Source organism: Gobio gobio (assembly GCF_949357685.1).
Source record: "Gobio gobio genome assembly, chromosome: 2".
Taxonomy (NCBI): Eukaryota; Metazoa; Chordata; class Actinopteri; order Cypriniformes; family Gobionidae; genus Gobio; species Gobio gobio.
This window is the reverse complement of record NC_137098.1, coordinates 69398340-69470428: the sequence shown is the minus strand read 5'-3', so window position 1 is coordinate 69470428 and position 72089 is coordinate 69398340. Positions and strand designations below refer to the sequence as shown.

At 42.3% G+C, this 72089-nt stretch overlaps 2 protein-coding genes and 1 pseudogene across 3 annotated transcripts; 2 read left to right on the top strand and 1 right to left on the bottom strand.

The window, feature by feature from the left end:
• The first annotated feature begins 3483 nt into the window (after positions 1 to 3483).
• LOC307143684 (C-type mannose receptor 2-like) lies at positions 3484 to 7978 on the top strand. The gene is made up of 5 exons (XM_079845426.1): positions 3484 to 3542; positions 3722 to 3760; positions 3853 to 4224; positions 6637 to 6981; positions 7146 to 7978. Exons 2-5 carry the CDS (start codon positions 3724 to 3726, stop codon positions 7508 to 7510), a joined length of 1119 nt encoding a protein of 372 aa, XP_079701552.1. The 5' UTR covers positions 3484 to 3542; positions 3722 to 3723; the 3' UTR covers positions 7511 to 7978.
• A 15510-nt stretch (positions 7979 to 23488) lies between these two features.
• LOC307118618 (C-type mannose receptor 2-like) lies at positions 23489 to 29756 on the bottom strand (annotated as a pseudogene). The gene is made up of 6 exons: positions 29606 to 29756; positions 28273 to 28311; positions 27855 to 28180; positions 24645 to 24663; positions 24018 to 24362; positions 23489 to 23853 (listed from the first exon to the last, which is right to left on the bottom strand). The product of its transcript is annotated as a C-type mannose receptor 2-like (transcript).
• An 8111-nt stretch (positions 29757 to 37867) lies between these two features.
• LOC307140858 (C-type mannose receptor 2-like) lies at positions 37868 to 40437 on the top strand. Its single transcript, XM_079840633.1, has 5 exons — positions 37868 to 37924; positions 38087 to 38125; positions 38216 to 38584; positions 39097 to 39441; positions 39606 to 40437. The coding sequence occupies exons 2-5, from the start codon at positions 38089 to 38091 to the stop codon at positions 39968 to 39970; spliced, it is 1116 nt and encodes a 371-aa protein (XP_079696759.1). The 5' UTR covers positions 37868 to 37924; positions 38087 to 38088; the 3' UTR covers positions 39971 to 40437.
• Positions 40438 to 72089: the final 31652 nt, after the last annotated feature.

The following is a 72089-nucleotide window of genomic DNA, read 5'->3' as shown; positions in this document are numbered from 1 at the left end:
GGATCCCTTGCAGTGAATTTTCTGAAATTTACTTTGATCTGTGTAAGAATGAGGACATTTTTCACAGTTGATCTTGTGAATGGACTAAAGCTGACCTTCTGACCAAGGAATGGGTAAGGCTGTTTTCATTGTTTAATGGTTGAAGGAATTGCATGAAACAGAACTTAGAAGGTTTTAAATAGCTTCCATTGTCCCATTACTGTACAATATGGTGAATATTCATATAATCTCCTCGGGATGGAAGGGAAATTTTCTAGTGACGTATTGTTTGCTTTATGGAGTGAAAAAGTTGAGCCTACCTTGTCCAAACTCAAGAAAGAGTATATTGGAATTAAAAGTTCAGAGGATGAAATGTTCAGATATTGGGAATTAAATGGCAAACAACAAAAGAAACCCAAAACATATGGAGTCAGAATAGACTCATTAATAATTCACGCAAAAAACACGATGCAGCTGATTTCACATGCATGAAACCAAATTCACGTGCACAAAAAACAATTCACGTGCGCAAAATAAAATTATATATTCATAAAATACATTTCACAAATGCAAAACACAATTCGTAGATTTACAACTGTGCACACCCACTCACATGCACTCACACACTCACACACACGCACTCACACATGTTTGGTTTTCATCTTTTATGGGGACTTTCCATAGGCGTAATGGTTTTTATACCGTACATACCGTATATTCTATCCCCCTACACTGCCCCTGCCCCTAAACCTAACCCTCACAGGAGACATTCTGCAATTTTACATTTTCAAAAAACATCACTTAGTCTGATTTATAAGATGTTTTCCTCATGGGGACCTAAAAATGTCCCCACAAGGATGAGGATTTCGGATATTGCTATCTTTGTGGGGACATTTTGTCCCCATAACGTGATGATTACCAGTTCACACATACGCACTCACACTCACACACACACACACACACACACACACACACACACACACACACACACACACACACACACACACACACACACACACACACACACACACACACACACACACACACACACACACACACACACAGACACACACACACACACACACACACAGACACACACATGCACTCAAGCACACTCACACAGACACACACACATGCTCTCACACACACACACACACACACACACACAAACACTGATTGGCTAAAGAGTACGACTCCTCTGTGTAGGGAGGATTGCGCTGCCAGGAAAGTCTCAAAAACACACACACACATCCAAGGCAATTCACACACGTGAATGACGATTTGCACATTCGCATTACAGGATGAACGTGTACATTTTAAACATTCAAAAGTTTTTGTGCACAGTTGTAAATCTACGAATTGTGTTTTGCATTTGTGAAATGTATTTTATGAATATATCATTTTATTTTGCGCACGTGAATTGATTTTTGTGCACGTGAATTTGGTTTCATGCATGTTAAATCAGCTATGCATGTGTGCATCGTGTTTTTTGCGTGAATTATTAATGAGTCTATTCTGACTCCATAGGACAATAAATAAATTATGCAAATTAATAAAGCCATCTTTTCTGAAAGGTTGTGTATATAATATCTGGCATGAATTATTTCCTCTGCTGCCACTGGGCCGTGGTTCGTCCTCATGGATGAGATGTTGGGAGAGAGGCATTCATCACTCGACGGTGCTGGCGGCGAAGCATCTCTAAACATTCATAAAAATATCCTCCATCTTTATATTTAAAAGTCTGTCAGAAATGTCTCTTCTGTTTCCCAAGGGCTGCTGGCACACGGTTGCTAGGCGACAGGTGTGGTGGGCGGGAACAGCCGATGATGTAAACAGGAAATCCTCCATGAGCTTCAGCGTCTCCTTTAATGACATTCACTTTGACCTTCGTGGACTTCGAAGGATGCAGCTCAGAATTGGGACACAGTTATGGTGTAACATTCCTGTTGTTGATATTAAACAATGAATACGACGAAATTAAATATGACTAGAACAATAACACTCACTGTTTCTCCTGTTTCACGTCAGAGATGTAAATATTGTCCACTCTGAACGTCTAAATGTGGCATGACATAAACAAATGAGTGATGAGGATGTATTTACATGCAAATGTGTTCATGCTTTATAAAAGCAGGAGTATGAAATGAAACAATACAAATTTTACAATAAGAAGACCAAAAAAAATAAATAAATAACAATGTTTTAATGTCCACATTCCAGCCAAGGAGGTTTTTTAAAGGCTCTCAGTGACCAGTCTCACCGTCTTCACTAATGAACTCAACCCTCATCATCAGATCATTAGTGGGTTGTTTGGGTCACACAGAACCAGATAAAAAGTGACCCAACACAGAGAAACACAAACATTCATTAAATGTAACAGAGATGTAACACAAGATATAATGCAGTAATAGGATACAGTCCACACTTATTTCATTACTTTTGTGGTAATGTCTGAAGTTCTACCATGGACTCTATAACATTTTTTGAGTAAAACATGCATTGGTTAGCTTGTTTCAAGCCATTCTAGTGTGGTATAGGAAGCCAGCAGGAAGACTCGGCTCGATTTGCGCAAGTGTTTATTAATATTCAACGGGCTAAGCAGCTTGGCTCTGATTGGCTAACAGCTAGCAGAAACTTCCATTCACATGAATGGGCCTTCCCAACGTTCGGATGTCTGTTCAATCTATATAATTACCGCTGCAAAGTATATGATGACCGCTGTCAATGGCACAGGTTTCGTGCTTTTAATTCACATCTTTCATATCATTGCGCAAGAAGTCTGTTCGCTTATTGCAATGGAATTTCATTGAAAGTGAAAGTCAGCTAGTAAGAAGTTGCCACGCAAGACCTGAAACTGTCAAGTTCTATCTGTGTGGCGAACTATTAATTTTGCCAGCGGAAGCCACGAAACGATAGCGAAATAATTTTCCCAATAAAAAGATCCATCGTGTTAAGTTTATTTTCTCATTTTGGCAAGTAGCCGTATAATAAGCAGAATAATGTATTTCCCCCCTGTAATTATCGGAAAATAAGTCCCCGTTGACGTTCCGCCATCATTGCTGTATACGAAAACTGTCACTGAGCTAGACGAATTCTGTGGGCGTGGTCTCAACTGGGCGAGCTCATGAATAGTAATGAGCTCAGGCAACACCACATCAGACTGACCAGCTTTTGTAATTGGCCTGATTTCTCCGATTATTTCTCTTCAGTGGCTAGAGCTGACAGAGGAGGGAGCAGTTCATGTTCATATCCACAACATAACACAAACACATATGGACCCAACATATTTAAAAAAATACAAGTAAAAACGTTTTTTAAAGCTGGCACCTTTAAAAAAGCTGTTTAGTTATTAAAGTTAAAATATAATTTGTGAAGTTCATATGCAAATATTTTTTTTTATTGACTGATACTGACACAGACATTAAGATGCAAATAGAGGGAAAGATATGGAGAAATACACAAATGATGCCCTGAATGAGGGATGAGAGCAGATATAATAATCACGTAGTTTAAAGCTGCAGACAGAAACATCAGACTCAGGACAGAAACACACGACCTCTAAAGTAAGAACAACTCACATGTTCATTCTTCAGACACAATTAGACTTTGAGATGTTAATATTGTCTGAATGATTGTGTGTTTCATTCTTGCTGCTGTTCAGAAACTGAATCTGTCATATTTTACTCCAAAATGAATCTGTGAATGTTTGATGTCTGAGTTTTTCAATGTGTTTCTTCCTCAGAAATGGACCAAACTCTATATTTCGTTCTTCTTCTCATTGGTGAGTGTGTGTGTTGTTTTATTTATGGTTTATAGTTTCATCAGGTTTGACCCTGTTATGAAAAGCATTAAATCAAACCCTCTCTTTCACAGCTCTCTGCTCCGTATCTGAATGTGTTCAGCGTCAGTATCACTTTATAAGCGAGTTGAAGAACTGGACTGAAGCTCAGAGATACTGCAGAGAGAATTACACAGATCTGGCCACCGTTGACAACATGAACAACATGAACGACATGAACGAGCTGAAGAAGAGTGTGACTGATGGAGTAAAGTATGTCTGGATTGGGCTGCAGAAGACGGGTGTTGCTAAATGGCAGTGGTCTTCAGGTGATCCTGCGCTCTATCTGAACTGGGCTACTGGACAACCTGATGGCAGAGACGAGTGTGCTTTTATGAGAAATGGACAATGGGACGATGGGAGATGTAGTAACAGACTGACTTTCATCTGCAGTTCATCTAACAACAGTAAGTGCAGCTCCATACAATGACAATAACATTCATTCATTAAAAGATGCACCATATACAAAATGTATGCATATTTTATGCATGATTTGAATGTATATTTATGACTACAATTAATGTAGTCATAAATATATGGGAGACTGTGGATATTTGTTCACTTTCAACTTCTTTATAGAAAATAAACTCATGATCTTTTTTTGTTGATAACTTTGGGAATTTGCATTTAGAGAGCCTATAATTTTTTTTTCCCAGCAAAATTTATATTGTAAATTATACATTCAAAATAAATTGTTTTGATTAAATTAATGCATACAATTTCTACATATAATAGACATACAGCATCTTGCTCTTTCTTGATATTTATGAACAAAACTCTTGTCCTGAGAACAAAGTTCAGTTCTCATCTTGTCAGTGTGATTTCATTGTGTTCACCCGTATTACAAGGAGAATAAATAGGGAGCAAACAAAAGAGGGTAACGAGGGAAGACAGGTGGGGTAAATGAACCAATAATCAAATGAACCAATAATCAGAGATGTATAAAGTACTAGAGACACATACTTGAGTAAAAGTACTAGTTCCTTATCAAAAAAGTGACTTGAGTAGAAGTTGAAGTGCTCTTTAAGCACCACACTTAAGTAGAAGTACTAAAGTATTCAACATTTTTTGTACTTAAGTATTGCAAGTAGTTTGTTTTAAAATGTACTACTCAAGTACTGAAAGTAAAAGTACAAGTATTGTGTTATGTAGTTATTAAAGAAAGTAGTCAAAAGTTTGAACATCATATTGTTTTTATTATTTCAAATGATTAAGCTAAAGGACAATCACAATGTTGGTAGGTAATTTTTCTACATATTGTCATATAAATAACCTGAAAATACTGTAGTTCATTAAGATTAAATCTTACTATAACCACTCTTACTAAAAAATGGGGTAAGCACACTTATATTCTCATTTCAAGAGGTGTTCTGAGTAAATTATTTGTTTGTAACACTTTACAATATGGTTTGATTTGTTAACATTACATTAGTTAATGTATTAGACTAATAACTAACATGAACTAGATCAATACATTTGTTACTGTATGTATTATTCTTTGTTAATCTTAGTTAATAAAAATACAGCTGTTCATTGTTTGTGTATGTTACTTCACAGTGCACATTAACTATGTAAACAAATAGAGAGCAATTTGAGCGCAAGACGCTCGTGTTGTTTTAAAGACAGTGAATGCGCGTTCGCGGGGCTCTTTCGCGCGCGCTCTCTCTCTCGCGCGCTCTGTCTCTCTCTCGCGCTCTCTCTCTCGCGCGCGCTCTCTCTCTCTAATGTGGGTTTTGAATGGAATGATTCGTAACATTTTTATAATTGTAACGAGTAACGATGCAGCACACAAAAAAATATCGGAGTAAAAGTATTAAACTCATCGAAAATATGTACTGAAGTAAAAGTGGAAGTAGGAGAAAAAAATAATACTCTAGTAAAGTACACATACTGCCTTTTAGTACTTAAGTACAGTAGTGAAGTAGTTCTACTTCGTTACTATACATCTCTGCCAATAATCAAATGAACCAATAATCAGAATAAACAAGGTGGATGGGGTTAGACGATAGACAGCACACACAAACAATCACACGACAGACATGTGCTCACACCAAACGTGACATGAACATGCAGCTAATGAGAACACATAAGCTGCATGTTCACACAAAACATGACAACATGAAAGCACAAATCCAGTGAAAAACACCAGCTGCGTGCTACACAAGACAAAACATAACACATGGACAGAAGAGAGCACACTCACACGACAAGACAGAGTGCACAAGAACGAGCAAATGCTCATTCTGTGTGCTCACAACAAAAGACAAACACATGGAGCATGAATATCCGAATCCCAACACAAAACCAAAACCAAACTAGACCGAAGTGCTGGGATCCAAACACCACGCCCCACACAGAAAACTCACAAGGACAGAAGAGCACACCGCTCGAGCATACTCAAAGCTGCGCGCTCACACAAGACAAGACAAACAATACAGGAGTGTCAGAGCTCTGTCACATACCAAGAGAAAACTAGACCGAAGTGACAGAACCCGGACAGCAGTGACACATCTTCATCTGTTTGATATTTTTCTCCTTCAGATATTTGTGTCTGAATCCAGTATTACAGAGAAACACGGAACAAAACATAATGGAGAAATAAAAAGATGAAATGACATCATCATGAAAATTCACAAATGTTTCTTAATGTTGTATCAGCAAAATCATCATGAATATATTCAGAATATTTAATTTAAGTCTCTGAATGACACGTGTTTCTGATGCTCCTCCGCTGCTCTAATTCACATCTAAACCATAAATCAGTGTAAGAATAATGAACAAACTGACTCTGAATCTGTTTCCATGTGTTTTTCTTAAAGTGAGCACAGGACTCGTCTTTGTCAATCAGAGGATGAACTGGAGAGACGCTCAGAGTTACTGCAGACAGAATCACATTGATCTGGTCAGTGTGAGGAACCAGAATGAGAATCAACAGATTCAGAAGTTCATCAGTGATAGTCACATATCTAATGATGTCTGGATCGGCCTGTTCAGAGACTCATGGCAGTGGTCAGATCAGAGGAACTCCTCATTCAGATACTGGAGGTCTGGTGAACCTAATAATGCTGGAGGTTTTCAAAACTGTACAGTGCTTGATCCGGACGCTCTGAGACAATGGCATGACATTTTTTGCAACAGTGAATTTCCTTTTGTGTGTCATGAAGGTGAGCAGATCCTCTCAAAACACACACAGTCCATCATCAGCTCCAGATATCTTAAAGTTCAGGCTACATGTCTGACATGACAGATTCCTCCACAGTGTTTGTTCTGCATGTTGTTTTTGATCAGTCTCTCTCTAGTTTTTGCTTGTGGTTTGTTTTGTGTCCAGATAAACTGATTCTGATCAAAGAGAACCGGACGTGGTCTGAAGCTCTGAGATACTGCAGACAGAATCATGTGGATCTGGTCTCGGTTCATTCAGACGAGATGCAGCGTCGTGTGATGAATGTGGTTAAAGGGGCGTCTACTGCGGAGGTGTGGTTGGGTTTACACAACTACTGCATCATGAACATGTGGATCTGGTTGAGCGGAGAGATCGTGTGCTATCAGAACTGGGCTCCAGGGAACGGAACGACACCGGAAAACTGCAGCCTCGAGAAGAGAAAAGGAGCAGTTCAGTCTGGAGGAGATCAGCGCTGGATCAGCCTTCCTGAAAGCCACAAACTCAACTTCATCTGCACAAATGATGAGTGAAAACATGTGAAAGTTTGTGTGTTTACCCACATTCACTGTTTTCATTCCTCATTATGTTTCTTATTTACTTTCTTATATTTTATTTATCATACTGAGTCTACTAATTGTGTTTTAAAAGTCTTATTGAAGTTTATTGCTATGTTAATTATCATGATATAATGTGATCTTATCAAAGTTTTCTGACACCAATGATTACTGTTCTTTAGACGTCTAAAATACTCACACAATATATGTGTGTTTTAAGAATCTCTTTGCATATCTGGTGTGTTTATGTCTTTATGTTTTTCACTAATATTATCTGTAGTAATAACTGTTTGAATGTGATTCTGTGAGAACAGCTCTTCATAATAATTATTATTTTGTGTATTGTATATTATGTCTCAGAATAATTAAATATGGTTTATTCTTAAAGGCAGAAGTGAAGTCACAATGAACTGTCAATGAAATGTATTAAATATGTAAAATGTATATTTGTGTCACGTTTTGATTTTGTTTTTTGTTCATGTCTGAGTTTCTTGTTAATCTTTGGTTGTTGATTAGTTCTGTCACCTCTGTTTGTCTGCATGGTTTCTGATTATAATCAAAATGATTGTTGTCTTTTGAGAAACTTATATTTCAAACAGTGATTCTAACGAACACTTTTTAGTTAACTTTATGCCGAGTTCAGACTGTAGATCATTGCTCTTTTCACACTGCATGACTATCTGGGCCAGCATTCAGTCACTGCTGTGTTCACACTGACCGATGGATCGGCGACAGGGGTGTAAGAACTTAACCCTTGTGCATAGTTCAAATTCACTACCCTTCCTTTATGTTCGTGGATGAAAACATCCACAGGGGGACACACACAAAATGACTATTTTTTTTAACCTTTTATCACAGTTTTGGACATGTCAAAGATTAGAAACAACATTGGCTTTGATGCATTATTAGTTTTTGAGCAGCATCAGATTTAAATGTTCTGTCCATGGCTGTTTTTGCCCCATTGACTTCCATAATAACCACATTTTTTTGATTGCAACACCATGACACCATATAATCACGCATTTTTGATTGTTGATGGTTTTCCCTGTTGCGAAGAGATCAAATTAGTAATTTTTACAGTTGATAACCAGGTGGCACTATTAACCCTTTAGATTAGTTTATAAAAAGCTTAGTTTATGGCTTTTATATGGACTTTTATATGGATTATGACTGAATATTATTTTGCGTGTGTGTGTGTACAACTTTCACAAGCTCTGAAAGGCTATTTCAACGAGAATGCACACATTGGCGATAATGCATAGAGTTGAGAGTGTTAAAACAAATGTGCCTTGTTGGGGAAAAAATTAATCTCAACAGACAGTGTCTGTGGAAACCCAGTGGTGGGATATCTAAAGGTGTCGGATCATTTAAAGTAGTTCTACGACAGAGGAAGGACCATTTTGTTTCTTGCTTTTAATTCAAATGAGTTCAAAGACAGAAAGGGGACCATTTGTTTATTGTGTCTCACCTCTTACTCAGGGTAAAACCTTCAGTGGTTTTTCACAGATGTATGGAAAATTACTGAGGGGGTTGTTTAAACATTGGCGGGTATAAGAGTTTGTGCTTTCTTTTGCTTTAGCAGTTCACACTCAAGGCAGCCTCGAATGGCTGCACCGACCGTGGCTCTTTCTTGCAAGAAAAATAAATCTTTATAAAGACAATTGGATTATGGTTTGTCTCTTATTAGTGATGTCAATGAATTAATTTTTGCCATAACATGCCTCTTACGTATATAAATAGCCTATACAGGAATCAATTTAACGTGTTGCATTGATACATCATATTGCTAGACATTAGACTGATGTATTGATTGATGTCGATGTATTGTTAAACCCCTAATACTGAACCACACAGACAGACAGATCTCCCTCAAGCCCACTATAGACTCTCAGAAGAAGAAAACAATAGAAAAAAAAAGTTTAGGCCTCTTTACCAAAATCCTAAAATTAAAAAAGGGAAACATCTTTTATCTCTCTTCATCTAGACTTTTAATGCCCCAAACCTTCCTTTTGATGCAATAACTCCATTTTACACGTTTCTTTCTCTTAGACGCAAACGGAGGGTTCTCTTACGAGAGGTTCTCTCGTATTGCGTAAGTTCCTTTCGGGAAAGTATTCTTTCTTCGAGATTTCTGAAAAACCCCAAATTATCCTTAATTTTGTAACATTGTCAACGCAGTGCGGCAGCCTGGCAGACCATAGCAGGCTATTCCAGCGTGCTATTGGCTGCTCTGCTGGCAACTGCAGCAGCCTATCGGTGAGCCCGCGTGACGTGGCGACCAATGAGGGCGCTTCGCGCCCACCTGGCTTAATTTGCCTACAGGTGGGGCGTGGCCACGTGAATATAAGCAGGGCTCACGGGCTGCATATTCGATTTTCTTTTCTTCAGCGAAGCCCTTCGCATCGCTGGATCTGGAACCCGCCGCCGTGAACGCGCAGACAAGCAAGCAGAGGACAGCGCCTGAGGAAGCCGGCAGCATCGCGCCACCTTCAGCCTTCCGTGCCTGCTCTGCTATCCGGCAGCCCCATATCCTTTTACGCTCAAAGTGTTGTCGCCGCTGCGTCACACTTTTCACAAAAAGAGCCGAGCGTTGATACAAATGTCTCGTTCCACCTGCGGCTCGTGTCACGCGCAGCTCAGCACCGGGGACCGCCATGTGATCTGCGCTCTCTGCCTGGGCCGTGATCACGCCGCCGCCGCACTCCTCGCTGGCGGATGCCAAGAGTGCGAAGAACTGACGATGTCGACCCTGCGGGCTCGACTCGTCCTGTTCGAAGATGATATCCCTCCAGTCCCTGCCACGCCGCGCAGAAAGAAGCGCCGCTCGCAGCGGACTCCGGAGTTCGCCGAGAGAAGCTCGCCGGAACCCTTCCCGCCCGCTTCACTCTCGCCTTCCCCGCCCCCACCCCAGGCCGCCATTTCTGTTGCCGCCTCCGGGGATGAGGCGGATGCGGCCGCGGAACGCGCCGACAGCTGCTCCATCATGGCTTCCGACAGCGAGGACTGGTCTTCCGCGACCTCTTCAGTCCGGGGCTCCGGACGCTCTCGAGCGGGTGAGGACGCCAAACTTTTGCGCCTTCTCACCCGGGCTGTCGAGCAGCTAGGCCTCGAATGGGCCCCGCCCAAGGTGGCAGCGCCGAACCGACTTGACGGATGCTTCCTAAACAGTCGCCGCCGTGCGCCCACCTCCAGGACTGCACCCTTTCTGCCAGAGCTTCACGAGGAGCTCGCAAAGTCCTGGAACGCGCCATTCTCCGCGAGGGTCTCGTCTCAGGCTTCTTCGACGCTCTCACAAGTTGACGGCGCGGCTGAGAAAGGCTACAACGCTATCCCTCCGGTGGAAGAGGCGGTCCTTCTGGTTGGCGCTCAAAGGCTGCCCTCCCGTCTAAGGCCTGCAGAGTGACGTCATCGCTGATCGGCCGCGCTTTCGCTGCCTCCGGTCAAGCTGCGTCCGCTCTGCACACTATGGCCGTGCTGCAAATCCTCCAAGCTAATCTCCTCCGCGACCTGGACGAGAAATGCTGTGACGCTGAGTTAATCACGGATTTGCGAAGCGCGACGGATCTCTCCCTTCGCGCCACCAAGACCGCAGCACAGGCCCTCGGACGCTCTATGGCCTCCCTCACGGTAGCTGAGCGCCACCTCTGGCTCACGCTCGCGGACATGCGAGAAACAGAGCGCGCGGCCTTCCTAAACGCCCCGCTCTCTCCGTCTGGGCTTTTCGGACCAGCGGTCAAGGGGATCGTCGACCGTTTCTCCGAAGTGCAGAAAACGACGCAGGCCATGAACCTTTTCCTGCCTCGACGCCCCGGCGCTAGCAATAGCTCCGCTGCTCGCCGTCCTCGTGACCAGCCAGCAACGAGCTCTGCGCAGCGCCCAGCGCGGCCCCCTTCGTCTCAGAGAAGACCGAGCGGCCGCCCCAGATCGCGCTCTTCCAGCCGTGGTAAGCCGCCTCCACCTCGGGGCCCCCGGCCTAGGATCACGCTGAAGCCCGAGCCTCCAAAGTCCTCCTAGCAAGAGGCGAGAAACGACGGTTAAGTCCCGCCGCGGCCAGACCACCGTCAAAACTCTTTTTCCTGTCAGCCCCCACCACTGTGGCTGCTGCAGATGGATTTCACGCAGCCAACGAGCCGGCAAAAATGCCTTCTCGCCTGTCCATAACCGCCGTTTTTACGGCGAACCAGAGAAATCACAAAAGTTGCATTATTTCTGGTCGCACGGCTCGCGCCGTATGTGTTTCAAATGCAGTAAATGTGCCCACTTTTCTGTGTTCACCCCTGCACACAAGCACTATAAACCCTGTGTCCCCCACTCACATAAAGCGGCCACCGGCCGCTCGAGTGCTAGAGTTAGGTCACGTGTCCACTTGTTTGCGTCCACGACCAACCACCACACGCGCTGTCACACAGCCACTCTTAACCGGTCATGTTCCACGCGTAAGAGTTGTGCCCGCTCAAACGCGCTCACACATTTTCGCGAACATTATGCCTCAGGCGCCACGCGCCGCGCCACACACCATTTGTTTTCCGCCCAGGGTGGCCGGAGCGATGAGTGTAGGGCCGCACACAAGCCACTCCCCGCTCGAAGCGGCAGAGATGCAGTGTGTGGGGCGGCCAGCCATCGCGAGCGATCGGCTGGCCCACAGCACAGAGAGCGCGCGCACTGCGCCCGCCCCTCCTATACAGGCCGTCAAACCCGCGAAGCGCGGCGTTTCGAGCCCGGAGGCCGTTCTATCCCGTGTGGTGCACGCGAGAGCGTGGGAAGCCATTCCAGGTGTATCAGAATGGGTGCTGAAAACAGTGAAGCACGGGTACACTCTGCAGTTTGCTCGCCGCCCTCCGCGCTTCTGTGCGCGTACAGAGACGAGAGTGAGCGAGGAAGTAGCACATCTACTTCGAGCAGAAATAGCCACGCTGCTGTGCAAAGGGGCTATAGAACCGGTTCCCCACTCTATGAGCGAGTCAGGTTTTTACAGCCGGTATTTTCTCGTGCCAAAAAGGGATGGGTCGCTCAGACCGATTCTGGATCTGAGGCGTCTGAACAAAGCTCTTATGAAAAGATCGTTCAAGATGCTCACGACCAAGCAGATCCTCGCGGATATTCGCCCGAGAGACTGGCTAATCTCCCTAGATTTGAAAGATGCATATTTTCAAATCAAGATAACGCCGCGTCACAGGCCATTCTTACGATTCGCCTTCAACGGCCAGGCTTATCAATACACCGTCCTTCCGTTCGGCCTGTCACTAGCACCCCGTACATTTACGAAGTGCATGGACGCGGCCCTCGCTCCTCTGAGAAATCGAGGGATGCGAGTATTGAACTATCTGGACGATTGGCTCATCCTGGCGCAGTCGGAGGCCGAGCTCCTCGCCCACAGGGCAATGCTGCTCAGCCATCTGGACAGCCTAGGGCTCACGGTCAATTGGACCAAGAGCTCATTAGTGCCCACGCAATCAACCTCATTTCTGGGTTTGAATCTGGACACTGTGGCAATGTCAGCCCGCCTGTCACCCCATCGCGCGCGCCAAGTTCGGCGCATGGCTGCGTACTTTCGGCCGGGCAAAATCGCACCTCTCAAGCTGTTTCAGAGGATGCTGGGACGTATGGCCTCAGCTGCAGCTGTGCTCCAGCTGGGCTTAATGCGCATGCGCCCGCTGCAATGCTGGTTAAACGCCCGAGTGCCTCACAGGGCCTGGGCGTCCGGTGGCTTCAGGATCAGAGTGACTCAGGGCTGCGTGTCAGCCCTAGAGCCCTGGTTAGTAGCCGACTGGTACCAGAGGGGAGTGACGATGGGAGCCATCTCACACCGCAAGGTCATCTCGACGGACGCCTCCACCACGGGCTGGGGCGCCGTTTTCGAGGGCAGATCAGCCTCGGGCCTTTGGTCGAGCGAGGAAAAACTCCTACACATAAACTGTTTGGAGATGATAGCGGTAGAGAACGCGCTCAAGCAGTTTCTTCCGCTTATACGAGGACACCATGTGTTAGTCCGGTCGGACAACACCACAGTGGTGTCCTACGTGAACCGGCAGGGCGGTGTCAGGTCCAGAGGTCTGGGCAATCTGACAGAACGCCTGCTCGTGTGGGCACACAGCTCGCTGCGCTCGTTGAGAGCTGCGCACGTGCCGGGCCACCTCAATGTGGGTCCGGACAAGCTGTCCAGGGGCCTCATTCTCCCAGGAGAATGGTCCCTGCACCCCCAGACAGTCCAGCTGGTATGGCGCCTGTTCGGCAGAGCGGAGCTCGACCTCTTTGCAACAAAAGAGAACGCCCGCTGCCCGACGTTTCTATCCAAAAGCGAGGATGCGCTGTCCCAAACTTGGCCCAGCCTCCCGCTGTATGCTTTCCCGCCGATCTCCCTATTGCCTCAGGTCATAGCGAAAATCAGGGAAACGCGCCGTCCGGTGCTCCTTATAGCACCGCGCTGGGAGAACCAGATTTGGTACCCAGAGCTGGTGAAGCTGTCGCACTCACCCCCCTGGCCAGTTCCGCTGAGAGCAGACCTTCTCTCTCAAGCAGGAGGGTCAGTTTGGCATCCCCATCCAGAGCGATGGTCTCTGCATGTATGGGTGTCCAACGGATACCCGTTGACCTGCCCGAAGGGGTTATGAACACGATTTCACACTCTAGAGCCCCCTCGACGAGGCGGTTATATAGTTCTAAGTGATCGGTGTTCACTGAGTGGTGTGTTTCCAAGGGATTGGACCCACAGCAATGTGGAGTCCAGCGGGTGCTCTCCTTCCTCCAAGAGCTTTTGGAATTGGGCAGGTCCCCTTCCACGCTCAAAGTGTATGTGGCGGCTATAGCAGCGTTCGCTCAGACGACGCTAGGTAGCACGCTAGGAAGGAACGAGCTCATCGTCCGTTTCCTCAGAGGAGCCAGACGGATGAATCCCCCGCGGCCCCAGTCGGTTCCTATATGGGATCTGGCCTTGGTCCTAGAGGCCCTGAAGGCTCATCCCTTTGAACCGCTCGAGACTGTGGAACCAAGGTTCCTTTCGCTAAAAAACGCGTTTCTGATAGCTCTGGCTTCAGTGAAACGCGTGGGGGATCTACACGCGCTCTCAGTGAGCCCGACGTGTATGGAGTTCGGTCCTAATGACTCTAAGGTCATTCTCAGACCGAGGCATGGTTATGTCCCCAAAGCGATCGGCACTCCCTTCAGGGCGCAGATTATCTCCCTCTCGGCTCTGCCAGCATCCGATGAGGGGGACGGTGGCAATTTCCTCTGCCCAGTCAGGGCATTGAGGGTTTATGTCACACGCTCCGCCGCCTTCAGGCGTTCTGAGCAGCTATTTGTTTCGTTTGGTGGGCGCACTAAAGGTCTCGCCTCCTCGAAACAGACCCTGTCCAGGTGGATAGTGGACGCGATTGCAACTGCATACGCTTCCAAACACCTGCAGTGCCCACTAGGTGTCAGAGCACACTCCACCAGAGGCATGGCCTCTTCATGGGCTTGGGCCAGAGGGATTTCCATACACAATATCTGTATGGCGGCAGGCTGGGCCTCCCCGTCTACGTTCGTGAGATTTTACAATCTGGAAGTTCCTGCCTTACAGGCGAAAGTGTTATCAGTTCAATAGGGCCGTTGGTTCTGCCCAGTGATTCTGCGCAGACATAGCTCACATACTGGTAGTAAGTTCGGTACTAGGCTCATGTGAATTTGAAGGAGACCGGCGGTGCCGTTCCCTCATTTACAAGACGAGCTGTTGTGAGTTTGAAGGTGACCGGCGGTGCCGTTACCTCACTCATATAACAAGATATTGTGAATTTGAAGGCGACCGGCGTTGCCGCTCCCTCATTCATGAGACAAGGTGTGGTGAATTTGAAGGAGACCGGCAGGTGCCGTTCCCTCATTCATGAGACAGGGTGTTGTAACCACCCGTCGTAAACCACCCGTCAGTTCGAATGAAGTGTCTGGATATGTGGTGGCCCGTTTTTCTTCACCGGCCACCCTGCCCGAGCAGTGTTATGGTCCCCGGTTCCCTGGGATACATATGCTGTATGCGAGGCGCGCACGGCGTTGACAATATGTTCCCGTAGCGTAAGGAACTTACGCAATACGAGAGAACCTCTCGTAAGAGAACGATACTCGGTTACTTAACGTAACCTCGGTTCTCTCTAGAAGAGGGAACGAGTATTGCGTTCATTGCCGTGCGCCCCGCGGGCTTTTACGCTTCAGAACTAAGAAAACCGAATATGCAGCCCGTGAGCCCTGCTTATATACACGTGGCCACGCCCCACCTGTAGGCAAATGAAGCCAGGTGGGCGCGAAGCGCCCTCATTGGTCGCCACGTCACGCGGGCTCACCGATAGGCTGCTGCAGTTGCCAGCAGAGCAGCCAATAGCACGCTGGAATAGCCTGCTATGGTCTGCCAGGCTGCCGCACTGCGTTGACAATGTTACAAAATTAAGGATAATTTTGGGTTTTTCAGAAATCTCGAAGAAAGAATACTTTCCCGTAAGGAACTTACGCAATACTCGTTCCCTCTTCTAGAGAGAACCGAGGTTACGTTAAGTAACCGAGTATCGTTTTTAAAGGCTCTCAGTGACCAGTATCACCGTCTTCACTAATGTAACGCTACACACAACTGATGGTTCGATACAGCTGGGAAAATAAAACGAAATATAACATTGCTTTTTTTTTTATTCAACACTGGTTTACCGAACAAATTTGAATATAATGAATATATAGGCTAATATAGTGAATATATAGGCTAATAAAGTGAATATATATACCAGTTTACAGCCTACATCACACTGACGTCACACATGGGTTCAACTGTGTATGTCTGTTGCAAATAATGGTAATATAAATTATATAATAAAGTTAAATATTAGTTCATATATTGGTTTTATATTTCCCCACAGAGGCGCTCATATGCCGCTTTGCGCTGAAAGGGCTGTAGGACACGAGCAGGAAAGAGAGCATCATTTTTCTAATATCTTCATGTTGTCTCCTGATGTTTCAGAACTGATAGTTGTAGTAAAAGGTGTGAAGAACTAAATTATCTTCTGCAGGGTCAAGAACTTTAGGCTTTGTTTGATTATGCTCTGCGAGAGAAAGCTAAACTTAAAATCTCTGGCGTGTATGAAATGCGCTATACACATAAATTTGACACACCTTAAGTTTAATAACAAGCACAAACTGTGTTAAACAGAGTTTGAAGTAAAATGCATCTTTCCTACAGCAGCGTTTTCTACTTTACCACAGTAAATAATGCAAACTCCTAATTAATAGCAAACAAGGCAGAAACGTGTATAATCCCCTGTGAGAGACGTAAATTAATATTTTGGAAAATAAATAAGAGATTCCATGTCCAGTAGAATAAAATCAGAGTAAGCTTATTTTAAATTCGTGTAAAATTGGGTGACCAGATCGCAAAACGTTGGCAAAGCTTAAATTTGGCTCAGCTCACAACCTACCTCTCGTTCGGCATGAATCCATATGTTTCCATGGCTGTGATGTAACATTTAATTGCAAACTTATTATTTGTTTTGCAAATAAATGTTTGTGCTTCACTCGTGTCATAATATTCACCTAAAACAGCTTCACATACAAAAAAAAAGTGTTTTGTCCGACCAGCGCCGGTGATACTCAGCCACCCCTGTTACACAGCCCAACCACTGGGTGACAAACTATTGTAATATGCGGACAACATTTTGAAAACAACATCTAATCTATAATTAGTCATCTATAAATATATATCTATAATCTTTTTAAATCTTATGATTTTGTACCGTATCCATGTAATTTTCTATATGTAAACGCGATCTCCCCCTGGTTTTCTGCAACCTAGCTGCGTGCGCATCCTGTGTGTTTACAAACAGTAAATTGGTCTATATGCTAATATAGGTCATATTTACATTTATGCATTTGGCAGACGCTTTTAACCAAAGTGACTTACATTGCTTTCAAGGTACACATTTTACATTTTGTCAATTCTTGCTTTCCCTGGGAATCGAACCCATGACCATGGCATTGCTAGCGCCATGCTCTACTGTTTGAGCCATAGGAAAGCTAATATAATGAATATAACGGCTAATATAGTGAATATATAGGCTAATATAATGAATATATAGGCTAATATAGTGCCTATAACGGCTAATATAGGTCATATATTTAGTGAAAGAGTTGATTTCTCTAGTGAACTCACAGCTGTGGACACTGAATGACTCCTGAGGTAAATGTGATGCTACGTGACATTGTTCTCAAGCTGTTTTATTGACGTCTTTCCGCCGTTGAAACACTGAGCGATTACACCACATATGATGCGTTTCAGTATGTGTGTATCCTCAACACACCTTCAGATATTAATTCATGTTTATTCTTTAGGAAGAGATGATCGCATTCACTCGCGAGCCGCCGCTTGAACTGACGCCTCTATACAATGATCATTCACGTCACATTAAAGGACGTCAAAATGGCATTTATTGTTTGAATTTCATGATAAACTGGACTGAGTACTTGTGTTTGTGTGTGAACTCGGATTGAAGTGTGTTCTGTGTAAAACAAGCCGACTGTTAACTGTGAAAGATTGCATTCGGAACCGTTCGGTTCACACGTGCACCGTACCGGAAGTCCTGTACCGAAACAGTTCAGTACGAATACATCACTGTTACACCCCTAATAAAACCTTGTCAAAGTCATCAGTCGCTAGAGCGGCTCTTGAGTTCAGGGAGAGTGGTTTACACACACACCGCTCTTACTGGTCTATGACAGTTTCATATACTATTGGTCCATGTGGTTAAGCCTTTATTCTGCAGAAATTGTAGATTAACTGACACTGAAGTCAATATGCAACTAAAGAGGAAGAAAAATATGAAATAAAATATGAAAATTAGTTTTAGAACAATACACAAATGCACTGAATAAGGGAGGAGAACAGATATAATAATCACGCAGTTTAAAGCTGCAGACAGAAACATCAGACTCAGGACAGAAACACACAACCTCTAAAGTAAGAACAACTCACATGTTCATTCTTCAGACACAATTAGACTTTGAGATGTTAATATTGTCTCAATGATTATGAATCTACATTAGATTTGTTCTCTTCCTCAGAAATGGACCAAACTCTATATTTCGTTCTTCTTCTCATTGGTGAGTGTGTTTGTTGTTTTATTTATGGTTTATAGTTTCATCAGGTTTGACCCTGTTATGAAAAGCATTAAATTAAACCCTCTCTTTCACAGCTCTCTGCAAAACTTGAAATGGCGCAGCAATTTACTGCAGAGCAAGTACTGAACACAATCAAATATTAGTGTCACTGTCACTTAATGATGGATCTGGTGAAGAAGCCGTCAGCAATTAAAAACATTTTTTTTAAGACGTTGAAAATGAGTTTTGAGAATATGCGTGCTAATATGAGCCAGATGCTGAATGTACAGGGAAATGAGCTCTGACCAGGGGCCTCATTTATAAAACTTTGCGTAGGATTTGCGTCAGAAGTGGCGTACGGATGAAACATAGGATGTGCGTACGCACAGAAATATTCGGATTTATAAAACCGTGCGCACGCACATCCTACGCAGTTTTCCCTTAATAAATCACAATCCATTCTAAATGTAGCGCAGCTTTTGCGGCTTCATGTCACGCCCATAGTTGCCCATAAATAGTCCGTGAAACGCCCACAAGTTAATATTCATAATTTGCGAAATCATGGCAAATACAGAGAGGAAATAAAAAAAACGTAACTTCACTCAATGTGAAGTAGAAATTATCGTTGGCGAGGTGGAAAAGAGGAGAAAAATATTTTTTGGAGGGCACAGTGTGGGCATTATAATGCCAAAAAGGCACTTGAATGGCAAAAGGTTGCAGACGCCGTAAATGCTGTAGCCTCACAACCTCGGACCGTGGCCGAAAAAAAAAAGAGAAATGGTCGGACATCAAAGTCGAGGCAAAAAAGCGTCTAACGCTCCATCGCCAGAGTGTGTCTGCCACGGGTGGGGGAAAGGGGACACCGGAGCGGACCCCTCTTGATGAGAGACTGCCGGCAATTATTGGGGAATCCCATTTATCCCAGTCCCTTTTATCCAGAGGTGGACAAAGTACACAACTCTATTACTTGAGTAAAAGTAAAAGTACTACTGGTCAAATATTACTCCGTTACAAGTGAAAGTTCTAAAATCAGATTTTTACTTAAGTAAAAGTACAGAAGTATTTGTTTTTAAATGTACTTAAGTATCAAAAGTACATTTTCATTTGTATGTCAATGCATTATTTTATTATTGTTGCATTGTTGTATAAATGCCATTATGGTGGTTTAAGCCAGTCAGTGATGCTCTATCCGACATGCTAGCATACGACTACCTTAAACTCATTTCACAGACATCCCAACCTGCAAAATGTCATTTCATTTCATTTCAGGGAATGCATGTACCCTATACTCTGATACGCATCCGATATTCTCCCAACTTTTTTTTACATTTTATGAGACATGCATCAAGTGTATACCAACGAAACTAATCTTTAATCTTTTGAGAAAACTGAAACACACTTTTTAAGTATGGCCATGGGTGCACACACTGTGCCAAGGAACCGTCTTCTTCCATTTTGCTATAAACTGATCAGTGTTCAAAAAATTGTTAGGAAACTTCACATGACCCTACATGAGTGATTACTGATAGGCTGTCTGCAAAAAAAAAAAAAAAAAAAAAAACACCTTTTAAAGAAGAAAAAAAAATCATCCACTGACTTTCAAAGCTGCTACAGAAACGACTTTCGTCTTCGAGCACCTTGATAGAAATGTAGTGGAGTAAAAAGTACGATATTTGCCTTTCAAATGTAGTGAAGTCAAAGTAAAAGTATCCCTAAAAAATAATACTTCAGTAAAGTACAGATACTCAAAAAGTGTACTTAAGTACAGTACTCAAGTAAATGTACTTACTTACTGTCCACCTCTGCTTTTATCTACGTGGAAATGGGAAATAGTTCAGTGCAAATGTAATTTCTTGCAGCTTTCTGAATGGTTGAGACATACGTCATATGTTATTTTATCGAAAATAAAACAAACTAAAGGCATTTGCATGAATACCATGATTCCCTAGCTGATGAAAAAATTTTTACTATGAAAACAACTTTCCCCAGTGGAAAATTAATAAATCTATCTATCTATCTGTCTATCTAATTGCATCTATATCTGCTCCGCCAGACGGACACATTGACGAGAATATCAGTTTTGTACATTATTTCGTTCTGTTTACCATATTATTTATGAGGATGAATTGCATAACATGCCAATATTGTTGCAGAACATATTTCACTTTTTTCTTTTTTTTTGTTGCATTTCTGTTGCAATTTTCGTTTGATTTTGTTTGTTTTACACTGCAGATCGATCAAACGGGTGTTCGTGTAGGCTGTTAATTGTAATACTTGCTTTGTGAAGTCTTCAAGTTATTTATGAGAGGCAGTATTGCCATTTCTTTTACACAACGTTCTACAGTTTCACACACTTTCACGTGTTTCTTCCATCTGCCGACGGTGTCGCCATTTCTCATTTCACCCGTTTTTGTGCGTACGCCTGGGTCAGAGCTTGCGTGAAGGACCGCACATTTTCCCGTCAAGTTTGCTTTTTATAAATACCAATTATTGCGTAGAGAGCGGCGTACGCCTTCTTTTGTGCGTACGCAACGTTTATAAATGAGGCCCCAGGACACAGGTGATGGTATAAAACATCTGCTCAAACTGAACCCTTCCCAGCTCCAAAAGGTCACAAAATATGCTTTATTTTATTCTGCTGTGATTGTTACTCTAATATCAGGAGTTTTATATATTATCGCGACAGGTGGAGTTCCATCCGTGTTAGATATAGACCTGGGTCACTAAAGACCCGAATATACAAGAATGATTGGCGAAACAGTCATGCGTTTAAACTTTATTAAAATAATAACAAGTAAGTAAACCAAAATAAACACAAGAAACCCAGAGAGCAGAACTGAGAACCTCAACGAAACATCCAACAAAGGATAACACCAGACAACAAACATAAGAAACACTGGGGTTTAAATACACAAAGAGGAATTGAGAAACAAGACACACCTGGGAACAAATCAAACTACACAGGAAGTTTTCCTCACTGTGAATGATCTTCAAATCAATCAGAATTAGCAAAAATCACTCTTGAATCAAAAACATATGAGTCGTCATTCAACTCGCTTTACTGTCTACCCAAAGATTCACACCCCTAATTTATTCCAGGAAACTGAAATGTAGTTTAGTTAGTGACATCATATCATACATATTAACCAAACACACCAGCAATATATGCATTTTACATATTTGTTACATTTAATTGACAGTTAAACATCACTTCACTTCTGCCTTTCTAAGAATAAACCAGATTTCATTCTGCAGACGCAAATAATATAAACCACATAGAATAATAAAAAAGCTGTTCTCACAGAATCAAATAAAACCAGTTATTATTACAGATAATATTAGTGAAAAACATAAAGACATAAACACACCAGATATGCAAAGAGATTCTTAAAACACACATATATTGTGTTAGGATTTAGTCATCTAAAGCAGGGGTCAGGAGCCTTTTTTGACCAAAGAGCCATTTTCTTTTCTTTTTTTCTTTTTTTGGTTAATGCCTTTTTTCCTTTAACGTTTCAATAGTAACTTTTTATTAGGTCCGTAGACAACTGAAAACAAACAAATATGCAACAAACAATAAATGTGACCTGATCGAACAAAAAAAAGTGAGTCACAGTGACCCAAATTTCAAAATTGAGATTTGGTATCAATGGAAAGAGGACTAGTCAAAGTCAAACCTTGAATGGTTTTAAAGATATACCCATTTGAATTATGGTCGTCTGCCCTCTTTTTCCAATTGAAAACCTCAGAAATTCGCTTTTAAAGTTTTTTTCCCCTGTTTTTTGTTAATATCTTTCAAAATCCATTGCATTTAAAGGGATAAACTATTTATTTTACAGCTTAATTTGACCAAGGACATTTTTTTTGCTATTAATGCTATTAAACCAGGATGAAGTTCAAGTTATTTTAAAGTAGGCTATTTATTTGAATGAATATTTTAAAAGGCGCTTTTACAAAGATTGACTAAAACCAGAAAGATTGAACAGAGGTACTACATTTTTGCTTGAGAGGGTGTGTGTGTGTGTGTGTGTGTGTGTGTGTGTGTGTGTGTGTGTGTGTGTGTGTGTGTGTGTGTGTGTGTGTGAAGAACAACACACAATGCTAACACGCAGCGCTTACGCCTGTGTTTAACGTGAATATTCATAAAGTCCGACATTTTGACACATTTCTGTGTATTTGACTGTTTAGACGCACAAATCTATGCTTGTCTGTGTTCCACTCAAAGATCCTGTCAGTGGCGGATTCAGTTCTCGTTCTTTTTAACATCACACCCCGCTCTTTACCTTCTCATTCATCCATGTTTCTTTATTAATAACTTCAAACAATCCCCCCACTGAAAGCTGCACGGATTATCATTCAGATTTACGAGGACATGTCTCTGCGGAAAAAACGAAAGTACCCGGTGAAATGTTTCGAAATGTCTCTTGACACAGCGGAGCACCAGCTTCAATAAAAGCATATGTTTCAGTCCAGTCACTTTTTTATACACTTTCAAATTTTCGCCGCTGTTCTAAAAATCTTTATTTTCGCCGTTATTGAGTGGCTTGAGTCTGAGAGCATGAGCTGCCGTGACACAGCACTGAACACGTTATTATTCTAAACTTTTTCTTTAACTTCAGTGCTACAGAGGAATTGTGATGTTGCTTTTTCTGCAGAAAGCTGATCTCTGATGTGTCTAATTTGTTATCCATCATTTGTTGGTAAAGGGTGAAAGACCTGGCGAGCCACATGATGTTTGTCAAGAGCCCGGGACATGTAGATGCAGAGTTACTTATAGACAACAGAAAGTTAAAAAAGGACCATCAAAATAAAGTGTTACCAAAAATAATGAGGAATGAAAACATTCACATGTTTTCACTCATCATTTGTGCAGATGAAGTTGAGTGTGTTGTTTTCAGGAAGGCTGATCCAGCGCTGATCTCCTCCAGACTGAACTGCTCCATTTCTCTTCTCGAGGCTGCAGTTTTCCCGTGTCGTTCCGTTCCCTGGAGCCCAGTTCTGATAGCACACGATCTCTCCGCTCAGCCAGATCCACATGTTCATGATGCAGTAGTTGTGTAAACCCAACCACACCTCCGCAGTAGACGCCCCTTTAACCACATTCATCACCTCACGCTGCATCTCGTCTGAATGAACCGAGACCAGATCCACATGATTCTGTCTGCAGTATCTCAGAGCTTCAGACCACGTCCGGTTCTCTTTGATCAGAATCAGTTTATCTGGACACAAAACAAACCACAAGCAAAAACTAGAGAGAGACTGATCAAAAACAACATGCAGAACAAACACTGTGGAGGAATCTGTCATGTCAGACATGTAGCGTGAACTTTAAGATATCTGGAGCTGATGATGGAGTGTGTGTGTTTTGAGAGGATCTGCTCACCTTCATGACACACAAAAGGAAATTTGTCACTGCAAGAGATGTCATTCCATTGTCTCAGAGGACTCTTGGTGATGACTGCACAGTTTTCATCACCTCCAGTATTACTTGGTTCACCAGACCTCCAGTCTCTGAATGAGGAGTTACTCTGATCTGACCACTGCCATGAGTCTCTGAACAGGCCGATCCAGACATCATTAGATATGTGACTATCATTGATGAACTTCTGAATCTGTTGACTCTCATTCTGGTTCCTCACACTGACCAGATCAATGTGATTCTGTCTGCAGTAACTCTGAGCGTATCTCCAGTTCTTCATCTGATTGACAAAGACGAGTCTTGTGTTCACTTTAAGAAAAACACATGGAAACAGATTCAGAGTCAGTTTGTTCATTATTCTTACACTGATTTATGGTTTAGATGTGAATAAGAGCAGCGGTGGAGCATCAGAAACACGTGTCATTCAGAGACTGATTCTACAGCTGATGATATACTGAATATTCTCAATATACAGTATGTTCAAATGATTTTGTTGAAATAACATGAAGTAATTTTTGTGAATTTTCATGACTATTTCATTGCATCTTTTTATTTCTCCATTATGTTTTGTTCCATGTTTCTCTGTAATACTGGATTCAGACACAAAGATCTGAATGAGAGAAACATCAAACAGATGAAGATGTTTCACTGCAGGTTAATGTGTCCGTTCACTAGTCCTGAGAAATATGTCAGTAAAACTTTCATGCAAAATGTTATATTGTATATACAAATATACAAATGAATATTGTTACAATTAATTGGGTTTGTCTTGTTTGTAGTCTGATTGTTTTTTATGTTGTAATGAACAATGTGTGTGTGTGAGTTCATGAGTCTTTACAGGTTTGTGTTGAGATCCTGAAGCTGAATGAATCAATGTCACAGATCTAGACGTTCAGATATTTATCCCTCTGTAGCTAATGATCACAAATTCACGTCTAAAATGTTTTATTAATTTCAAACATCTACTTAAATATAATTTCTGAGAATTATAATCTCCAAAACAAAATGTATATCATATTATTGTAATACGGGTGAACACAATAAAATCACACTGACAAGACGAGAACTGAACTTTGTTCTCAGGACAAGAGTTTTGTTCATAAATATCAAGATGAAGCAAGTTGTTGTATGTCTATTATATATGTTGAAATTCTATGCATTCATTAATTACAATTTATTTAGAATTTATATAATTTTTGCTGAAAAAAAAAGTTCCCTTTCAGTCAGTCACGTTCGACGTACGTCAGAACTAACCGACGAATTGGGGATCTGATTTTAGAGACCAATCTACTTCGAGTGTGTTAAAAACGAGCCAATGGAGATTTGCATGCAATCCACGCATTCCACGCACCGCCCCGCAGCGCGGGTATAAACAAGGAAGTGGAATGCTTGATCATTGCTTTTTACTTCGGAGCCAAACAGTGTCATTGCTGTGTCTACGAAGAGTGTTTTTGAGTCTCTTTGGAGTCAGAAGCATCTGAGGTCGCTTCGTGCCATTCACATCCCAGGTGCTCTCAACCGGACAGCCGACGAGCTTTCACGGCAGCCGAGACCTCCGGGAGAGTGGCGACTCCATCCCCAGGGGGTCCAGCTGATATGGGACCACTTCAGAGCCGTACAGGTAGACCTGTTTGCCTCTCCGGACCCATTACCAGTGGTATTATTCCCTGACCAGGGGCACCCTCGGCACGGAAGCACTGGCGCACAGCTGGCCCCGGGACCTGCTCAAATATGCGTTTCCCTCAGTGAGCCTTCTTGCACAGACCCCCTGAAGGTGTTCAGTTAGTGTTGTGCTTTCTTTCCTGCAAGCTGGGCTGGAGTGAAGGCTGTCTCCCTCCACCCTCAAAGTGTACGTTGCAGCAATAGCGGCGTATCACGACGCAGTCAAAGGTAAGTCCTTGGGGAAGCACGACCTTATCATCAGGTTCCTCAGAGGTGTGAGGAGCCTAATCCTCCTCGTCCAAACTCGTTACCCTCTTGGGACTTGGCTCTAGTGCTCAGAGCACTTCAGAGCCCTCCCTTTGAGCCTTTGCAGTCTGTGGAGCTTTAAATCATGTCAATGCTTCTGACGGCATTGGCCTCCATCCAGAGGGTAGGGGACCTGCATGCACTTTCAGTCAACAAATCGTGCCTAGAATTCGGGCCGGACAACTCTCACGTTGTCCTGAGACCCCGGCCTGGGTACGTGCCCAAGGTTCCTACCACTCCCTTCCGGGACCAGGTAGTGAACCTGCAAGCGCTGCCTTTGGAGGAGGCAGACCCAGCCCTGGCTTTATGTCCCGTCCGCGCTCTTTTCGCTTACGTTGATCAGACTCAAAGCTTTCGGACCTCAGAGCAACTCTTTGTCTGTTACGGAGGCCAGCAGAAGGGAAAGGCTGTCTCCAAGCAGAGGTTAGCCCACTGGATAGTGGATCCTATCGTCTTGGTCTACCAGTCCCAAGACGTGCCTTGCCCATTCGGGTTGTGAGCACACTCAATGAGGAGTGTTGCTTCCTCCTGGGCACTGGCTCGAGGCACCTCGCTGACAGATATTTATAGAGCTGCGGGCGGGGCGACACCTAACATGTTCGCTAGATTCTATAGCCTCCGTGTAGAGGCGGTATCTTCGCGCATCCTCGCCCCCAGGGGCCAGTAGCGCTAAGTGCCCGTTCTAAGTGTCGGCTTGCAATGCCACTCCCGCCCTCTGGGCCGGATATGTGCGTCTATTTTCTCCCGTTGTGTTCCCTGGAAACGGCTAACCCTGTCGAGCTCCTCCGTCACCCCTGCGGTGCCAGACGTTGCAGCCGTCTGACGCCAGGCCTGCACCCGTATGCTTGTGAAACATGTGTGTAGGCTGGGTTCCATATGTATCGGTTCCCTCACGACAACCCGATGTGTGTATCCTCCACGGTACCAGCTACCCTAATCGGCTAGCCCCGTGTCTTTCCCTTGACAGAGCCCGCTCTGTCGTCTCTGGGCGTGTTCTTTCCCCCCTGGAACCAGGCTGGAACCACCCCAGAGACTGCCATATGTTGCACTACCCTGCCAGGTTAGTCCTTATGTGGATTCTGCCACCAATCTTTCCACTGAAGGACATGGCTCCGCAGCGTACCATCTCCCAAGACGGGCACGCTTTCCCAGCGTTATCCAAAAGTCACACTAAGTGGGTCTTGCAGAAACAGCAGTGACTGACCTCCCTGCTTGGAGCCCTGACTTCCGTACCATCGAAGACGGTCCAGTGCGCTCAAGCAGGATGCTGGAAGGGCCAGTTTCCTGGCGTTTGGTAGGATCCCCAATTCGTCGGTCAGTTCCAACGTACGTCGAACGTGACCGACTGAAAGGGAACGTCTCGGTTACGTATGTAACCCTCGTTCCCTGAAGAAGGGAACGGAGACGTACATTCCGTCGAATGCGTGAATCGCATGCCAATCTTCATTGGCTCGTTTTTAACACACTCGAAGTAGATTGGTCTCTGAAATCAGATCCCCAATTCGTCGGTCAGTTCCGACATACGTCTCCGTTCCCTTCTTCAGGGAACGAGGGTTACATACGTATCCGAGACGTTCTCTAGGCTCTCTAATGGCAGATTCCCACAGTTATCAACAACAAAAGATCAACATACAGAAGTTGAAAGTGGACAAATATCCACAATCTTCCCTGTATTTATGACCACATTAAACAGTGGAAGCATTTAGTATTGCATAATCAATTCATTTTGTACAGTATATGGTGCAACTTTAAATAAATTAATATTTTTTGTAATTGTATGTAGCTGCACTTACTGTTGTTAGATGAACTGCAGATAAAAAGTCAGGCTGTTACTGCATGAATAATCATAACATGTCCATTTCTCATCACAGCACACTCGTCTCTGCCATAAGGTTGTCCAGGTCCCCAGTTCAGATAGAGCGCAGGATCACCTGAAGACCACTGCCATTTATCAACACCCGTCTTCTGCAGCCCAATCCAGACAAACCAACCACCTTCATCAGTCACACTCTTCTTCAGCTAGTTCATGTCGTTCATGTTGTCAACGGTGGCCAGATCTGTGTAATTCTCTCTGCAGTATCTCTGAGCTTCAGTCCAGTTCTTCCTCACGTTTATAAAGTGATACTGACCCTGAACACATTCAGATACGGAGCAGAGAGCTGTGAAAGAGAGGGTTTGATTTATTGCTTTTCATAACAGGGTCAAACCTGATGAAACTATAAACCATAAATAAAACAACAAACACACTCACCAATGAGAAGAAGAACGAAATATAGAGTTTGGTCTATTTCTGAGGAAGAAACATTGAAAAACTCAGACAATATGACAATTTCAGTTTCTTAACAGCAGCATGAATGAAACACACAATAATTCAGACAATATTAACATCTCAAAGTCTAATTGTGTCTGAAGAATGAACATGTGAGTTGTTCTTACTTTAGAGGTTGTGTGTTTCTGTCCTGAGTCTGATGTTTCTGTCTGCAGCTTTAAACTATGTGATTATTATATCTGCTCTCATCCCTCATTCAGGGCATCACATCATTTGTTTATTTCTCTATAAACCCCTATTTCATAATATACTTCCTCCTTATTTGTGTATTTGTCCACCACTTTCCCCATATTTGAATATTTGTATCTGTGTCAGTCGGTCTCAGTATCAGTCAATATGAATATGGACCTTGATCAGAAAATTATTTACATATAAACATTTTATATTTAATAACTAAACAACTGTTTTGATGTAACATGAGTTATACAGTCCAGCAATGTTCTCTGATCAATTTAATATGTTGTGTTTGTCTGTGTTGGGTCACTTTTTATCTGGTTCTGTGTGACCCGAACAACCCACTAATGATCTGATGATGAGGGTTGAGTTCATTAGTGAAGACGGTGATACTGGTCACTGAGAGCCTTTAAAAACCCTCCGCTTGAGGATCCAGAGATGAAGGAGTGAGGCTGACTATTGAGAGGAGAGAGGGTTTGACAATAATAATAAAAAAGACAAGATGAACAGAAAGGAAAGATGTTTCCTTTTTGTATTTTTGGGGAAAAGAGGGATTTTTCTTCTTTTTTGCCCTTTCCTCTTCTGAGAGCTGAGACTCCTGGTGTTGAGGAGGAGACGAGATAAAGACATTAAAGTGCTTTCATTCCCCTGAAGTTCATTTATAATGTTAGTAAAGGTTGTTGGACTCTCATTATCCACTGAAATAATGAAATCATCTTCTGCTTCAGAATAAACATGTCTTATCTCATCTGTTTAAATACTTGATTGTGATTGGCTGGAATAAGGACATTAAAATGTTACATATATTTAGAATTCGTTTGTGATTTTTTTTTTTTTTGTTGATGTTGTTTGTTTAATTTCATACTTCTGCTGTTTCTTTGTTTGTTTATAAAACATGAACACATTTGCATGTAAACACATCCTCATCACTCATTTGTTTATGTCCGCACGACATGTAGACGTTCAGGCTGGACAATATTTACATCTCTGACGTGAAACAGGAGAAACAGTGAGTGTTATTGTTCTAGTCATATGTCATTTTGTCGTATTCATTGTTTAATATAAACAACAGGAATGTTACTCCATAACTGTGTCCCAATTCTGAGCTGCATCCTTCGAAGTCCACGAAGGTCAAACTGAATGTTATTAAAGGAGTCGCTGAAGCCTATGGAGGATTTCCTGTTTGCATCATCACCGCACCTGTCGCCTAGCAACTGTGTGCCAGCTGCCATTGGGAAACAGCAGAAACATTTCTGACAGACTTTCGAATATAGTTTTGAGATGCTTCACCGCCAGCACCTTCGAGTGGCACTCACCGGGTGAGCATCGCACCGGCCTGTCACCAAACCTTCAGCCTAGCAGTACATCTTGCACTGAGCCACCTCAGAAAGCCGCTCCAGTGCGAAGATGTATTGGTCTGTACGGACAACGATCGTTGCATACATCAACTGTTTACGCTCCCATCGCATTTCGCAACGATCCCGCCATCTCCTCCTTTGGAGTCAGAAGCATTTGAGGTCTCTGCGGGCCATTCATGTGCCTGGTATGCTCAACTGTGTGGCCGACCTGTTTTTCTCCCAGAAACGTCCCACTGCCAGTTGTTTTATTTCCTGAACGAAGGAAAACTCGGCACGGATGTGCTGGCACACAGCTGGCCCTGGGGCCTATGCAAATATGAGTTTCCCCCAGTGAGTCTCCTTTCTTTCGGGAGTATAAGCTGTCGGGAAAGCACATCAGCTGAATGATTGAGCTTCGCTTGGAATGTAAATGGAACGGATCGTCCGCCACTGAGCCAATGTACGTCATTGTCGCAGTGTTTTCCGTCCGGACCAATACATGCTTGTCCTGTAGCAGTGGTCAAAGCCGGCACAGGGACAGCAGTGCTGCTAGCAACTCAAGGCAGTTGACATGCCACTGCAGTCGAGGTCCTGTTTCCAGGAGCCAGAGGCGTGCCCGTTGCATTCAGCACCCCAGCCCATTGGAGGCATTAGTTGCGACAAGAACATGCCTGGACACTTGTTCTAAGGGCAATCCGGCCCGTGGAAAGGCAAGGTCCGGTGTGATGGTCACCCGATGTGTGCCATGCCCATGTAGTCAGTGCATAAAAGGTCTCATGTGCATTGATCCAAACGGTGTGAACATGGCTGCGGTTGCAAAATGCCTCATGAGCCTCTGAAATTGTTTCAGTGGAACCGCTGTCCTGCCCCTGAATGAATTCAAGCAGTTCAGCACCGACTGGGCACGCTCGTCCGTGAGACACACCATCATGTTGACCGATTCCATCTCCATACCGTGAAAAGAGATACTCTGCAAAGGCGAGAGTTTGCTCTTTTCCCAGTTGACCCGAAGCCCCAGATGGCTGAGGTGCCTGAGCACCAGGTCCCTGTGTTCACTTAAAGGTATCTAGTGGTGAGGTTGCGAATTGCAACCGTCCACCGCTCACTCCTCCATTTCGAAGCACATAGAGAAGCTGGCCGAGACAGGACAAACAATGAAATGGACAAACAGCTAGCAAACAATGTATTGATTTAAGGCAGACATAATGAGCTCATTGAAGCAATTAATGCATGTTCTTAACAAATTATTGGGATATATAGACAATTTTGCATTGGTGCATGAGTTTGCGTCATCTGAAGTCCTCGCAGGAGTTGAAGCCATCTCTTCACAGGTGTTGGGGCATCTGAAGTCAGTTAAATTGAGACAAAGCAGAACGTGGTGCAAAAAACTCATCTTTTTATTGTTTTACGCCACTATATTGCAATTGGTTCATCAAATGGCCAAATTTAGTGACTACCTATCGACTCATAAAGTGTGATACTGATCGATCGATCAGAGCATCCCTAATTTCCTCAAGTCATAAAGTTCATGAGCCTAACATTAGGTTTATTGTTGATATGGTTCAACTGATATGCAGTTTCATGTACAGCATATCGCGAGCACCCTTCTGAAACCTTACATTACAAATGGGACACTACGGTCTCATGGACTTAACGGACACGAGCACATGGCAGCCATTGTAAGATCACAAGACAGAAGGTGTATATGAAGTGTGCCATTCGTGACAAGGCCTGTGATAAAACATTTTTACATTTGTTTCAAAGTTTCAGAACGCTTTGTTCCCTTTCGAAAGGGAACTCGCGCTGCGTCAGCTGATGCTACGGGGAACACCTCCAGCGTGACAGGTGTCTGAACTACTATTGAATCACGGCAATCCTATTGACCGGCGACAGCCTATGATGTCATCAAGGTGCGGCCAGGAAGTATATAAGGGCGCCTTGCAAACATGACACCGCTTCTTCGTCTTCAGGGACAGTTTTTTCTGAATTGCTTCGAGTTAAGGTAATCCAAATTCATTACTGTATACACACGTGCTGTGTGTTTCTGCCTGGGATCAAGAGCATGCGCAGTCAGCTCTTATCAAGTTGTTTGTTTGTTTGTTTAATGTGAGCGTTTGTCAATCCGAGATCGCTCTGCTCTCATCTGATTCTCTTCCTGAGGGATGAGGGTTTGGCATCCGAGGCTGATGATGCGGTCCCGCTCATGCCGAGGCTGAGCGCGGACGCACGTCACGGGTTTCCCGGATAGAGCTTGCTGAATTGTCACGGGAAGGCATTCTTCCCTTTGACGATCTAGCGGCTGAAGAGACTTGTTGCAAGTGCTCTAGGGATGGCTGTGAGAAGGGGATTAATCTTCTCAGCCATCCCGACCGTGTATGCTAAGCCGTTGAATGTTATGAAATGCGCTGCAGGCGGGCTGCGGCCGCCGTGTTGGCGCTTTAGAGGAGGTATTGTTCGTGTTGGACTAAACGATCGATTTTCCCCCCAGCCATAAATCATCGGCTCAGTTGGGCTTTCATTCCTTCCTGATCTTCCTATTTAGATCGAGAGGGCATGGAATAACCTATATTCTGTTTATATTCACTGACATCAGCAGTATGACATCAGCGGAAGGTCGCTGATTTCGGGAGGATTGGAGAATATGGGTATGTGTCGTCACCTCCAATTAACGGGATGTTTGATCTCGCATCTGGGAAGCTGAGAGCTCCAACCCTGGCACTTAAACGATGTGTCGCTTTAATGGCAGGGCATACACGGTGGTTGGCAGCGTCTGAGGACCTGCATGCCACTGAGATCCGGGTCCCAGGCAGGCGGGAGGCGTCATGGTCCGAGGACAGGTGACGGGGCCCGAGGGCCAGCATTGCCTCACGTGCGCCCCCACAGTCGGGGGTGGGGCACAGAGAGGCGGACTCCCGGGAGAAGTAGGAGCTGTGTATCACAAAACGCAGTCAGCGCTCATGATGGGTCTCCTCCCTGAGGGTGAACTAAGGAATTACATTGACCCTCACTCCTCTTCTTCATCATCTCCCCAGGCACTTCTTACATCCGGCCTAGGTGGGTCCGCGATGATGTGCTAGGGCCCGCCTGGCTGGTCTGTGAGTGCACCCCCCTCAGGCCCGTGGTAGTGGTACACCAAAGCATACATGTGGTGAATTAAGCTTGTGGGTGGATATCATGGCGTGCCGCAGGTGAGCGGGTAAGTCCCCTATAAGAGGGAAAAATATTATATTTTCTGACTTATGCTCCCTGTAGAGGGCTTCGGGGATCGCTGTGGATCGTTGGATATTTCCTAGGGCATGTAGTTCCCCTGCTAGGTTGGCTAGAACGATAAAACATTATATACCAGTTGCCTGCACTCCGTGGTGAGCTAGTATTGCTAGTAGAGAAGCCAGTAAAGTATATATTTAGAACAGCTGTTCTGTGGGAGTTGAACAGCTTTTATATTTCCCAGACCTCTAAAATGTGTAAGTAGCACTGGGAATGCCGCTCATTCCTGCGGGTGTGTAGCGTTTGTTTTTAAAAAAAAAAAAAAAAAAAGAGGAAAAGCTAGGCTTATTTCTACTAGTTTAAGCTGGTAACTGGTAGCCGCCTCAGGGTAAGACGGTCTGTATCTTCTCTCAGTATAAGTTTTCTGGAGAATGCAGGATCAGACTACGCTAGAACTACAGTCAGATCTAGAGCCGGATCTAATATAATGACTGGCACTTCTACCCGAGTGCCCTTTTTTGTTTGGTGCAATAGTAGTGGCCCTCTCGGACCTCGGGTATAGATCTAGATTGGCCTAGGCTTTCTAGGGATTACGGAGGTGCACGCCAAGAAGCGTTTGCGCTCCGGGTAGCTGTTCTTTTTTGAATCTAGCTTTATTGTTGTCCCTAATGTAGCCTCCTCTTATGTAGAGTTGTCCGGCCAAGGCCCGCCCCCTTACCTGCGTTCTGGGGCTTTCACTAGTAATGCATGTTGGTGCTGTGCAGAATTGATAGCGACTTAGCCAGTGGTCGTGGGGCAGGGTTAAGGCCGTTTTTCATATGAGTACGAAAAGACTGTATGCATAGCTCAGCCCTGCCCTCCAGAGCTAGTTTCTTAGAAAGACACCAGCTTTTTGGCAGGCTCTGGCCCTGCTTATATGCCCTGGCCAGTTGGCAGTACTCCTCTGACAAGGCAGGGTAGATTTGAGTACCTCCACTCCTAGCTCTGTATTATTCTGCCTCACCCATGGCTCGGGTTGAGCAGCACTTCGCAACCTTTTGTTTATATAGGTTTGGTAGTAAGCTCCCTTGTAGCCAGAGCATTGCCATGGCTGACGCCCTCGCACGGTATGGTGGGTGGCGTATGTGGTACTCCCCCCGCTTAGGGGGTACAAGGCGTTTGGTTTGCCGAGTACCCTGCTATGGACAATGTGATTAGGTTCCAGTGCTTGTAGGCACTGCCGATAAGACTGCGCCATTATACAGTTAGCTCCAGAAGAAATTGGAGGCCTCCGGGATGGGTCACCCAGCTAGGCTAGGATGGATTGTAGGCCAGCTGGCTGTGATTAGCCAGCTGGGGCAGTCTTGGCAGTAGACTCCAGGTCAGGTAGTAGGCCTCAGAGACAGGCCTCCTTGCGAGTGAGTCCCGACATTTGGGGAGGTTGGCAATTTATTAGCTGCAACCTGGTTAGGTAGTCAGCCTTGGTAGGCCTCTTGCAAAGGTTCGGCCCCATGTGTATTGCGGTATATATTGCTCCCCAACGATGTTGGCTTCAAGTAGCCAACTAATAACCCTAGTTAACAGTTGGATGTTAATTTTTGTCAGCCAGCAGAGAAGCTACTGTCAGCCCAAGGTTATAGCAGCCAGTGTTTCACTCCTGCCACCAGGAAGCCGTCCCTGCGGGCCTGCTGTGAGGTGGTAGGCCCCATTAGGCCTCCCTGAAGGCAGGCTCCCCTTCGCCAGTTGCTGTGTCAGCTAGCATGGGCTGCTAAGCTGTTGATGGGAGGTAGGCCGCACCAGGCCTCTCTGAAGACTTGGCATGAGGTAGCAGGCCTCACCAGGCCTCCCTTGATCATGCATTCTTGGGCTCAGTCACTTGGCAGGTTGTGATAAACCGCTGACAGGTAGTAGGGCTCATCAGGCCTCCCTGAAGGAGGGCTCCTGTTTGCCAGTCGACGTGTCAGCTAGCACAGGAGCTGCTAGGCTGTTGCTGGGTAGTAGGCCGCACTAGGCCTCCCTGAAGACTGGTCGTAAGGTAGTAGGGCTCGCCGGGCCTCCCTGAGGGCATGTTCCTGGGCTCCAGTCACCTGAGAAACAGTTAGCATGAGCCGCTAGCAGGTAGCAGGCCACGCTGCAGGTAGTAGGCCTCACTAGGCCTCCCTAAAGGCCTTTTATCAGGTAATAGGCCTCCTTGAGGGTGAGTTCCCGAGTCAGGATGCTCGGGCAGCTAGCTTAGTTTGCTACCAGATGGTAGGCCTCACTAAGCCTCCCTGAAGGCTCGCTATCAGGCCCTAAAGGCTTGCTATCAGGTAGTAGGCCTCACAAGGCCTCCCTGAGGGTGAGTTCCTGATGCTCAGGTAGCTAGCAAAGCTTGCTATCAGGTAGTAGGCCTCACTAGGCCTCCCTGAGGGTGACTTCCCGAGTCAGGATACTCATCTAGCTGGTGTAGCTTGACTTTCAGGTAGTAGGCCTTCACTAGGCCTCCCTGAGAAAGCGAATTTCCGTTTTCCAGCTACTTTGACAGTTGGCTTCAACTGCTATCAGGTAGTAGGCCTCACCAGGCTTCCCTCTAGGCGAGTTTCTGAGCATGGTTTCTCAGGCTTCTCTGGCATATATTTCTATCATACAATGGGCCTCACTAGGCCTCCCTAACAGGTTTTTTGTTCTCAGTGCGAGGACTGTTAACTGGCATGACGCTGACAGCTAGTGGTGACCTGCTATCAGTGGCCGGCGGCATCTAGTAAGGTCTTACCCTAGCGCGACTGGTGTCGCTTCTGCTACTTGGTCCCCAAGGAGGGGATTTCAGCCTGCAACCTGGTTTACCAGTTGTCACTGCCAGTGGGCATGCACTCCCCTCGGCATGGGGGCGTGGGTATATCATTCCCCGTAGCGTCAGCTGACGCAGCGCGAGTTCCCTTTCGAAAGGGAACGTCTCCGGTTACGTATGTAACCTAGGTTCCCTGAGAACAGGGAACGAGATGCTGTGTCACTTTGCCATGCCTCAGGGCTTGCCTGCCAAACAGTCCCTTCAGATGAAGAAGCGGTGTCATGTTTGCAAGGCGCCCTTATATACTTCCTGGTCGCACCTTGATGACATCATAGGCTGTCGCCGGTCAATAGGATTGCCGTGATTCGATAGTAGTTCAGACACCTGTCACGCTGGAGGCGTTCCCCGTAGGGTCAGCTGACGCAGCGTCTCGTTCCGTGTTCTCAGGGAACCTAGGTTACATACATAACCGGAGACGTTTCTCCCATCACTGTTTCTCCATGGGAGTTACTTCTGCTCAGATGTTTGTTTAAATAGCTCAAATGTTTTCTTCAGGTAACTGTTATTGAGCTGTACATTGTCTAAATTGTTATTTTATTATTCTATTCTGTTTTCCTCCAGAGGATGAATTTAATTATATAAAAAGTATTTAAGTATATAAAAAAATATGCTAACAATGACATTTTCTGAAATGTGTTGTTGTATATAATATCTGGCATGAATTATTTCCTCTGCTGCCAGTGGGCCGTGGTTCGTCCTCATGGATGAGATGTTGGGAGAGAGGCATTCATCACTCGACGGTGCTGGCGGTGAAGCATCTCAAAACATTCATAAAAATATCCTCCATCTTTTTATTTAAAAGTCTGTCAGAAATGTCTCTTCTGTTTCCCAAGGGCTGCTAGCACATGGTTGCTAGGCGACAGGTGCGGTGGGCGGGAACAGCCGATGATGCAAACAGGAAATCCTCCATAGGCTTCAGCGTCTCCTTTTATAACATTCACTTTGACCTTCGTGGACTTCGAATGATGCAGCTCAGAATTGGGACACAATTATGGAGTAACATTCCTATTGTTGATATTAAACAATGAATACGACAAAATGGAATATGACTAGAACAATAACACTCACTGTTTCTCCTGTTTCACGTCAGAGATGTAAATATTGTCCACCCTGAACATCTAAATGTGATGTGGACATAAACAAATGAGTGATGAGGATGTGTTTACATGCAAATGTGTTCATGTTTTATAAACAAACAAAGAAACAGCAGAAGTATGAAATTAAAACAAAATAAGAATTTTCACAAAGAGACAAAAAAAAAAAAATAACGTTTTAATGTCCACATTCCAGCCAATCACAATCAAGTATTCAGAGGAAATAGAGACAAGTTTATTCTGAAGCAGAAGATGATGTTATTATTTCAGTGGATAATGAGAGTCCAACAACCTTTACTAACATTATAAATGAACTTCAGGGGAATGAAAGCACTTTAATGTCTTTATCTCGTCTCCTCCTCAACACCAGGAGGCTCAGCTCTCAGAAGAGGAAAGGGCAAAAAAGAAGAAAAATCCCTCTTTTCCCCAAAAACTCAAAAAGAAAAAAAAGGAAACATCTTTCCTTTCCTTTCTCTTCATCTTGTCTTTTTTATTATTATTGTCAAACCCTCTCTCCTCTCAATAGTCAGCCTCACTCCTTCATCTCTGGATCCTCAAGCGGAGGGTTTTTAAAGGCTCTCAGTGACCAGTATCACCGTCTTCACTAATGAACTCAACCCTCATCATCAGATCATTAGTGGGTTGTTCGGGTCACACAGAACCAGAAAAAAAGTGACCCAACACAGAGAAACACAATATATTAAATTGATCAGAGATGTAACACGAGTTATTCAGTCCAGCAATGACATCAAAAAAGCTGTTTAGTTAGATGCAAATAAAGGGAAAGTGGTGGACAAAAACACAAATATAGAGGAAGTAAAATATGATACAGGGTTTTCTAGAGAAATAAACAAATGATGTGATGCCCTGAGGGATGAGAGCAGATATAATAATCACGTAGTTTAAAGCTGCAGACAGAAACATCAGACTCAGGACAGAAACACACAACCTCTAAAGTAAGAACAACTCACATGTTCATTCTTCAGACACAATTAGACTTTGAGATGTTAATAATGTCTGAATGATTGCTAAAACTGCCAATGTTTTATTTATTTTTTGTTACATGATCATGTTTTTCTCTAAGATGCATAAAAATGTTCAATGTGTTTCTTCCTCAGAAATGGAGCAAACTCTATATTTTGTTCTTCTTCTCATTGGTGAGTGTGTGTTGTTTTATTTATGGTTTATAGTTTCATCAGGTTTGACCCTGTTATGAAAAGCATTAAATCAAACCCTCTCTTTCACAGCTCTCTGCTCCGTATCTGAATGTGTTCAGCGTCAGTATCACTTTATAAACGTGTTGAAGAACTGGACTGAAGCTCAGAGATACTGCAGAGAGAATTACACAGATCTGGCCACCGTTGACAACATGAACGACATGAACGAGCTGAAGAAGAGTGTGAATGATGGAGGTCTTTGGTTTGTCTGGATTGGGCTGCAGAAGACGGGTGTTGATAAATGGCAGTGGTCTTCAGGTGATCCTGCGCTCGATCTGAACTGGGGATCTGGACAACCTGATGGCGGAGATCAGAGCTGTGCTTTTATGAGAAATGGACAATGGGACGATGGGAGATGTAGTAACAGCCTGACTTTCATCTGCAGTTCATCTAACAACAGTAAGTGCAGCTCCATACAATGACAACAAACATTAATTTATTTAAAGATGAACCATTTACTGTACAAAATTAACTGATTATGCAATACTAAATGCTTCTACTGTTTAATGTGGTCATAAATACAAGAAATATTTCAACTTCTGTATGTTGATCTTTTGTTGTTGATAACTGTGGGAATCTGCCATTAGAGAGCCTGGAGAAAGAAAAAAAATCTGCAAAATGTAAACCATTTACTAGTTCCTTGTTACACTGATTCGCTGGTTCAGGTGTGTTTATTTGGGGTCGGAGCTAAACTCTGCAGGACAGTGGCCCTCCAGGAACGAGTTTAGAGACCCCTGCTGTAAACTATACATTCAAAGTAATGACACGTATCAACAGCTGTAGAATCAGTCTCTGAATGACACGTGTTTCTGATGCTCCACCGCTGCTCTTATTCACATCCAAACCATAAATCAGTGTAAGAATAGTGAACAAACTGACTCTGAATCTGTTTCCATGTGTTTTTCTTAAAGTGAGCACAGGACTCGTCTTTGTCAATCAGATGAAGAACTGGAGAGACGCTCAGAGTTACTGCAGACAGAATCACATTGATCTGGTCAGTGTGAGGAACCAGAATGAGAGTCAACAGATTCAGAAGTTCATCAGTGATAGTCACATATCTAATGATGTCTGGATCGGCCTGTTCAGAGACTCATGGCAGTGGTCAGATCAGAGGAACTCCTCCTTCAGAGACTGGAGGTCTGGTGAACCAAGTAATAGTGGAGGTGATGAAAACTGTGCAGTCATCACCAAGAGTCCTCTGAGACAATGGAATGACATTGCTTGCAATGACCAATTGCCTTTTGTGTGTCATGAAGGTGAGCAGATCCTCTCAAAACACACACACTCCATCATCAGCTCCAGATATCTTAAAGTTCACGCTACATGTCTGACATGACAGATTCCTCCACAGTGTTTGTTCTGCATGTTGTTTTTGATCAGTCTCTCTCTAGTTTTTGCTTGTGGTTTGTTTTGTGTCCAGATAAACTGATTCTGATCAAAGAGAACCGGACGTGGTCTGAAGCTCTGAGATACTGCAGACAGAATCATGTGGATCTGGTCTCGGTTCATTCAGTCGAGATGCAGCGTCGTGTGATGAATGTGGTTAAAGGGGCGTCTACTGCGGAGGTGTGGTTGGGTTTACACAACTACTGCATCATGAACATGTGGATCTGGCTGAGCGGAGAGATCGTGTGCTATCAGAACTGGGCTCCAGGGAACGGAACGACACCGGAAAACTGCAGCCTCGAGAAGAGAAAAGGAGCAGTTCAGTCTGGAGGAGATCAGCGCTGGATCAGCCTTCCTGAAAGCCACACACTCAACTTCATCTGCACAAATTATGAGTGAAAACATGTGAAAGTTTGTGTGTTTACCCACATTCACTGTTTTCATTCCTCATTATGTTTCTTATTTACTTTCTTATATTTTATTTATCATACTGAGTCTACTAATTGTGTTTTAAAAGTCTTATTGAAGTTTATTGCTATGTTAATTATCATGATATAATGTGATCTTATCAAAGTTTTCTGACAGCAATGATTACTGTTTTTTAGACGTCTAAAATACTAACACAATATATGTGTGTTTTAAGAATCTCTTTGCATATCTGGTGTGTTTATGTCTTTATGTTTTTCACTAATATTATCTGTAATAATAACTGGTTGAATGCGATTCTGTGAGAGCAGCTCTTCATAATAATTATTATTTTGTGTATTGCATATTATGTCTCAGAATAATTAAATATGGTTTATTCTTAAAGGCAGAAGTGATGTCACAATGAACTGTCAATGAAATGTATTAAATATGTAAAATGTACATTTGTGTCACGTTTTGATTTTGTTTTCTGTTCATGTCTGAGTTTCTTGTTAATCTTTGGTTGTTGATTAGTTCTGTCACCTCTGTTTGTCTGCATGGTTTCTGATTATAATCAAAACGATTGTTGTCATCTGAGAAACTTATATTTCAAACAGTGATTCTAACGAACACTTTTTAGTTAACTTTATGCCGAGTTCAGACTGTAAATCATTGCTCTTTTCACACTGCATGACTATCTGGGCCAGCATTCAGTCACTGCTGTGTTCACACTGACCAATGGATCGGCGACAGGGGTGTAAGAACTTAACCCTTGTGCATTGTTCAAATTCACTACCCTTCCTTTATGTTCGTGGATGAAAACAGCCACGGGGACACACACAAAATGACTATTTTCAATATAAAAAGTGATTGTGGACTAGATTTGTTTAACCCTTTATCACAGTTTTGGACACGTCAAATATTAGAAACAACATAGGCTTTGATGCATTATTAGTTTTTGAGCAACATCAGGTTTTTATTTTCTCTCCCATATAATCATGAATTTTTGATTGTTGAGGTCAAATTTGTCATTTTTACAGTTGATAACCAGGTGGCACCATTAACCCTTTAGATATGACTGTGCAAAAAAAGCTTAGTTTATGGCTTTTAAATGGATTATAACAGAATATTATTTTGAGTGTGTGTGTGCATCTTTCACAAGCTCTGAAAGGTTATTTAAAGTTGAGTGTTAAAACAAAGGTGCCTCTTAAGTTTATAAATAGCCTACACAGGCAGGCGCGCTGGAAGCCGTTTCATTCGAGGGGGCTGAGAGTTGGTTCGGAAAATGTGTGACGTCATTATGTTGTCGCTGGTGAACAAAATGTGTGACGTGTGTTGTAGTAGAACCACCCCTTTCGCATCAAAGAGCACAGACGGCCCCCACCGCCGCAGATTATTGTTGTTTAAAATTAATTACTTGTTAAAAACCTGATCATACACAGACACTCTTACTTGATCTGCACAAAAGGTTAATCATCACTCATAAAGCATTCTTTTTATTTGTGTTCATAGGCTACATACGTACAATATCCAGCATCTGCCAGGGCTCTTAGTCCATGTGTGCATATTTGGAGAAATAATGATTCATAATCACGTTTGTAAAATATTTCGTCATACAGAATAACATTTCTATTCATTTTGCTGAATTATGCGATCAGAAGAGCTCAAACAGCTAACAGAGCTAGCGATGACTCCCCTCTGATCCGACAGCTGTGATATCTTTAGCTTGTAAAGCTGTCAATCATCTCACATGATCCAACGTGACCATAAGGCTGTGATTCTGGATGGCGTTCCTGTGTACACTCCCTCATTATCTGATTCAAGAAGCTAATAAATGTAGGATTCAAGTAGGCTATATCTGGTGTGTGATTTCCTTTCGATTTTTGTTATTATAATTTCAGTCATTTTTTATTTAATTTAATATTTGAAAGCAGAAAAATGAGAAAACAGTTCCTTTTTCTTTCTTTTTTTTTTTTAAATACGAAAAACAAGAATTCAGTTAGATTTTTTTTTTTTTTCTGAGGTAGAAAAATTAATAAACAGCTGGAATCCAGCTATTTATAAAATAAATAGGCCTACACTAAATATTTTTCACTTAAATAATTAACAAATTAAGATGACAAAATGAAAACACTGAATCCGTTTGAAGCTTTGAAGAACCGGAATAGTCTTTTCCCGTCAAACTAAGTTTTTTTCATCATATAAAAATAGCAGGCCACACTTTGACTGGTTTTAATTTTTTTTAAAGTAGCATGTCTTAGTGGTGCAGGGGCGTGGGAAGTGGGGGGGCTGCAAAGGATTGCAAATGCAATGCAAATTTTTGTTCATTTTATTCATTTTTAAAATTTTATCATTTTTTTGAAGTGGCCCATTAAAAATTATTATACTTGTTGAATTATGTTTTTAAAACGATTCCGTTAATTTCTGAAGCTCATTCCACTCAGCACCACATGCTCAACCCAGAACTCAATTTGTGACATGTTGGATAAAATATAGCTCTATCTGAAATAAATAGTTAGGGCTGCCCCTGACTAAAGTTTTTTTTTATTTTCTAGTAGTTGTTCATTTAAGCCGTTGTTCACGCTGCACCGCCGCCTCCATGTCATTGTCTGTTATAGGCTATACTATTTGCTTATTATTTATTAAATCCGGGCAATTTGGTTGATTAAACATAGATTAAAATTAAGAAACAATTTATACAAAACGAAATTCACTTTAAAGAAAAGTTTTGTTTTGTTTTAAGCCTATTGAAGTGTTATTGAACTTAGATCCCCGTCTTCTGACATTATGCATCTTATGTGTCCTGTTCACTTTTCAACGTAAATGAAATAAAAAAATAACATTAAAAAATAACATTATAATATTTAAACTGAAACTAATTACGTGTTTTAATGGCTACAGGTATAGTAGGCTACAGTACAGAGAAATGTCATGTCGCGGGATTTGAGCGCATGTCATTTTACCGCTGAGCAGTTCATGAGTGAAGCTCCGCTTTGCTTTGCTGACATGCTCTGGTAAGGTAGGCAGGTTTTTTGCGTACATTTTTATTTCCTGTCGCTGTGCAAGCTTGTTTATTGTATATGACTGTGTAAACATTTTATTTAAAGGTTTAATGTAGGCCATAGTCCATTGCATTACGATTGCAAGAAGAATCAACATTGGGAAAATTGTGATATGCAGTCCCAGTGTATGTAGGCTTAAAACGAGTGTTCTCACCGATATATTTGTTGTTCTTTTGTGTTTAATAGACTCGATATTGTTTCTTAGACTGGTGAGAGTCCATGTTAACGTCCAGCTCACAAACCTCGCAGCTCGCGGATGTCTGAACAGAGTTTGTGTCGGTGACAAGGTCAGCATTTGGCGTGGATTTAGTCGCCGTCGTTATTTACATCCTTTATTTGAGAAGAATTCCCAATTTTACTTTTCTTAACCGTGTTAGTAGTAACGTTACTCAAAAAAAGTCTGAAATGCATTTCTGCTGCTTATTGCTAGCCATGACCAAACGAGTGTGAGCGAGGTGACGTGACGAAAGCTCTTCCTGAGGAATTATTAAAATAATGAATCATTAGTTTATATCTTATCCACTGCCCATTATTTTAATCCCATATCAAACAGTATGCTATGTCAGTCTATTTTAATTTATTTTATTTAATTTCATATTTTTAAATACAATATAATTTTAGTCCACAGCCCCCCACTAGGGGGGCTGATGTTATAACGAGGGGAGCTACTGTACACAGGCAGGGCCGGCTCTAGCTCTTTGGTTGCCCTAGGCGAGATTGAGTTTTGCGCCCCCCCCCCCCCCCCCTTAATTGTTAAGCCCACCGGCAACTATAGTTGCCAGTGTATAGTTGTCATTTTCCTTCTGTAAGTATTTCTCTAGATATTATCCATGTTTTATATCTTAATGACACACAAGCAGACAACCAAATAAAGGATTTCAAGAAAAAAAAAAAAGTATTAATTTCCTTCCTGTCACATGAGACTGCCCACTTCCTACCCCTACTTCCAGGGAGCACAACGAAGGCAAACCCTCCCAAAGAAAGGATATTTTCATGTTACTAATAAGTATTTTTTGTTGACATATATCAACATAATCATGAAGGTCTCTAGAATCATCCAAACATAACAAATCTTACAACAGATCTATAGTTTTTAGTATACTTAGTCAAACATAATAAATTTGATTATAAATACAGATTTATCTGTTGAAAGCAGTTATTTTGAGTTAGATGCTAAATGTTCTCCTCTTATACATATTTGACATTGAAGGGGTGCATAGGCTACAACATATTTGCCCACCGGCAACTATAGTTGCCACAGATTCAAATACGATTTTCAAGAAAAAATACAAAAACCTGGGGAAAATAAATGCAGGACATGCCATTCAGAAAAAAATTGGGCACAAATGGGTTAAGTATTTATAAAAACTATACAAACAAAAATGCTCCTATAGTTACTCCAAGACTTAAAAAGCTAATTATGACTTAAATGATACACTCTAATAAATTGCACATACAAAAATGTTACAAAGAACGTTGGAGGATATTTAACAAATTATGACTCAAACTATGGATGAACAAACAAAAAGGCTTTTATAGTCACTCCAACACTTAATCAAGAAAATTAAGACTTGAAGGATCAACTGCAATAAATTGTTCATACACAAATGCTAGAAAGAATGTTCAAGGATATTTACCAAATATTAACTCCATAAACTGTGCAACAACTCTCTTAAGCACCTGTAAAGACACTTAAGCAAAGTATGACCCATAAACTGGATTAACTATACCCTCTACAAACAAAAGTGCTATTATGGATACACTGTACTTACCACTACAAAATTAAAATATATAAGTTCTTGTAGCTCTATCCCTATCTTAAATAATAAAAGATGAACAGTTGTTTCTGGCATTTCTATTCACCTTCAAAATTGACGCAGCATTAAAATTTGGCTCGTCTGGATTTCCTTATTGTCAGTGAAATGCGTAGAAATATGTAGATAACTAGCTAGCTATTGATAGCTTAGTGACAGCAATAAAACGTCCAATGCCGTCCAATATTAGTTGATAATATCGATAATACGAAGTAAATTTATTTCGTTTGACACCTTTATGGCTGAGATGAGAAGACTTACCTCTATACTGGGCTTTGTTGTGATCGTCTGCCTTTCTCTTTTTCCGTCCCTGTGCACTCGAGGGTTTAGACCGCTTCATTTTTGAAGAACGCGCCAGTGATGAGCACATGCCTGACCAACCGCCTGAACTCGACAATACTCACTATCAATTCAATCTAATAATCAGGTTAAGTAATTAAACGTGCGGCTGAGGGGGCGCCCAAGGGTGATCGTGTTCAATAAACAGTATGTTTTATTTCGCTTGTTTTAATTCTATGCTTAATGGGAAGTAAGTTTAAGGGCGCCACTAGAGGGCGCCTGGCTGCGCCCCCAACACATTTGTCGCCCTAGGCAACCGCCTAGCTCGCCTATAGCAAACGCCGGCCCTGTACACAGGTATCAATTTTTAACGTGTTGCATCGATACATCATATCGCTAGACATTATATTGATGTATTGATTGATGTTGATGTATTGTTAAACCCCTAATACTGAACCACACAGACAGACAGATCTCCCTCAAGCCCACTATAGACTCTCTCTCTCTCTCAAAAAAAAAAAAGGTTTTGCCTCTTTACCAAAATCCTAAAAGTAAAAAAGGGTAACATTTCTCTCTCTTCATCTAGACTTTTAATCCCCCAAACCATCACCAACATAAAGTGAATATATAGACCAGTTTACAGCCTACATCACACTGATGTCACGCAGGTTCAACTGCACATGTCGGTTGCAAAAGATGATCTGGAAAGTGTTATAATGTATGAAACACATTGGTTTAAATCGTGCTTTGGGCTATACATATAACAACAGTTAAATGATTTAAGCAAATAAGCAGTTGAATTTGATGAAATGTTTGATTAAATTGCTGACACTGAATAAAAATAAGGAAAATTTGAAGTTTAAGATTTTTTTTTTTTCAAAATGTAGGCTATGTATATATATAAACGAGGCTCAAACATCTATTTAAGCATGCGTTCCATCAGTGAATCAATACTACAGCCTGTAAAACATTTAACCCTTACTCGTCCCTCAAGTAGGGTTTACGTTTGAGTCCCTTGGGGTTAGATAGACCCCAAACATTTACAGAGCGATTGCATAAGGAAGTATACATTTTTTACATGGAAAACTATATATCATTTTTTTTATTTACTTCTCAACTATACATTTATGCTTTGTTTTTGTGGGTATTTGGTAGTTTTTTACCTATTTACTGCACAAATACTTAACTATGTCATAAACTGGCTCAATCAATATAAATAGTTTTTGGACATTGCTCTATGTGTTAGGGATAGAATACCGCCATCTGTAGGTTTGTGGAAAAACTTTAGGAATTATAGTTAAAGAGAAAGAGAGTGCAATGACCACATTATCCACTAGAGGTCCATAGGGAAGTTATGCAAAAGTTAAGCTGCCTTTCATCTTTCTTTTATTTGCCCTTTTCCCTCTCTTTCTCATGATTGTTCCATGTTGCATTTGTGCTCTAGTATTTGTCCTTCATTTATGTATGGAATTTTTTTAGATTTATGTTGATTTTATTTGCCAGTTTCTATAAAAATGCTCTCTGTTGCAATCACACACACACTGAAAAAATAAAAACCTTGGATCAACGTAAAAAAAATTGAAGTAATCGATCACACGAAATATTTGTCATTGACTGAAAGTAAATCATTTAATTTAGTTTAACCTGAAAAGTTTAAATCCATGCAACCACTTTTTAAAGGTTGATCAAACGAATTATTTTAGGTTGGAACAAACTAATTATTTTAAATTACAACAAACGACCAAAACTAATATGTATATGTTAAAGTAAATTAATTATTTTAGGTTGGAACAAACTAATTATTTTAAGTTAAAACAGACTAATATGTATAGGTCAGTAAATTAATTATTTTAGGTTGTCTCAATTCAAAAATTGTCATTTTGAAAAACAAAAAAACAAAAATAATAATTATAATAATTAAAAAAAACTTTGAATACATTTTGATCAATGACTATCAGAACACTTTCCTTTAGAACACATTCATATTTATTGTTCAATAAACTGACAACATTGAAAATCTGTTTCAAATGTATGAAGATCAACAGTCTACGTCACAAATACTTTGAGCCCACAAATGTCACAAAATGATAAAATCATCACTTGATGACACCACAGTAATATTAAATTAGGATGGTTTGTCCTGACAGGACACATTTCACCATAAAACATCCTAAAATACAATTAAACGTTATGACAGTATTGTATACCGGTTTATATACAAATGTATATGATGAACAACAGTCTCTTTCAGCTGAACACCAGAGATAAATCCTGGAACTGCTCCTCAGACAGTGAACAGTGGAACTCTTTAGACACTCTGCCTACTTCAGCCTTTGAGGCTGGTAGCCATCGAACTTGGGTAGCCACTTTTGTAAATGCTGTCCCGCACGTTGCATATTGAGAAAATGTCCCGCATTTTCATCAGTCTGTTGGTTTTTAATTATCATATTAAGAAAACATGCATGCGTTCTTTTGCCTTTTTAAGAAAGCATTTCATTTATTCTTTTTGCGGCATCGTTTTTCACCTATATTTAACAGCGCTTCGTCAGAAGTAACATCCCGCCTTACACAAATATAACAGCTGTTTTTAAATCCTATCCAATTGTTGAAAAGAAAAGAGTAAACACTGTCACTAGTAGGTTGTGATGGCTGTCAATCAAAATGTGGAGCGGTGATTCGTTCCATGTGTTCCTTGTCAGTAAACGAATGGATAATTCGCTAAATTGGTTATATTAATATATAATATAATATATAAGACTGTCAATGAACTAATTTCATGTTGTTTTATATTTTATTTGTTCATTATTTATTTAGTTGGATCTTAGTTGGCTCAGTGATGTTGAATTTAAAGGACATGTAAAATATTACATTGTGATGTACTGGTGTTTTCTGCAAGGGACTAAAGAACAAAGTATTTTTATCAGCTGAAAGGCAGAATACAAATGTTTTTATTAAGTTAGATAGACATTATGTAACAGTTTCAGGTTATGTTTTAGTGTCGGTAACATGTCCCACACAAACTTTAGTAATCGTCTCACATTTGGTTTGTTTGATGGTGGTCACCCTACAGCAACGTTAGTGAGGCAGCGCCGGGAAACACAAACACACCAGGCTTGTTCGAGATGCATTGGCGCTGCGCAGACTGATCCACGTATGATATAAAAAAAAAACGCATGAGTGAATCAAAAGCATAAGGAGTCGTATGCTCTCGCTGGACTCGTTGTCATACGGCGATCGGTCTGCACAGCACCGCTGCGAACAAGCCTTCCATCAACAATGCAAACGTTGCGTTACTATTGATTCACATGGCTTTACGATCCTACATCAGCATCAAAACACAACGAAAACACAGCGAATCCAACGCATTCATGCAGTTCGCCGTAATTTGTATAGACGGAGATTACAAACGAACAGCAGCTGTTAGCTCCATTAGCTGCTATTTCAAAAATGACGGATCTCAAGTTTGTGTTCGTCTTGTTGACCCCGCCCCCAGCGCCTGACGTAATCGGTTCTTACTTCTAGCCCTGTTCTAACCCAGCAATGTTTTGGTGCTACTTAAAGGTCCCATGGCATGAAATTTTCATTTTATGAGGTATTTCAACATTAATATGAGTTCCCCTAGCCTGAATATTGTCCCCAAGTGGATAGAAATGTTGATCGGTGTAAAACCGAGTTCTGGCTGTCTTTCTCTGCCTTTGATAAAATGACAGGCCAGACGAGCCAATCCTGAAGTCTCCTGGTTTGACGTCCAAGCAGGAACGGTTACCTCCCTTTCCTCAGTGCCAGAGAATCTGGCACGCCCATGCAAACACTCGAGATCATTAACGTTACTTGTGAACGAGTGAATGCTGGCAGTTTCTCAGTGTTTGGATGTACAAATGAAAACAGTCTTTCTTCAGTTCCTTCTGATCTGTGATCATTGATTTCTTATGTGAAGCTAATTATTTATTATTCTTGCACACACTGTGGCTTCTCTCTCTCCCGACAGAACGGTGTTTTCGTGTTTTCTATCTTGTGAGTCAGTGTTTTTATACGTCCTCGTCGCGTCTATCTGTTCTTAAATGTGCATACAGTCGTTTCTGCTCAACATCAGCAGAGTAGTCTGTACTAGACTGTACAGCAGCATCTTTAGAGATAAACCTCACACACGCCGAAGCTCGGCCTCCAACATCCCCGACCCCCAGTACTGCATCTGGCCCACAGTGGAGGCACCAAACGCGGCGCGAGATTAAGCAGACGGGGGTAAGCGTGAGGGTATCCGGCTAGGCTAGCCAGCTTTCCCCACAATAAACTGGATTACATTCAATTACTGCTGTTGTGTCTTTGTTTGCGCTGTGTAAGTTACTCAATGCGCGTCACTGACGCTTTTCATATAATTGGAAAATATCTAGAAATACTGCTTTAATCAACACTTACTAACTCGTTCATCTCGACAGCTGTAATGGTACATTGCATGTGTTACAAAGTTGGTAGAATAATGATGAAGTCGGCGTGACTGGGACTCGTGTTTATTCAGAACTCTCAGATACAAACACAAACTCGCGCTGACAGACAGCGCTCACAACTCAGTAGTTACTATAAATAACTTTGTTAGCAATCGCTCCATCTCCGTGATGTCCGGTTCGTGAACGAATCATTCTTTTGAATCGGTTCTTTTTAATGAACCGAACCAGTTCACCAAATCGGACTGAATCGTTCTAAACGGTTCGCGTCTCGAGTCAGCGCTGATCCATAATTTACTAAAGTTACTAACTTTCTGACATGAGTGACAGCCCCTCCGACTAGAAATAAACTAATAACCTTAAGTATATTCCAGTAACTATAATAGTTCACTGAACTGAGACTGACAGAACTGATGTGAAGTGAACTCCGGTCCATCCGTCTCTCTGGCAGCAGCTCGTGCGTCGTAGACCTAATTAAACCACGCCCCCTCCGCTCATTTAAAATGCAAAGATGTCAGCCAATCACAACAGTGGGCGTTTTTACTGAAGTCTCACAGCAGACACGCCTCTTGAAGCAGGGCAGTCTGCCACAGGGCAAACAGCAGTATAGAAAAAATGCCTTTTATTTCTAAATTATGACATTTTATGATGTAAAAATCATACTAACAATATAAGTACACCTCAGGAAACACTATAAAATAATAGAAAAATGCCATGCCATGGGACCTTTAAGAACCCCTTTTTTTCTGGCTCGGAGCTGGGGCTTTGGGTGTGGAAACACAAAGAACCGATTTGAAACTAGGCTCTGGCTCCGAACTAGCTCTAGCACTGCCTTGGTGGAAAAGGGGTATGTGTGATGAGAGAATTCTACACTTTAGGATGCCTAATTTTCAAAAATGCCCTCACATTGTAAATAGAATTTACCACAATAAATGATCACTGGCAGGAGCTTCCAAATAAGTTGCACAGCAGGAACACAACTGATTGGTGTCTGGTTCCCTAAAGTTGGAAGAGAAAACATGATTAACACTGCATGAAAAGTGGGATTTTTGTCAGTATGTGGCACTGTAGATTGCCGTGGAACTTCAGGTTTACGACTGTGCACGGCAATTTGCAGGCAACACCGAAAACTGCCGTAAATTTGTGGGAAATTGACGTGAGCCTTGCTTGGCAGTTGTCCCCCCATGACCCCCCCTCCCCTTAATTCTAGGGCAGGCTTTATCATGTAAATGAACATGCTGTGAGCTACACAAATGCAAATCAGAGTAGCAGCAGGGGGAGTTTTATCTAGGTTCTGAATTTTTTTTAACTAAAACAAGTTTAAAGTTTAAGTTAAAATGTTAACTTAAATTTAAGTTAAATGTACTCGTTTTAGTTCACATTACTAAATTTTTAGGGCAACCAGTTTGCTCCAATTTTTTAAGTAGATTCAACTTGTCCGGGCTCACAGTGTAGATTAATTACTCTGTCATTAGCAATAACCAATGTTATGTAAAAAAAACAAAATACAGGACAGCAGTTCATGTCTTCAACCTTTAGAGAGGTAATGTAATGCAACAAGACAATGAACCAAAGCACACAAATAAATCAAGTAAAGCATACAGTTTACATTCCAAAATAAATTTTTCCACCCTGCACTGTGAATGATTTTTTAAATGGCTATTAATCATAAATGTGAAAAGTACAAGTTTGTGTGTTTATAGTTAAGTCAGATTGTGTTTTTCTGTAATTGTCATTTAAATTGAGCTCACACCACATTTAATGAATTATCAATGCAGATTTTCAAGAGGTGGTTTCCTGGACAGGGTTTAAATTATGCCAAGAGTAGGCCTTAATCTAGTAAATCGCGAGTTAAAAAATTGTTGCCTGGAAAAAAGATTAAGCACAGATTACTAACACCTGGACTATGAGTCCTGATCTAAAATAAACTGGATTCATTTACAGTTTTATCTAATTGCTTACACACAATTTCTGAATATACGGCTCCATTTCTTGTAACTCTACACACAAAACACACAACATGCAAAACATCAGACATCGCTTGCAAAAGCAACACTTTGTGCAAAACTATTTTAACTCTTCCAAAAATGTTGTTTTTGCATATATCTAACACACACAAATATGCACAACTGAGGAATTTACAGTTGAACTGAAATCAGCTGAACTGAATCAACACTGAAGTCACTTGAGTTGAATATTGACACTATATTGGCTTGTTAGAGCCGGTTTACAGCAGAATTTGTTTTGAACTTGTTACTGAAGCTGCTATGAAACAATATATTTTGTTGTATGCATATTCTTTATTTCTCAAACCTTAATTTTGATTTCTAAGTGATCAATTTATGTATAAGTGTTTTCACACATGATCATTGGCTGTATGGGTCCTCAGTAAATTAATGTGGCATTTAAATGGCAAAAGTTATTCTTGTCTCTATAACTTATGGCTTCCTAAAGACACGTTTATGGGTAAATAAAATATTAATAATATAAATAAAATGTATATCAAAACATATTTTAAATATAATCAAGTCATTTTATTATAGCACTCATCAGATGTTCCTGGAAACAAAACAGAGACAGAACAGTATAAACAAACTATACAACAAACTAAACACCAAATTACAAAAACATTATTATGTGAAAGTGAATAAAGTTGTGTGTGTGTGTGTGTGTGTGTGTGTGTGTTTTCAGTTATAAATATGTGCTGTGTAAATTAGCCTATATATACTTTTAGAAATTATATATAGCCTAACTTTAAAAAACAAACAATAACCCATATTTATAATAATTGTATAATATTAAGCATTTACTTAATATACATTGTTACATTAGGCTACTTTACTCTAGCACAGTAGTCAGTTAAGCAATTAATTAATATCTTATATTAATATGTATGTAGCCTAGGCTACATCTAAAGGTAAGTCTGCTTTAAAAAAAATATATTACACTTCGACATGTACAGAATGTGCGCGTTAAGAAACACGTTCAAATGTGTCTTCTTAACATGTTAAAACTATGCGTCGACTGTGCGTGTATGCCTGTTACACGACCAGAATGTGCGTGTCTACACATACAAAAGAAACACGTAAAAAATTGCTGCGTTGACGCAGAAAACAGTGCGTGTTGAAACCATAGACCGTAAAAAACAGTCACGCGTTTCGTATAAAGAGATTTGGCCCCGGGCGCGTTCCATAGTAGAGCCCTAGTCCAATGACGTGCGAGGTCGAGGTCATGGCCATGACGCGTAGAAGACAAGCTTTAAATTTTTTTTTTTTTCCTATGTTTTTTGCTGCTTTCCTTTTTCGCGATCAACTATGACAGGACACCGTCTTCAACTCCTGGACGCGACCAACTTTTTCGACTAATTTTCAGGAGGCTGTCTTCGTCTTCACAACTCTGAGGCAAACTGCAGGCGCTATGAACCACAGCATGGGTAACTTAATGTAACGTTACGATTTAAAGAATATGCTTTTATTCAGCTGTATAAGGAAATGGATGCGTTAATAGATCCGAGCTTAAAACTGCACATTTTGTTTACACAGACTATCCTCGCCTCATAATGAAGCCGTGAGCTCTTATCTGCTTGGAGCGATTTCCGCGAGTCCAGATTTAACCGCTGATCACGACGAAATTGTGTGTAAGTAACTTCTAATGTGTTTCTCATTCCTTGTTTAATTTTACCGTGACTGTTTTTATTAATACCAGTCTCATGTAATTGTTTTCCAGCTGCCTGTAAGACGTATTATGAATCGACACGCCGGAGCTTCAGATACAAACAACCGGAACTTACATAGCAGGCGGAAACTGCGAAGTTTAGCTCGGAGTCGATCAAGAAGAAAAAGGGTAAGATTTATTATATTAGATCCGTTTTTTGTCAATGTGAGTATTTTTCAGGTTGCTTATTGTCTTTATGGATTGTATTACAGTTGCTGGAAGCGAGAGTGTGCTGGATGAGGTGGACATTTGGAAGTCCGCGACCATTGAACTCATATCTGATGAGGAAGACGGCTTTGTTGACGGGGTGTCTGGATGGATTGTGCGGCCACCGTCCTCTCGCAGCCTGGAGCTCGCCGAACTTTACATTACGAGACATTACTGCTGCACTGTACATAGTTGTGTGTTTAACAATAAAGCTCTTTCTTTGAATAAACAGCTGTGTTTTATAAATGAAGCTCTTTCTTTGAATAAACAGCTGTGTTTTATAAATGAAGCCCTTTCTTTGAATAAACAGCTGTGAGTTTATAAATGAAGCTCTTTCTTTGAATAAACGGCACGGTCTGTATAATTTTCCCATATATTCCTTGATGGTATGAATACTTCATAGCACAATAACATTAATATAAAACAAATTATTACAACATAAATTATATATGTATTATTATTATTGGGGTTTACATTTATAATGAGCCAGGGGGACCAATAATGATTGGTTTGCAGTGATCTGCCAACCAATCACGAGGGATTTTTCTTTTTTAAATGTAGTGGCTTCAGCCAATAGTGAGTGAGTAAATTCAAGTCTGGCCGTTGACTCTCTGGTTTCGCTGCTATTCATATGCTAATTAGAGGCGTCGCACCTCCGCGCAGTCTCTCAGCTCTCCACTTACGTCATGGTTCGTTTACGACAATTTGTGGCACAGACGAACGCGACGTTCGCTGCCTCTAAATTGTCGAAAACTGCCGAAAATTAGGGAGATTTCCGGGAGTATACAGGCGTTTACAGGGTCGAAAATCCCACTTTTCATTCAGTGTCAACTAACATAATTTGCCATCTTTTACTTAAATACTTCACCTTTGTGCATCTTGTCTTCTTTCCTTTTTTTAGTCGGCTCTAGGAATTAAAGATTATAATGTTAAAATATCATGGAAAAATAATTTTCACATTGTTGTTTAAAACTTGGTGCATCATTTTACCTTTCTTTCTTTTTGTGGCACTTGATGGTTTTAGCTTGTGGAACTTGACTGTGGAGGTCTCTGGCTGTGGGTCCAGCTGTGGCAGGGCAGCGGTGTTGGGCTGCTGCAGGTGTGGCGGGGCAGCGGTGTTGGGCTGCTGCAGGTCTGGCGGGTCAGCGGTGTTGGGCTGCTGCAGGTGTGGCGGGGCAGCGGTGTTGGGCTGCTGCAGGTGTGGCGGGGCAGCGGTGTTGGGCTGCTGCAGGTGTGGCGGGGCAACGGTGTTGGGCTGCTGCAGGTGTGGCGGGGCAGCGGTGTTGGGCTGCTGCAGGTGTGGCGGGGCAGCGGTGTTGGGCTGCTGCAGGTGTGGAGGGGCAGCGGTGTTGGGCTGCTGCAGGTGTGGAGGGGCAGAGGTGTTGGGCTGCTGCAGGTCTGGCGGGTCAGCGGTGTTGGGCTGCTGCAGCTGTGGCAGGGCAGCAGTGTTGGGCTGCTGCAGCTGTGGCAGGGCAGCAGTGTTGGGCTGCTGCAGGTGTGGCGGGGCAGCGGTGTTGGGCTGCTGCAGGTCTGGCAGGGCAGCGGTGTTGGGCTGCTGCAGGTCTGGCAGGGCAGCGGTGTTGGGCTGCTGCAGGTGTGGCGGGTCAGCGGTGCTGGGCTGCTGCAGGTGTGGCGGGGCAGCGGTGTTGGGCTGCTGCAGGTGTGGCGGGGCAGTGGTGCTGGGCTGCTGCAGGTCTGGCGGGTCAGTGGTGTTGGGCTGCTGCAGCTGTGGCGGGGCAGCGGTGTTGGGCTGCTGCAGGTGTGGCGAGGCAGCGGTGTTGGGCTGCTGCAGGTGTGGCGGGTCAGCGGTGTTGGGCTGCTGCAGGTGTGGAGGGGCAGCGGTGTTGGGCTGCTGCAGGTCAGGCAGGGCAGCGGTGTTGGGCTGCTGCAGGTGTGGCGGGTCAGCGGTGCTGGGCTGCTGCAGGTGTGGCGGGGCAGCGGTGTTGGGCTGCTGCAGGTGTGGCGGGGCAGTGGTGCTGGGCTGCTGCAGGTCTGGCGGGGCAGCGGTGTTGGGCTGCTGCAGGTGTGGCGGGTCAGCGGTGCTGGGCTGCTGCAGGTGTGGCGGGGCAGCGGTGTTGGGCTGCTGCAGGTGTGGCGGGGCAGTGGTGCTGGGCTGCTGCAGGTCTGGCGGGGCAGCGGTGTTGGGCTGCTGCAGGTGTGGCGGGTCAGCTGTGCTGGGCTGCTGCAGGTCTGGCGGGGCAGCGGTGTTGGGCTGCTGCAGGTGTGGCGGGGCAGCGGTGTTGGGCTGCTGCAGGTCTGGCGGGGCAGCGGTGTTGGGCTGCTGCAGGTGTGGAGGGGCAGCGGTGTTGGGCTGCTGCAGGTGTGGAGGGGCAGCGGTGCTGGGCTGCTGCAGGTCTGGCGGGTCAGTGGTGCTGGGCTGCTGCAGGTCTGGCGGGGCAGCGGTGTTGGGCTGCTGCAGCTGTGGTCTAGTCCCCTTCTTCTCTCTCTGAAAATTTACTTTGAGATGACAACAAAGTTTTAAAATTATAGCAAAAACAAAAATGTTAACAGCAAGTAAGTATTATATCAGTACGTATTTAGATTAGGAAATTATAACTGGATCCTTTGTAAAACTGATATATTACCCAACCTAGTGCACTACACACTTTATTTATTTATGCATTTGGCAGACGCTTTTATCCAAAGCGACTTACAGTGCCCTTATTACAGGGACAATCCCCCTGGAGCAACATGGAGTAAAATGCCTTGCTCAAGGACACACTGGTGGTGACCGCTGGGATCGAACCAGCAACCTTCTGATTATCAGTTCCATGGTTTAACCCACTGGACCACCAACTCCCTTACAAATGAACGCACACTCTAGAATAAATGATTGTAAGTATTATAAAGTTATTTAAATGAATGCAAGAAAAAGCAAGAAAATTCAAGAAAGATTTTTGACAGAAAACAAGAAGGAAAAACAAAAAAGAGAGCATTTTCAATCTCCTTGATAAATCTAAAAGAACAACCATTTCATTACAGTCAAGAGAATGGAGCCAGAGCTCTTTCATAAATACATACAGTATTTAATTTAAAACAAATAATTTGACCTTTAATACATGTCAACTAACATAATTTGCTAGCCTGGGAAAACCCAGACAACTTCCGGCAAATTTAGATTTTCTCTGCAAGTAGTCTGGCAAAGAGCCCATTCAAGCCCATTTCTAATGCCTAGAAACCGAGGCACCAATCAGAAACGTTGGGGCGGGCTTTACAGGATGACGACAGCGCAGCGACGTTGAAGCAGATTTTCCGCCGGTGAGCTTCACTCGTTCGAATCAGCTATCGTATCTGTTTTAAGCGATTTAAACTTTTCCTTTTCGTTAAAACCCAAGCAAAGAACAACACTCGAAGCCTTCATATCTAAAAAATATGTTATCGCTGTCTTACCGACTGGATTCGGCAAAAGTCTGATACCAGCTTGGCCCTTTGGTGGCTAAACGAATGGGTCTTAGCGAGAGCCCTCTGGGAGTGTTAATGTTTCACAAAATATAGTTTTAAGTCCTTTTCAGGCGAGAATGTAGTTGTTTAAAGCTCAAACCTGTGGTTTATTTATAAAGAGAGCACCTTTTTGAAAATTTTATCTGCCGTTTTCGGAGTTGTGAGCTCCAGTGGTTCAGCGGCGCTCAATCGATCATTGAGCCCGCTGAGAGCAGCCTTTCCTCGGCCAGTCCTTCTGCCGTCTGCCGCTGGCTCTGATGTCTCTGTAGTGGTTAAACATAAGATATGATTCGTCTGTTGTAGATCTAATGGCTGATCTTTGCTCTCATTAATCTATAATTTGTTCCCTGACAGATCGTTTTGTCTAAGGGCAAAGTGAAGTTTCATAACTTTATATTTTTAAGCTATTAAACTTTACCGTTGTAGTCTCCTAGCGCTGACTTTGTTTGACTGAATTGCTTTATTTATTGTATAGCTTCTTATACCTTTTACTTATACTTTTATAATTGCTATTGATCACACATAAACTGACATTTAATGAAAAGAAACTGGGTTGTGTTTAATGTCATATTTCATTTATTACAGTGATAATCATAGCCTATATTATGCACACATTAATGTGTGTGTTTTTTAAATGTAAACGAAAAGAGGCTGGGTTTTTTATGTTTAGTTTTGTTATAAACATGCATTGAAGATAATATGCATAGCCTGCACTACATTTGTGTGGCTATAATATGTTTAATATTTTTTTTAATGAAAATTAAAAGAGGTAGGGTGGTGTTTTATCATATATTTCGTTTTATTGTAGCCTAAAATATACAAATATATACTGAGTGATACTGTCAAGAACGCTGCTTGTCCATTAGCAAAGTAGGCGGACTATTAACTAAATGGCGGCGGGGATTCCGCCGAGGGGAAGTGCTTAGGGAAGTTTGCAAGTGTGTGTCTAAAACTGGAGTGGAACGCAGCATACAATGTTTCTCCGTCGCTCTGCATACGTCATCTCCCTCATCGCTCTGATTGGTTTTAGGTCTATCCAATTGCGCCGAGAGGTATTTGAGCGACGCCCGTTGGTGACACCCCTTTGGAAATGATTTGTCTATGAAGCTTTGCCAGACCATAACCCAAGTTACTACTGAGAATGGTCTGGTTTTAACCAGGCTAATAATTTGCCATCTTTGACTTAGATACTTCACCTTTGTGCATCTTGTCTTCTTTCCTTTTTCAACTCTAGAGTTAAAGATTAATATTGTTAAAACATCATGGAAAAATACATTTCACATTGTTGTTTAAAACTTGGTGCATCATTTTACCTTTCTTTCTTTTTGTGGCACTTGATAGTTTTAGCTTGTGGAACTTGAGTGTGGAGGTCTCTGGCTGTGGGTCCAGCTGTGGCAGGGCAGCAGTGCTGGGCTGCTGCAGGTGTGGCGGGGCAGCGGTGTTGGGCTGCTTCAGGTGTGGCGGGGCAGCGGTGTTGGGCTGCTGCAGGTGTGGCGGGGCAGCGGTGTTGGGCTGCTGCAGGTGTGGCGGGGCAGCGGTGTTGGGCTGCTGCAGGTCTGGCGGGGCAGCGGTGTTGGGCTGCTGCAGGTGTGGCGGGGCAGCGGTGTTGGGCTGCTGCAGGTCTGGCGGGGCAGCGGTGTTGGGCTGCTGCAGGTGTGGCAGGGCAGCGGTGTTGGGCTGCTGCAGGTGTGGCGGGGCAACGGTGTTGGGCTGCTGCAGGTGTGGCGGGGCAGCGGTGTTGGGCTGCTGCAGGTGTGGCGGGGCAGCGGTGTTGGGCTGCTGCAGGTGTGGCAGGGCAGCGGTGTTGGGCTGCTGCAGGTGTGGCGGGGCAACGGTGTTGGGCTGCTGCAGGTCTGGCGGGGCAGCGGTGTTGGGCTGCTGCAGGTGTGGCGGGGCAGCGGTGTTGGGCTGCTGCAGGTGTGGCAGGGCAGCGGTGTTGGGCTGCTGCAGGTGTGGCGGGGCAACGGTGTTGGGCTGCTGCAGGTCTGGAGGGGCAGAGGTGTTGGGCTGCTGCAGGTGTGGAGGGGCAGCGGTGTTGGGCTGCTGCAGGTCTGGCGGGGCAGCGGTGTTGGGCTGCTGCAGGTCTGGCGGGGCAACGGTGTTTGGCTGCTGCAGGTCTGGCGGGGCAGCGGTGTTGGGCTGCTGCAGGTGTGGCGGGGCAGCGGTGTTGGGCTGCTGCAGGTCTGGCGGGGCAGCGGTGTTGGGCTGCTGCAGGTGTGGCGGGGCAGCGGTGTTGGGCTGCTGCAGGTCTGGCGGGGCAGCGGTGTTGGGCTGCTGCAGGTGTGGCGGGGCAGCGGTGTTGGGCTGCTGCAGGTCTGGCAGGGCAGCGGTGTTGGGCTGCTGCAGGTCTGGCGGGTCAGTGGTGTTGGGCTGCTGCAGGTCTGGCGGGGCAGCGGTGTTGGGCTGCTGCAGGTCTGGCGGGGCAGCGGTGTTGGGCTGCTGCAGGTCTGGCGGGTCAGTGGTGTTGGGCTGCTGCAGCTGTGGTCTAGTCCCCTTTTTCTTTCTCTGAAAATGAACATTGAGATGACAACAAAGTTTTAAAATTATAGCAAAAACAAAAATGTTTACAGTAAGTGAGTATTATATCAGTGTTTAGATTAAGAAATTATAACTGGATCCTTTGTAAAACTGATACATTACCCAACCTAGTGCACTACACACTTACAAATAAACGCACACTCTACAATAAATGATTGTAAGTATAATAAAGTTAATTAAATGTAATGCAAGAAAACGCAAGAAAATTCAAGAAAACAAACTTTTTAATACTGCTTCATAAACAGTCTTCAACCTCTGGAGGAGATCCTCATCTAAAACATGGTCACCACCTAAAATGGCATCAGCCACAATACTGTTCTCTGTAATCTTTCCAAGAAGCAGTATAGGATGGAGTTCAAGGGCAGCCAACTTGTCAAGCTGAAATAATAATAAAAAGATGCATGTAACTAATTTATACACAAAATTCAGTAAGAAATCAGTTTGCTTGAAGTGAATACTTCAATCTACAGATAAAGGGCATGAACCATGAAAAAAGGGGAAGAACAAAACATATTTATTGTAGACTGTTTGCAATTAAATGATTTCATTAATTATTTAAACAGAAATTCTCTCTCCTAATGTTGCATGAGCAAGGTCCACTTTCAATATTACAAAATATTTAACATAACATTTAACATGTTACTGACATGTAACATTTCACATTTAGTTCTGGAAAAAAAAAAAGATATAATGTTAAGTGGTCTTTTATTTTTCTCCAGAGCTGTATATGCTTTATTAATTATATTAATAAGTTAAATAATAAGTGGTCACTTATCATTACAAACATGCAGTTAAAACACTTACCAAACAATAACTGCTATTAATAACAACAGTCCTGTTGCAGTTTTTTTTGGACTGAAGCAGCCCAATCAGATTTTTTTAATTTAAATCTTTCCCTCTTCTTTTGCAGTTTTGTCTTGTAGGGCTGGCAAGTCTTACATGCAGGACATGTTTTGAAGGCAACATTGATAATGGCCTTGCAACTCTGGCACGTCTTTTTCGTGCTCCCGGGCATTCCTGGACAGAAAAAAAGAGCAATATTAGCAATAGTATCTCAAGTGTCTGTAAAATAAATAAATACATATAAATAAATAAATGCTATAAAAAAAATTACTTGATTGACACTGTTTATGTACTGATGAAATAAAGAACTATGATAGGGGGTGCTAACCCAAAGCTGTCTGCTAGCATGTACATAAATTGATAATGAACTTAATCTGTTATCTCTAATGTATTTGATGTCACAATTACATTCTATTATATTATAGACTTAAACATGAACCTACCCAAATCTTGTTGCAAACTGTCGTTTTTTTTCTATGTAAAAATAAATGTGGATTAAAATGACAACGTGCAGATTCGTTCAATGTGAATGTTACGTTAGTACGCAAAAAATAATGACAAAACGTTTCCCCGCCCCATTCAGTCTGAACTGTGACGTCAAATGAATATTTTGCGTATAGCGCATTTTAGAACCCCTTCAATAATAATAGTAATAATAATAATAATAATAATAATAATAATAATAATAATAATAATAATATCGGTAAAATATGCGCTATGACATAAAATATTCCCTTCATTTTTCATTTCATTTAAGAGACTATACAGGACAGTTGCAATAGCCTACACTACAAATAAATGTACAATTATATCATAATCATAAACAAAAATCAAGTATGACTAAACAAATTAATATATGGTCGTCAATCATTTAAAAAAAATAATAAACATTTCATTTATTGTATTAGGCCTAATGCTAGGCCTGCCTAGTAATTTTTGGTAGGCATCGTAAGCAAATTATTGGACTAATTTTAAAAATTATTGGACCTAAATGTGGACTAATTACAGAGAAGCAAGCGTACTGAAAACAAAAGAGATCAATTGAGATCATGGGGTCAATTTAGAATATTTTATTTAACGTTACTAGGCTTAAGGGTGTCCACTGGTAAACTACTATACGTTTCACCGAGTACATATTAACCACCTGACTAAACGTTCTGACAAAACTATCGTTAATTATTTATGCTTTCGATATCTTATATTCGGCTTACAGTTAACTGTTTAATGCTTAGTAAGACACCAGAGACACATATACAATTATTAATTGCTGGCCTTTCAAGAATAGTTTGCCAACTCGTTTTGTGCGGTTTAGTACGTAATCAACAAGGTCATTTGCGCGCAATTCCCCTCCGTTTTATTTCAATAAACACAGAAAACTAAAACATACACATACATTTTTATAATTTGTTGTTCCGTTTGCGAGGCAATAACCAACTGTATCGGTTAACAACATAACTTACCTCGGTGAACTTGAAGTGCGATCCATCCTGACAGTATGGTCATGTTTTCCTTAGACACGCATCCTTGGCACCTCAAAAGCTCGGAATTAATTAATTGATATTAAACTTCGTATATACTGAGAAGACTGAACATCATTTACGGATATTGAAGCCTTTATAACCTTTAATATACACGCATCTGGAAAGGAGAAAAACTGATACCACTTAGCGCCTCTAGTGGACATTTCACCCGAAAAGTGCAGGGAAACGTACCTGGGGGTACATATTTGAGGGTTTGCAAAAATGTAGGCAGAGTCACGTATTTGCAATGAGCCTGGGTTGTATATTTTTATTATTAGACTTGTCTGACTGGAAGAGACTGGGTAAGGGGAACGGGAGAGCTTTATTTAGATGGGAATAAGGATCCAAGTAAAATGTGTTTCGGCTGAGACATCTTGAGTTAAGAGGTAAAGCTTTGAGAAACAATAAAGGGGTATAAAAAGGTTGAGTCTTGTCCAGGTAGAGGAGAGAGCCCAAGGGGGGCTATGGTGACCACACCACTCCTAGAGGCAGACGGCACTGAGTGAAACAGTGATCACCGCAAACCTGCTCCGTCTCTTCCAACTCAGACAGGGGGCCCCCGAATTTAGCAAAATAGAAAGTTAGGGATTAAGTTATTAGTTAAACAAAATAAAAATAGATTCAGGGTTGTTTGCCAGGGATGCATCAAGAACGATCCCGAGGAAAATGTAAAGTATGACCCAGATTGGCATGGACCAGTAAGTGACTTTTTCGTATAAGTGTACTTTGCAGTTTCATCACGCAGAAGCCACAGCTGTCTTGGTTAAAGATCGCCGCCTCCATCTCTGCTGGTATAATTTCAGGTGAGTATGAACTTTGACTAAAATGATGGCTAACAATTTGAGTGACATGATCAGACCAGATAAAGATTTTGAGACAAAAGACAGCAAACGCTGTAAGCAGCTCTGCTCTGAAGCCCTGAAATCAAAGAAATTTGAAAGAATTATTAAGTAAATGGGCAGTAAAGTTTTTTTTTAAAAATTATAATCTGACAAGTTAATAAGAAACTTCACCGGCTAAAAGCTAAAAGACTGGACATTTTTTAATTTCTAACTGTTTGTGAGATAAATTGGCAGAAATCACTGGAAATAATGTAGGATTTGGTCTGTGTAGTCTGAGTAAAAGACTTGAAGTTGTTTTTGAAACAAAACAGGAAAAACAAAACAAAAAGGCCAAGAGATGTGTGAGCAGTCTTATCTGCCCCCTCCACTCCTGCGCTCTCTTCTCAGAGCAGCTGCAGATATAGTCACGGACACGGAGGGATTTTAAACAGAGGGGCACAGATTGAAAATAATGAAATAGTAATAAGTTCAATAAATTTAAGTCGTAATATAATTAGAGACATAGTGGGTTTAAATGATAAAAAGGTATAATACATTTTCCTGTTCCTCTAACTGTTGAAAAATTATGATACAGTTTATTTGACTGGATGTTGGTAAAAAACACTGCTTGTGAGACAATAATTGGTGTTAAAATGTTAAAAACCCTAGAAGCTGATGTTTTGGTTTCAAAAGATAAGCTCATGCAGAGCTGTAATAAAACAATTCGCTTATCTGAATCTGGCCCACCATGTCATTTCTGGTGCTGTGGCTAAAATTGGAAGTAACTCAGACTCAGTTTGGATGTTTGATGTTTAAATTTATTGTATGGGCAAAAGACAAATATAAAATTATGATAATGTGAAAACGTAATTTCTGGCAAAAGATAGAGTTAAAAGGATAATGTCTGACGTTTATTGGAAAACAAATGTAATCTCTAGCCAAGTCTTATGCTGTTCTAGAGTGACAAGTTAAAAGTTTATGAAAATGCAGTACCAGTCCTGAATGCCTCAGTCTCTCTCTATTTTGGAAACCAGCTCAAGGGCCTGTGCCACAGATGATCGAAGATATTGCTGAGTAAAAGCACAGGGCATCACTTGAAAATAATAAGACATGTTTTAGGAAAACATGGTGTGTAAAAAGGTATAAGATGTTTTTACACACAGACCTTAAATGAGAATGAATTTAACATTAGAGTTAAAGTCTTAGAAGACTGTTGGAAAAGGTTATCAGAGAGAGAGAGACTGAGAGAGAGACTGCTTGTGGAAGCAGGGATGGTACAATTTGTTATCGCCCTGCTAAAGCTGGAACAAAACAAAGAAATGATATCAGAACCAAAACAATCCAGCTGACTTTTGTAGAGACAAATTAATAATGAGCAGACGTAAAGGCTGAGTTTAAATAATAATTGGAGATAACACTAAAAGTAACATTTGAGAAAGAGCAATTCATGTTTAATGTGTGTGTGGGTGTGTGTGTGACTGCACTTTATGTTTTGTATGTGTTTGTTGCTAGAACTGTTCTGTCCTGATTGGGTGTCATTAACCTCTGGAATGAGTATTTGACCATTACAGATGGGTTAAGGTAAACGACAACCTTTAGAGAAACTGATAATTTTGAAGGAATCTGGTGAAAAGATGATCCAGAACACGGGACAAGCTTTAAATGGATTGTTATCCAGCTCTGTCTGTTATGACGACTTTTGTCATATATGATGTTGATTTGAATTACTCTCTGGATTAGTTAAAGTGGAATTGTAAAGTTAAAGAGTGCCGTCCATCATGGGGTAAAACCCTTGTCTAAATTCAACTGAGGGCCTAAATTTAAATAATGTCAATTGATTAAAAATGGTAAATGTTATAGACTTGACGGCAGAGACAAAGTGACAAATTGGCTGAAGTCACTATCTAAATTATCCAGAGACTCCCTCAAATTTCTGAAAGGCCGGAGGGCGACCAAAGAGATAACTTCTAAAAGGAAAAGTTTTATTTTTACTTTATTTAAATTTTTCATGATATTTTGATTTATATAGTACCACAAATAATGTTAAAGAAGCAAGTGACTTCAAGTCTTTCTGTGTGACTGGGATTGAGATAAGAGGAATATAATATTTTGGTTTCTGCAGAGCAGTAGAGATAAGAAACAATAATGATCATATGGTGCATCTGCAGACCATATTTTTGATAGAGGAATAATGAGAAATAGCCCAAAGAATAATGTTGTGAGAAATAGTAAAGTTAAATGGAGTTAATATAGATATGAATGAACAAATCATTTTAAAATGGCTTTAAAGAAATTGATGATGACTTACAGTCCAAATTTAAAGTAATATGGGAGATTATGAAAATGTGTTCTTGGTAAAGTTATGACACTTTCGGGTGTAAGTGGCAAGATAAGGCTAGTGAGGATTTGATGAAGTATCACTGCCAAGTGACATGAATTAAGAGGTTTAAGTTTTTGGTCATTTGGAGCTTACACCTGAGGAGTTTTAATGAACAACACATTGAGAACAGAAATAATTTTTTTTTTTTTAAAAGGGTACTTTAAAGAAAACCCTGATGAATGATCCTGAATGTTTTACTAATAACATGGAGTGAACAAGCTGATTGGATGTAATAAGAATTGATACTTGAGTAATTTTGATGAAAAGGTTTTAACATTAACTGTTTTTTTTATTTATTTATTTATTTTTTATGGATATGTTCATCAACGGTTATGTGGGCTATGAGGGTTGAGAATGGGTCTGTTGGAAATAGTATATTTAACAAAAGGTTTCTTGAGGAAAAATTAGGAACAAGTTTATGTTTCAAGTGGAAATAATGAGATGGATGATATGAATGTTTTCTTTTATTTTCTATTTTTTGAGAAAGAAATGCTATGCAATTAAGGTGGTAAATGCTATATGAGACTGAATGAAATTGAATGGATTATTTTGTTGTTTATTTTTATTTATTTACTTTTAATTTTTTTTATTTCAGGCCACTATTGAGTTTTGTACCTGAAAAAGATCTGTTTTGAAAAAAAAAAAAAAAAAAAAAAAACCTTTTAATTACAATCCCAATCTTTGATATATCTTGGGTAATTATGAAAATGGGGGTTAAGTAAGGATGAATATGTGCTTGTTGGTGTTCAATCAAGCCAATGATAAAGTCAGATTATCCTAATTAAATTCTTGAAGGAAAAAGAGCTTTTCTGTTTTTCAAAATTATAATCTGACAAGTGGGGCATTGCAAATTAGAAAGAAGCCTAAATGGGTAGAAACGTAAAGGGTGGGTTCTAAAATCCACTGCCAATATAATTGTAAATATCATAAATTTATAATCAAAGACTTAATCAATATTTATATTTCTATATTATTATCATGAATTTAATGAGCCTGTCCAGGTATGATTTTGTTTCTTCCTTTTTATTTTCTAAAGTTTGTATTTGGTCTCTGAGTGGTGACTGAGGGTCCGTCCTAGGGGTGTGTGATGTCTCAAGAGAACACTTGTATCAGGAAAACTGTGTGATCAGGAACTATAATTAACCTGTCTCCATGTTTTTACTAATTTGAAAACAGACCAGGTGGCTCTGGTGACTCTTGAATACACTTTCCAAAAGGCTCCAGAAAATATTGGATCCTGTTGCGATGACCAATGAGCATGTGATTTCCCGATGACGGGTAAGACCTTCTTGTGGCCAGCAGAGGGCAACCCAAGCCAATGGGGGTCACCGCCATTGGGGCACCTCCAAGAAGTGGGGTGTTTTTATGTGAGGTGTGTATGAGAGGTGAGGCAGATGTCTGTGAGGCCAGCAGCATCACTGTGGGGAGGGGAAGCTGTGTTTCGTAGGGGCCAAGGTCAAGACTGGACGCAGCAGCCCCTGCCCTAATATTGGCCCCTCTATACCGCTCACCAAATACCGCATAAATTTAGAGCCAGGAAAAACCCTGAAGGAGATTGGATTGGTATTCAAGAGCCGGCTGAGACCATTCTGGTCATCCTTAAACTTGAGGATTTCAGTCATGTGTTCAGATTTTGGACAGTAGGATACTCTAATAAGCTTGCGGAAGAAGTTTGTTTCGGGGTAAAGTTAAGCTTTATGAGTTTCAAGTCGCAAAATCATGGAACAAGCGACAGGAGAACAACGTGCTCCAGGAGATGCAGCTGCCGTGTGCTACATTTAGCATCCAGCCACCTGAGCCATTTAAAGGTCCTGTTCTTCGTGATCCCATTGTTCAAACTTTAGTTAGTGTGTAATGTTGCTGTTAGAGCATAAACAATACCTGTAAAATTATAAAGCTCAAAGTTCAATGCCAAGCGAGATATTTTATTTAACAGAAGTTCCCTTTCAAAGCCTACGGTGAACGGCCGGTTTGGACTACATCCCTCTACTTCCTTCTTTAATTACGTCAGTAGAACAGTTTGTTGACTAACCTCCGCCCACAAGAATACGCCAAAAAGGGGGCGTGGTCTTGTTGCTCTCCCACGTGGAGAAGAGCAAGTGTTGCGTTTGAGTGTGTTTGTCGCCATGTCGTCGAGATGCTGTTATTTTCATCCCGGAGTCAAATCACCTTTGTTTGGCTTTCCCAGGGACGCTGTACTTAGAGATCATTGAGCGCACACATCTCCCCGTTACGGTAAGAGGCGTGACCTTTCCGTGCAACGTGCGCTAAGCTGCTGTCCAATCACAACACAGGAACCGGGCAACGTGCGCTAAGCTGCTGTCCAATCACAACACGGGAACCGCTGGCACAATCAGAACTCGTTACGTATTTCTGAAGGAACTCATCAGCTGTTTTTAGGACAGTGAGAACAGCGGTACACAGATCAGTAAATTGTGTGAAAAATACTGTGTTTTTACACGCGAAACATGAACACGTGTTATATTGCACACTGTAAACACAATCAAAGCTTAAAAAAAAACATGAAAAACGGGACCTTTAACTTCTCTAAACCTCAGGAATGGGAAAGATGGATCCGACGGTTCCGTCAGGCCAGTAATCTCCATACATCCACGCAAGCCAATCAAATAAATACACTCATGTACTGTATGGGCGATGAAGCGGATTACTTTTTAAAGGGGCTTAATTTGACGGATGAAAACACGGAGCGTTACGACGCAGTGAAGGAGGGTTTTCACGCATTCTTTGTTGTAAAGAAAAAGTAATCTACGAAAGAGCACGTTTAACGAACGACTTGAACGAGAAGAGATGAACTAATCTTTTCTGTTTCCGGTGACTGCATATTGCATATGGATCTGGGACTTGATGAACGAATGATTCAAACCCGAAGACTCGAGACTGGTGAACTAATCAATTCTGTTTCCGGACGCATGTATTGCATGAGGCTGTCACGGCCCAGATCAGACATGATGACTGAACTAACGGCTCATACCCGAGTGGTGAACTAAACTTTCCAGGGAACAGACGTGTTTAAATGTGAAGTGACAAAGGAAAGCACAATTTGGATCGGGAGGTGAGGTGAACTAACAGACTGCATACATAGACTGAAGCAATTGAAGCAATTCATTAATAATTTATTTCTCAAAGTTTGGCCTTGGCTGCATTAGCTTATAGTTGAATTTTTTATTCCAAAAGTACTAAATGTGTTGAATAATGTAGCATGTAACGTTTTAATTAGATTCTGCTGAAATGAACGAAATTACTTTAAAAAAAGATTTGTTCATTTTGCTGAACGAGATTCAAATATCCGAGTCAGTAAAATGATCCGAACTTCCCATCACTACATTCTTTGAAGGTTGTATTTGAAGAATGAATGCATCACAGTGGCTTGACGAAGGCTTTCTCATTTCAAAGGCTTCTTCGAATGCGCCCTAAAATGCATCTTTATTTCCCCGGGCCATGAAGAATAAAATGAGTGGATCTGTAATAAAGTCCACTGTAGTTGAGTTTGCAGAGAGTGCAGTTTATTGAGAATCTCAAACATGAACATATACAAAATAATCAAAATAATGGACAAAGAATGGCTTGGCTTGACTTGACTTGAAATAACATGAAAATCACTGAACAGCGGATTACACAAACAGTACTAGACAAGAGACCAATGAAACAGGAGGGATATATACACACACAAGACTAGTGACCAAACAAGAAAGACCTGAACACAACGAAACAATGAACCAATCAAAACGTGACACATAAGACATGGAACCAATAAGAACATAGGGCACAACCAAACATGACATACAGGAGAAGCACAAGATACACGCAATATGCAAGATGCATCATCACAGTACAGTCGAAACAAATGTCCCTGTTATCACTGTAAAGCTGCTTTGAATCAATCTGTGTTTTTAAAAGCACTTTATAAATAAAGGTGACTTGACATGACAAGGAAGGAAGACTAAGAGCATGAATTACAAAATTAAAAAATAAAAATGAACATAAATACAAACAAAACCCAAAACCAATACCCCCCTCTATGAGTGGCTCCAGATGCCCCAAACAAAACATCAAAACCCAAAAAGATCAGGGGCCAATACCATGAAGCCGGTTTAGCTGACTAGCCAGATATGTTTAAGCTTAGTTCTACCATGAAGACTCGGGAGACCAGATAAAGTATGATAACACCACAAGTTTATTAGCAGACCAGCAAGTATTAAATTAGAGGTTCTTTGGCGTAGGCCCCGTCCGTAGCGCTCGTCACGAGGGTAACGGACTCTGCATTTCCTGCCTGAAGATGAAGGCAGGGGAGCAGCCGACCCCCAAAAATTGGTGGAGGAAATTAGTTCCTCCAGGACGGGACCTACTCACCCCCAAAAATTGTAAAAGAATTGTATACTCGCCCGTCGTAAATGCTGCGATTCCTTGAACGGCCGCAGACAGGCCTTGATCAGCCAGGTAGAGACAAAAGCCTTGAACGGCCGCAGGCGGGCCTTGATCAGCCAGGTAGAGACGAAAGCCTTGAACGGCCACAGACGGGTCTTGATCAGCCAGGTAGAGACGAAAGCCTTGAACGGCCGCTTTTTTTTTTTTTTTGGAGACGAAGGCCACGTTAGGCCGTATGTAGACGAAGGCCACGTTAGGCCGTATGTAGACGAAGGCCACGTTAGGCCGCATGTAGACGAAGGCCACGTTAAGCCACCTGGAGACGAAGGCCACGTTAGGCCGCATGTAGACGAAGGCCACGTTAGGCCGCATGTAGACGAAGGCCACGTTAGGCCGCATGCAAACGAAGGCCACGTTAGGCCGCATGTAGACGAAGGCCACGTTAGGCCGCATGCAAACGAAGGCCACGTTAGGCCGCATGCAAACGAAGGCCACGTTAGGCCACCTGGAGACGAAGGCCACGTTAGGCCGCATGTAGACGAAGGCCACGTTAGGCAATTGACGAAGAATAAGAGCTATAGAGACTGACAAACGGCATGAGTAATAATCTGAGAATGTGACGCTGTGACACCACCACCAGTATTTGCATGAGAATTACTTAGGATATGGACATTGAACATGCGATAGATATGGATATTGACATAGGTGTTGACCAATAAACAGAGGGAATTGTTATGCTACTGCAAAAGCCACGTAGGCTGTATGAACTGCCACGTTGACCATATATTAACTGCCTCAATAGGCCGGGGTACGAAAAGATGCGTAGGCTGCATGTTCTGCCACGTTGGCCATATATTCACTGCCTCAATAGGCCGGGGTACGAAAAGCCACGTAGGCTGTATGTTCTGCCACGTTGGCCATAAATTCACTGCCTCAATAGGCCATGGTACAGAGAGCTGCGTAGGCTGTATGATTGCCATGTTAGCCGTGTATACTGCCTCAATAGGCCGGAGTACGAAAAGCCGCGTAGGCTGTATGACTGCCACGTTAGGTCGTATATACTGCCACGAGAGGCCGGGGTACGAAAAGTTGCGTAGGCTGTATGGACTGCCACGTTAGGTCGTGTATACAGCCTTGATAGGAGAGGGTACAAGAAAGACGCGGCGACTGAGAATGATAAGCCGGTGCGCAGAAGGCTGCAATAGCCCATAGTGAAGAGAAGACAGCGTGGGTGCATGAGTTGGTCTCGATAGACCCCATGAAAAAGTATTAGGAGTTAAATGATAAACTGTAACTTACCTGATGCTTGTCAAGACACGTAGGCAATCTTAGATTACCTGAAGGTTTGCTCATTCTATAATATTAGAATGCTGACGACCATCTTGACCACCAAACGATCCTGCGTTCAGTTGCTGTTGTAGCAGCACATAACCCTGAATGAATGTCCGGTATACTGAGGAGATGGTCTGTAGGTCGGTCTCTAGGTGAGTTAACCACCTTGATATGGGAGAGCGTTGGGGAATAAAAAAAAAATTGCAGAATGATTAGGGGTGCAGGGATGTGCTTAGAAATATCCTCTTTTACCGAGACGAAGGCCACGCTGATGAAGCCGCAGTAGGCCACAGAGATGAAGGCTACAATAGGCCACCTGGACAGAGACCACGTTAGGCCACAGAGAAATTCATGAAAGGCATAGAGACTGACGAAAACAGGATTGATGAGTAGTAATGAAGGAGAAAACATGCCACCGCCAGTATTTGCATGAAAAATATTACTTGAAGTTGCTGAGTGTTTGAGTCAGATCTTGCTTGTACTATAATGCGGAGGATGACCATTTACACGGCACCTTGATAGAGTATGCGGACTCCACGCATTGAGCTGCGTTCGTAGCAGCACCAATCCAAAGAATGACCTAGGCATAGAGGAGTTGGGGAACTGCAGTTCTTAGCATCTGCAGTTGGAGGATTCAAAACCATTGGGCGTGACTCCAGCTCACAGCTAGATAGAACACCATCAAACCATCAGAACCTGTTGAGAGAACCCGCAGAAGAAGATAAACCAGAACAGCATGACAAATACATAACTGACAATTGAAAACCAAACAAATGCCCTTGCAGAAGGATAAGAGTGTTTTAGAAGACGCTTTACTAGCTAATAAACCATAGCTGGCTATAGAACCCTGCAAAGCAACCGAATCAATGAAAAACATTAATCAATGTGAGAGTCATCGTTTGATAACCTGAGCCAAGTTCATACTGTATGATGATTTTTTTTTTTTTTTTTTTTTTTTTTTGTCTGTCCACATTTGGCAGTCTGAGACAAATATCGCAATCCTATATTCTTTTGACCATAGGTTAAAATCTTGTGTCTTTGATAACATGTTTGACATACTCACCAACAGCCATGATAAAATTGTAACCTGAAGTAAATTAAACAAATGTGAGTGGGTTGATGTAACCTCCAGACAAATTCTTGTGCATTTGATTATCATGCAGTCTGACATTAATGCAGTGGAGTTCCCACAGTGTGACATCAGGATCACAGTCTGAAAAGCAACGATTCACAATGATTATAAGCCGCACCGTGTGTGCCAGCTTTGGTGACGAGAAATACAAAAAGCTCACTGCGAGAGAGCTCGTCATTTGCAGAAATCAGTACGCATGTGC

Excerpts from the sequence above, each read along its gene's own strand:
- LOC307143684 (XM_079845426.1), top strand. The coding sequence starts at position 3,724 with ATGGACCAAACTCTATATTTCGTTCTTCTTCTCATTG. Across the intron at positions 4,225-6,636 it reads CTGCAGTTCATCTAACAACA|TGAGCACAGGACTCGTCTTT; the intron begins GTAAGTGCAGCT and ends TTTTTCTTAAAG. Across the intron at positions 6,982-7,145 it reads TCCTTTTGTGTGTCATGAAG|ATAAACTGATTCTGATCAAA; the intron begins GTGAGCAGATCC and ends TTTTGTGTCCAG.
- LOC307140858 (XM_079840633.1), top strand. The coding sequence starts at position 38,089 with ATGGAGCAAACTCTATATTTTGTTCTTCTTCTCATTG. Across the intron at positions 38,585-39,096 it reads CTGCAGTTCATCTAACAACA|TGAGCACAGGACTCGTCTTT; the intron begins GTAAGTGCAGCT and ends TTTTTCTTAAAG. Across the intron at positions 39,442-39,605 it reads GCCTTTTGTGTGTCATGAAG|ATAAACTGATTCTGATCAAA; the intron begins GTGAGCAGATCC and ends TTTTGTGTCCAG.